We start from the raw sequence: 60,143 nt of genomic DNA on the forward strand, positions 1-60,143 counted from the left end.
CTGCCCCTCACCAAAGTGCCCGTAACTCTCTACCATGTTCAGGAGAGATTTTGTTCAAGACGGATAAATACTCCCCAAGGAAACAGTGGTAACTAATTCCAAGAGCTTTCCCTGAAAGAAAACATCTCTCAAATTCCAAATAAGTATCTGTTGATTACCATTGCACAGGTAGTTCTTTGGTAAGTGTCCAATGAGTATCTTACACAATCCACAGTGAACAGAACTATTAGTATATGGTAGGTATTGTGCTAGATGCTACAACTGTCACAGATGCTACATAGCCCTGGCTAGGAAGGTGAGCTCCCACAAGCTGATATCTATCCTATTGATATCCAATAGCTATCCTATTGATAGTTGCAGCAGGTAAAAAGAGGTGAGGCTCATGAGGTAGTTTTGTGACTTGGAGCAGACCTGCTTTGTAAACCTTGGGTTGCAAGTGTGATCCCCAGGCTGGGACGCTGAATCGAATTCCAGTGTGATGGTGAGTGATACACAATGCTGGAGTGAGACCCAGTGAAACACTGAGACTGACTCTACTGACTGAGCCCAAAAGATCTGCATTTACTGAGCAGTGTCCAACCACATTACAGTCAACATCTGTGAGTACCACCGCTACAGGAGTGAGCTCCTCCATGAGCACCGCACCTCAAACATGTGCAAGGACCCATCCAGGAAGCTTGAGCCCTTGACAAACATGAGATCCACAACCAACTACAGAAGGACAGGTTCCAGCTTCCTGAGACGTGTCATCTGCCACCTGTCACCTACTTTGCAGTAGGACTGCTTTTAATTTTTATTTGTTTGCTGTGTGGAAACTTTTCTGTTTGATAAGTTTTTTGGTTTTTTTGCTTTTGTCAAATTTATTTTTGGTATACAGTCCAAAAAGGTATATCGCCAAGTCCTCACCTCTCCTCCTTTGTCCTAAGAGACTTCACACATTCTCTTCTAGGAGTTTCATAATTTTAAGGCATACAACTAGAGAAGTAGTTTCAGTGGGTAGGGTAGTTGCCTTGCATGCCCTGGCCTGGATTTGATCCGCAGCCCCCAAGATGGTCCTTCGAGTCCCACCAAGAGTGATCCCTGAGTGCAAAGACACTATTAAACTCTGAGTCTAGGCATTTATTATCCAAAACCCAAACCCAAAACCAAAACAAAGGAGTTTGATGAAATGAACAACTCATCAAGAATATTCTATTCAGCTAGATTATCATTCAGATTGAAAGAATGATGCAACAGTTCAGGGAATTCATAGCCTTGCTACCAGTTTTATAAGAAGTGTTAAAGTTGGGGCAGGAGTGATAATTACAGTTAGTGTAGCACTTGCCTTGCATGAGGCTGACCCGGGTTCAGTACCCAACATTCCACAGGGTCCCCGAGCATTGCCAGGAGTGATTCATCCAGGAATTACCCTGAGCACCACTGGATATTACCCTCCTCCAAAAAATAAATTAAAAATGTTAAAGGAACTTCTTAATAACACAACTAGTCAAGAACAAATATCCTAAGGCTAAAATAAAATAAAAGACAGACCTCTCAGCATTTTGCCATTGAGCATGGCATTTACTCATAGCATTTATAATTGCCTCTACTAGATTAAGAAAAGTCTGTTTATTCCTAGCTTGCCAAGGGTTTTATACTTTTTCAATAATGAATTAATATTTCAGCGGTAGGGCGTTTGCCTTGCACGCAGCCAACATGGCCAACCCGAGCTCGATTCCTCCGCCCCTCTCGGAGAGCCCGGCAAGCTCCCGAGAGTATCTCGCCGGCACGGCAAAGCCAGGCAAGCTCCCCGTGATGTATTCGATATGCCAGACACAGTAACAACAAAGTCTCCAATGGAGACATTACTGGGCCCGCTCAAGCAAATCGATGATCAACGGGAGGGCCTTTACTTTACTTATATTGAATGCACTATATCTATTCAGGTGAATTTCTGTCTATACAAACTTTCTATTACAATCTTTTACTTATTAATGCAGGTACTTATCTCTAGTAAAACATTTTCTAGCATAAAGTTAATAGTTCCTTTTTTGGATAAAAGTACACCTTACTTTTATAGGCCTATTTGGATTTCTCCTTAAAATTTTAATTATGTTCTACTCATTCTTACCGAATTATATATTTTAAATAGGATATAATTATTAATACTAGCCCCTCTTGGGGAGCCCAGCAAGCTACCAAGAGTATCCTGCCTGCATGGCAGAGCCTGGCAAGCTCCCCGTGAAGTATTCAATATGCCAAACACAGTAACAACAAATCTCACAATGGTGATATTACTGGGCCCGCTCGAGCAAATCGATGAACAACAGGAGGACAGTGCTACAGTGCTATTAATTTCTTAAGTTATATGCCTGTAAACACATTTTGAAAAAAATGTAACAGCTTATTGCTTTATAGTCCTGTGTAATATCAGGAGTTTAGCTTTATTCATCTATACATGTAGGTGTCATTAATACCACATAATTTTCAAAAAGATCTCTCTTGGTCAGAGAGATAGAATAGGGCACTTGCCTTGCACTAGCCAATCTGAGTTTGATCCCTGGAACCCCGTGTGGTACTCTGAGCATCTCCAGGAGTGAACCCTGAGCACAGAGCCAAAAGTAAGTCCTGAGCATCACTATATGTAACTCCAAAATAAATACAAATAATTAAGATCTCTTTTCATATGTGGCATATAAAGAAACATAGTGAGAGAATAACTGTCACTGTCACTGTCCTCCCATTGTTCATCGATTTGCTCAAGCGGGCCCAGTAACGCCTCCATTGGAGACTGTGTTGTTACTGTGTTTGGCATATCGAATACATCACAGGTAGCTTGCCAGGCTCTGCTGTGCGGGCGAGATACTCTCAGTAGCTTGCCGGGCTCTCCGAGAGGGGCGGAGGAATCGAACTCGGGTTGGCCATGTTGGCTCCGTGCAAGGCAAATGCCCTACCCACTGTGCTATCACTCCAGCCCGAGAGAGAGAGAATAACAAATGGTCAAAATCATCAGAAGTGAAGATTTTGTCTATGTAATTGGGGGCTTGGGGAGTGGCTGGGAGGGACCCCCAGGCCACTGGTAGAGAGAAGCAGATTATCTGGTGATCAGTGTGGTACAGGAATGATGTATGCATTAAATATATAATGAATACTATTGTAAATTCCAGTACCTTAATTTACAAAAATAGTAATAAAGAGTCACACCCACACACCACAGCTGCCTCCCTGTAAATGGTCCAGCTTCACAACTAATCTTCAAAGAGATATCAGGCATCACTGTTGAAACTCATAGCTATACCAGTCTTAGGATTGAAAACTCTGGGGCGCCCTTGAGAGGAGGATGGGCTGAGAATCGTCCCAGTGCAACAGATCCTGGAGCCAAGTGATGCCTCCAAATTCTATAATACGAACAACCCAGGAGTAGCACAGCAAATAAGACAGGAAAGGAGCATAAGCTAAGTAAACTCAATAGGCAAAAACAGTAACGCAGAAGCTTGACTAGCAACAAGCCACTCAGAAAACCCTTAATGGACTTTTAACCCCCCATTGTGAGAAATAACAGTTTTCATACCTCCCCACCATCTTGCCCTAAGCCTTGGCAGGGTGCAAAATAATTTACTCTATATTACCTGTTACAACAGGCTTGGGGGGGGGGGAAGCTGGGGACAATGGAGGAGGGAAGGAGGAGAGAAGGTCACACGGGTGGTGGGGTTGGTGTTGTAACATTGAATGTCTGAAACAACTGTATTAGGAACAACTTTGTAAACCATGGTGTTTAAATAAAGTTTTTAAAAATGGTAATAAAATGTTTTTGTTTTGATTAGTTAGAATATTTGGTCATTCCATACAAATGTTAGAACTATTCTGATTCTGAGAATTTTGATAGGGATTTCACTGAATTTTCACATTGCTTTGTATTTATGGACATTTTGACAATATTTTAATTATGTGGGCTGGAGCGATAGCACAGCAGTAGGGCGTTTGCTGTGTGTGCAGCCAGCCCAGCTGGGTTCAATTCTTCCACCCCTCTCGGAGATCCCAGCAAGCTACCGAGAATATCTCGCCCGCACAGCAAAGCCTGGCAAGCTACCCATGATGTAGTCAATATGCCAAACACAGTAACAACAAGTCTCAAAATGGAGATGTTACTGGGCCCGCTCGAGCAAATTGATGAACAATGGGAAAACAGTACTACCAGTGCTTTAATTTAGGGATATGGAATATTTTCCCATTGCCCTGTGTCCTATTTTCAAAGATACAATTTTTTTTTTCATCATCTGATCTTGGGCTTCTAGCCTTTGTGACTACAAGGAATTAAATACTGTTATTTATGCCACCCTAATAAAATAATACAGAACTGAATGATAACAGTGGCAACATTAAAGTTTTTATGCTAGTATGTTCTATGTTGTCTTCTAAAGTAAAAATGTAGAGGTTGGAGCTATCGCGCAGCAGGTAGGGCATTTGCCTTGCACGCAGTCATTCACAGCAACCCATATGGTCTCCCAAGCACCACCAGGAGTAATTCTTGAATACATAAGCCAGGAGTAATCCCTGTGCACTGCCGGATGTGACCAAAAAAGCAAAATAATAATAATAATGATAATAATGTGAAAATGTAAATTTACAGGATTTTTTAAACAAAGAACAGCCCATAAAAAATATTTCATTTTAAGCCATAAGAGAGAAAAATCTAGTGACATAGAAAGTGAGAAACCATAAAGACATTCAATTAGGCTTGCAAAATCAGAGAAAGATGGTGAAATTAAGTTTCTATTTTTCAGCTATTTCAAACTGTATAATAAAAGAGTAAAATTCCCTAGTCAAAAAAAGAAATATCAGTTTAGAACAAATTTTTGAACATGTATTTATTATAAAACTCAAGAATTTCCCTCTTGAACATTTATTCCACAGAAAGGAAGATTTATTTTCATACAAAAGTCTCTATACAATTATTCATAAAAGCTTTTAACATACACCAAAGCTTGGAAGCAACCAAAATGTTCTTTTTTAAAAAAAAGGTTGTTGTATGTTGTTGTATTTCATTCTGGAGTCATTTAAGTCCATACTTAAGAGAAAACAAGCAAGCCTTTTAAAATCAAACAAATGTGTGCTACTTTTAGTACATAAGTGGGCTAGTATATAAGAAAACAAGCGGCTGCATTTGTGGCCACATGCTCCAGGAAATTCCCTCTTTCGGGAGCTTTGGTTTATAGTCTCTGGATCTTGGTCATTGATGAGATTACATGGCACTGGAGGCAGTTTGTGGGTGTGACTGCCAAGCTACTGGAAACCTGGGGAGCTTGGGGGAGGAGACCCAGTCTCGATCCAAGCAGGTTTGGAGGTCTCAAGCACAGGGCCCCAATACCTTGGTTTTTCTGCCATATCCCACTTGGGTGAGGTTCGTCCAAGCATGCGGAAGGTGGCCTTGAGCATGGTGGCGGTTGGGTTCTGGAGGTTTTCAGCTGCCAGGGTTCTGCTTGGAACAGGGAAGGAAACTCAACCCGCCCCCCTCCTAGGTGCTCTGGTGAAGACAGCCTGGCATGGGGTCAAGAAATTCTGCCCCAAAGTGTTTCTAATACTTAAATCTACAAATTGTGGCACAACGCATAATGTTATGCTATTTAGCAAAGACAAGAAACAAACTACTGCTTCATACAATAGCTTTGATGGTGGGAACATCCAGCTCACAGACTGTGTAATATCCACAAAACGTATCCAGGCTCAGCTCTATGACAAGATAGACACATGTGCCTCTCCTTGACTGCCTGCAGCCCACCACCTGTCTTGTATGAACCACGAACAGTGCTCTTAATATGCAAGTGTCCCTTGGCATAAAAAGTGTTCTCTACCCCTGTCCTGAATCTCAAGGACAGTACACCCAGTACAAAAGTCAATTTCAAGACAGTGCATGTCGGGCCAGAGAGATAGTACAGTAGGTAGGGCACTTGGGCACTTGCCATGTATGTGACCAATGATATTTCAATCCCCAGTACTGCACATGGTTCCCCTAAGCACCACCAGGAATGATCCCTGAGCCCAGAGCCAGGGATAAACCATGAGCACCACTGGGGGGGTGTCCAACTGTCCCTAAAAGATATGACATGCAATATGATTCTATTTATATAATATTCTATACGTGACAAAAAAAACATGAGACAGAAAGCAAATTAATGACTCCCAGAATTGTTATGGAGAAGGGGGAGGATGGCTCTGACTAAAATGGGGCTGATGGAATAGTGTTTACCTTGGTTCCAGTATACATACATGTCTACGTGTGTTAGGTAATAGAGAACGACACACAGACATTATTCTGGTGTCAAATCTTTGGTTTTGATATTGAACTGTTTTCGGGAAGGTTCTAAGCACCAGAGGAAACAGGATGAAGAGCAGAGGCCCTCACTCTGTTTCTCTTCTAAACTTCCTGAGAATCGATGATTGTTTTGTTTTTGTTTTTTTTCTTTTGGAGGTGGGGGTACACCCAGCAGTACTCAGGTGTTACTCTGGGCTGCACTCAGGATTCACAGCTGGCTACCTCAGGGACGTTATGGGATGCTGGGACTCTAACCCAGGTCAGTTGGTGCAAGGCAAATGCCTTACACACTGTACTATCTCTCCAGCCAGTTATGATCATTTTTAAAATGACAGTTTTGAGTATTTCAAATAATCCTATTCATTTGTAAGTATTAAATAATTATGCCTTAGTCTACACAGAGACAAATAGAAATCAAAATAATATAGTTTTACATAAAGAGAGAAAAAATTCCAGAAAAAAAGCAAACACAAACAAATGCAAGACCAAAAATAAAAGCTTTTAAATAACAGGGAATGATATGTCTTGTTACTTGTACATAACAAAGGTTTTGAACAGTGGCTCAAACTTTTTTGAACTTATGAAATTGTATCTAAAGGATTATATGACCTACAGAGTTTTCATTTCATTTCATCATCCTGTTATTCGTCGATTGCCTCGAGCAGGCCCCAGTAACGTCTCTTTCATTCTAGCCCTGAGATTATATTCAAGGCTCTTGAGGAGAATGAGACCCATCATTGTTACTGGTATTTGGCATATTTGGTATGCCACGGGGAGTTTGCCAGACTCTGCCCTGTGGGCAGGCTACATTCGATAGCCTGCAAGTTTGTCCAAAGTAGGAATGACATAATAAGATGTCATAAAAAGATGTCCTGATAAGATGTTCCAGGAGCTGGATTTTATAGTCTCTGAGTCTTGGCCATTGATGGGATTACACGGTGCCAGAGGGCCAGGTGGTGGGTGTGACCCCCGCCTACTGGAATTTGGAGGATCTGGGTGGAAGATGCTCGACTCCAGTCCGAGTAGGCTTGGAGATCTCGGCCCCGGAACCCGCGTGGCTTTGTCCCTCTGCCAGTACCTTCATGTGTGCGGAGAGTGGTCTCAGCATGGTGGTGGCTGGTCCTGGAGGTCTTCGGCTGCCGGAGCCCTGGTCGGGGCGGGGAGGAAAGCTCAACCCGCTCCCCTCCAAGGGGCTCCGGCGAGGAACAGCCAGGCGTGGGGGCAGAAACAGGAAAGAGTAAGAAATAGGAAAAAAATTACACCAAAATAGTCACAATCATTTGCTTAAAACTATTGATTATGGGGGGCTAGAGAGAGATAATACAGTGGACAGTGTGTTTGCCTTGCATGTGGCTGACCAGGATGGATCCCTGGTGTCCCAAATAACCCCCCAAGTGTTGCCAGAAGTCAACTCCAAGCACTGCCAATTATGGCTCCAAAACAAAATTTAATTGCCTTATAAATAAGTATTGTTAGAAAATATTAACATTGAAGTGTTAGGCAAATGTTGGAGAAATTGAACTCAACACTGGATAAAACAATAAAACACAATATGGTAAGTCATAAAAGGTAAGTTTGGGGCTGGAGAGATAGTACAACACATAAGACACTTGCCTTGTATATGCCTAACCCGGGTTTAATTCCTGTCACTCCATATAGTCTTCCGAGCCTCGCCAGGAGTAAACCCTAAGCACAGGGTCAGAAGCAAGCCCTGAGCACCACTGGGTGTGGCCCAAAAACAAAAAGAAAAAAAAAGTATGTAGGGGGGAATGATGAGTGAGGAGAAAAGAATGGAAATTTGAAGAGGAAGAACCTACTCCAAAGAAAAACAATAAGCACTCCACCCATTGCCTGTCTGGCAAAGTATATAAACCTTCCCTTTCATTGATCTCAGAAAGATTACCCACCTTCCAGTCCCCTGCACACTGTCCGCCAACAGGTGGCATCTTCTTTGGGGCAAAAAGACCCTGGCTTCCAGACAAAGACTGCCCAGATGGCAACACTGTCCCATGCATTTCTCCCTACGACTAGGAGGACAAGATAAGGACTAAGAGCTTTCCCTCCCAGGGCCACTGACTGCATAAGAGAAAAGAGAAATCTTCCAGGAATTCCCAGGTGAGAGAACTTTGGAACTATTGGGGCACCTATTTGCATTCAATATTACCTCAACAAATGGATGCCCCGAGATACTAATAAACCAGGTGAGACTGAGCACAATGTCACCAGTCACTCCTCAGAAAGGAAAAACAGGATCTCTGCAGCCACAAGAGCAAGCAAGGCACACAGAGGAACCTTTCCAGTAACGCAAGAGAAGTCACTAAAAACTGTGAGTACACAAACCGATGGGAACTGCCATTCCCACCTGTAATGCTGCCTGTGGGCACAGCAGGATCAGCTGCAGGTGCAACAAGTGGAGTGAGACTGTTTCTGCCGAGATCTCTCAAGAAAAAGGAGAAGGAAAGGGAGGAGGAACCTGGGGTGAAAATTGTGAGAAACAAACAGAATTCAAGGGGAAGCCATTCGTCCTGCCAAGGAAAGAGCCGAAGAAAGGCTGGTTTGCTCTCGGCTGCAGCTCAGAGATATTTTTCTAATAAGCAAACCAGTGAAAGGGCACAAAGCTCCCTGGAGAGCAGCATATAAACAGTAGCTCAGAAGGGAGCATTAGTGAAGGAAAGAAGTCCCAAACTAACTGGCACGACCAGCAATTTTCACTTTGTTTCTTGGGTATCACTGTCTGGGTGGAAGATGGTATTTCAGCTGCTCTGAATGTGGGAGAGAGCAAGGTGCTCGTGAATAATTCTAGAAATGTCTCTGTAGAGATGGGTCCAGAGATCTGGCAGGGGCAGTGGGCAGTACAATGTATTATAAAGACAGAGGAGCAGAAAGGATTTTCATAAACGTATTACTAAGTCAGAAGAGCAGAAAGAATTTTCATCTGCATCTGTGGACGCAAGTGTAACTCTTTATACATCTTGTGTGTCTTTTTCTTGTACACGCAGAGTTTAGGAATAAGGATTTGTAATCGTTACTTTCTTGGCACTGTTAGGAGCCTGTGTCTGTAAACCGAGTTGTTCTCAGTAGCTGCTTCTCATCCCACATTACACTTCCACTTCAATTTCCTTAACCGTTTTACAGTTGCATAAGACTCGTAATTACATGCACTGATATACCAGCAATGGAAGTGAAATTGTGAACATAGTTCTTTTTCACTTTTTCTTGTTTGAGTTTGAAGCGACAGCAGGGAGGGTTGAAGCACAGAATGTAGCCCATGGAGCTATTTCTCTGACCTTATCACTCTTTAGGTATATAACCCAGATGTCCTCTCCAATAGAGAGAATGGAACTTAAGGCAAGAAAGCTTGAAAAAGAAAATGGCGATATTGCCCCCCAAACTGATTATATTTGTGTATAATCTTACAGTGCCCAGAATCATGAATAAAAATGCAATACAAAGATGGGGATGTGGTTCAGGGGTAGAACACATGCCCCATACATAAATCCCCTGAGTTTGATCCTCAACACTGCACAAAGAAAATTAAAATACATTGTCTATCATGGTCCCATCGTGCTTCAGTCATTAATGAAAGGCAGTATTCTTTAAATTATTAATGCCCTATTACATTTAATGATTCAAAAATATTTTTGTTTTAAAATATATTTTATAAATAAATTTTTTTAAAAAAATTTTTGGTCACACCTGGCAATTCTCAGAGGTTAGTCCTGGCTCTGTAACCAGGAACCACTCCTGGAGGTGCTCATGTGACCAGATGGGATGCTGGGGATGGAACCTGAGTTGGCCACATGCAAGGCAAATACCCTACCCACTGTACTATGCTCCAGCTCCAAAACAATTTTTATGGCTAACATTTTAGGAAGCCTCATCATTTTATTTGTTTTTTATTTTATTTCTATAAAGTGGGTCACAATAATTTATTACATTAAATATTTCAACACCAATACCACCACCATTACACCTTCCCACCACCATTATTTTTAATTTTACCATCACCACCGAAGCCTGCCCCAAAGGCAGATGCTAAATAATTTATTCTGTATTGCTTGTTAATAAAATCCCCTAAAAAAGATCCAAAAAGGTTTTCTTAGAGGAAAGTGTGTGGAAATTGTTGTATCTCAACTTGGGGCCATTAAGACCCTGTATAAGAGACATTAACATGTTACAAGTTGAGCCTTGTTTTATATATATATATATATATATATATATATATATATATATCACGATCAGCCTGTTGTTCGTCGATTGCCTCGAGCAGGCACCAGTAACATCTCCTTTGTCCTAGCCCTGAGATTATAAAGTGCCATATACAAGGCTCTTTCATGGTTAGGAGAATGAGACCATCATTGTTACTGGTATTTGGCATATTGGGTACGCCATGGGGAGTTTGCCAGACTCTGCTGTGTGGGCAGGTTACATTCAGTAGCCTGCCAGGTTGTCCAAAGAAAGAATGAGATAATAAGATGCTGCTTCCAGGAGCTGGGTTTTGTAGTCTCTGGGTCTTGGCCGTTGATGGCTTTACATGGCGCCAGGAGGTCAGTTGGTGCGTGTGACCACTGCCTACTGGAAGATGGAGGATCTGGGTGGAAGATGCTCAGCCCTGATCTGAGTAGGCTTGGAGATCACAGCCCCAGGACCCACATGCCTTTGTTCCTCTGCCGGTACCTTCATGCATGTGGAGAGTGGTCTTGGCATGGTTGTGGCTGGTTCTGGAGGTCTCCAACTTCTGGAGCTCTTCTTGGGGCGGGAAGGGAATCTCAACCCGCCCCCCTCCAAGGGGCCCTGACAAGGACAGCCAGGCGCAGGGGCAGGAGACTCTGCGCTGTTCTCTTCCGGGAACTGGGTTTTGTAGTCTCTGATATATATATATATATATATATATATATACATATATATATGGTCTCATATATATATAGTCTCTGATATATATACACACATATGTATACACACACACACATATATATTCACACACACACCAAGATTGGTTTCCTTCTACTTTACGTCCCATCAAATGTGGCATACTACTCTTGGTATGTCCGTGGCATAAAGTATGAGATCTTGCACAAATGTTGCCATGCACTCCAGGAATTCTAAAATTCTAAATAGGGTGATAGAGCTGGAGTTCAATTTTTAACTGGATGGTGATTTTGTGGCGAGGAGCATGTTGCTCTCTTCTGCGATTTATTTGTTAGTCAGTAATTTTATTTTTAAAAATAAAAAAGCTGCTCTAAATGTCAGGCGATGACTCAGTAGCACCTGCATTGGGCTGTCACCAGGGTGATAAAGGATTGTCATTTGTGGAAATCAGATGTTGAACTTCTGTGTAAAACTAAAAAACCCAAACTGCCCCCCATGATGCAATGGCTCAGATTAACAAGGACTTTCTCTCTGTCTCTCTCTAATGACACTGTCAGTCAAGCTGCCCATGAGGTATGCTGGGTGTCAGGGTTTCACCTGGGGGAGCTGCATCATCTTTCCCAGGGTTCTTATTTAATTAATTTTGGTTTTTGGGGGTCACACCTGGTGATGCACAGGGGTTATTTCTGGCTCTGCACTCAGGAGTTACACCTGTTGGTGATGGCGGAGCATATGGGATTCGGGGATCAAACCTGGGTTGGCCATGTGCAAATCAAATGTCCTACCTGTGTACTATCACTCTAGCTCCAGTTCCCAGGGATCTTAACCTACTACCAGAAGACCCCATGACCACCTCCACTGAAATCATCCATAGTATATGAAATCGGTGAACTTGAATCAGTAAAATAATGTGGCTTTGTTTTCCCTCGCCTCTAAACCAAGTCATCTTCTCTCCACCTCAAAGCAGGGACAAATCCCAGCGACACTGACCACATCTGTGGCATGACACAAACTGAAATGGGCTCATCGCTTGTCACAGTCATAATTACAAAATTTGAACTATCACCCACAGTGAACGTTGCTTTAAAATTGTTATGGGAGGGGTTGGTGCCATAGTACAGCAGAGAGAGTGTTTGCCTTGCACACGGTTGAACCAGGTTTGATCCCCCATATTCCATATGGTCCCCCAAGCACCACCAGGGTAATACAGCTACCGGAGTGTGCTCTGAGCAATGCTGGTGTGATAGAAAACAAAACAAAATCAAAAGAATCATTATGGGAAAATCATATAATCACTCCCATAGAAGGGCAGGTGCTGGCTGTAGAAAGCCATGCCAGATCTCATTCCAGTTTCTCCAGTTGAAGGAGTTAAATAGAACTAGCCACCCCTTTCCTCAACGTTCTATTTGTAAAGGAAGTAGGTACACTGGGGAAGGGTGTGACACTAGAATTATATACATAAGAAACAAATGTTAACAATACTGTAGGTCACAGAATCTGTAGAGCATGGAATTGCAATCATAAAAAAATATTTTTAAAGATACAGCACAACAGTGCTAGAGTGAGTACAGTGGGTAGCCTTGCACGCAACTGGACCAGGTTCCATCCCCGCCATCCCTTTTTTTTCTCTGAGCACCCACCAGGAGTGATTCCCGAGTGCAGAGGTAACCCCTGAGCATAACCAGTGTGACCCCCCCCCCAAAAAAAAAGATAACACTGCAACGTAGCAGCAAAGGGCCAAAAGTGACCCAACAGGAGAAGTGATCCATGATCCATACAGGTGAGTTTGTGGGAGGAGGGGAGGGATGTAAACGGAGGGGCGTGGGGGTCCTTGGGGAAGGGCACACTGGTGAAGAGTGTGGTGTTGAAATTATGTGCAGGGGAATATAATCATCAACAGTATCGCAAACAACAAAACCTCAATCAATAAAAGCATGAAACAGAAAGGAAAAGTTGAGAGGCTCACTGCCATGGGTGAAAGACCACAGCATGCTCTGAGCAAGGAAGTGTGACCACGGGCCACCCAAATAAGGAGTGTTTCTCACTTAAAAAAAAACCAAGGTCTTTGAGAAAGTTTCTGTTCATTTCATTGCCCCATTTTTGGATGGGGTTGGATGTTTTCTTCTTGTGGAGTTTAACCAGTATTTTGTATATCCTGGATATCAACCCCTTGTCAGATGTGTATTCGGTGAATATCCTTTCCCATTCTGTAGACTGTCTTTGTATTTTGGTCACTGTTTCTTTGGAGGTGCAGAAGCTTCTTAGTTTAAGATAGAAATCCAAATGGCAAAAAAGCACATGAGAAAATGCTCTACATCATTAATCATCAGGGAGATGCAGATCAAAACCACAATGAGATACCATCTCACACCTCAGAGACTGGCCCAAATTCAAAAGAACAAAAGCAACCGATGCTGGCGTGGATGTGGCGAGAAAGGGACACTCCTTCACTGTTGGTGGGAATGTCCACTGGTTCAGCCCTTCTGGAAAACCGTATGGACGATTCTCAAAAAATTAGAAATTGAGCTCCCATTTGACCCAGCAATACCACTCCTGGGAATATATCCCAGAGAGGCAAAAATGTATAGTCGAAGTGACATCTGCACTTGTTTGTTCATTGCAGCACTCTTTACAATAGCCAGAAACTGGAAGAAACCTGAATGCCCAAGAACAGATGACTGGTTAAAGAAACTTTGGTACATCTACACAATGGAGTACTATGTAGCTCTTAGAAAAGATGAAGTCATGAAATTTACATACAAGTGGTACAATATGGAAAGTATCATGCTAAGCGAAATGAGTCAGAAAGAGAGGGATAGACATAGAAAGATTGCATTTATCTGGGGGATATAAAGTAACAAAGTATGAGATTAATACCCAAGAATAGCTGAGATCAGCACCAGGAGGATTACTCCATAACTTAGAGGCCAGCCGGGTATCCTAGAGGAAAGGGCTATTCAGATAGAGAAGGGAGCACCAAATAAAGGACGTTTGGAGGATCCTCCCAGGAGGGGAGATGCATGTCGAAAGTAGACTATGGACTGAACATGTTTGCCACTCAATGCCTCTTTTGCAGACCACAACACCCAAAAGGAGAGAGAGAACACAGGGGATTGCCCTGCCACAGAGACGGGGGGATGGGGGGATGGGGGTGGGAGGGATATTATCCATGGTGGTGGAAAATGGGCACTGGTGGAGGGATGGGTATCTGATCATTGTATAATTGAAACCAAAGCACAAAAAATTGTAAATCTACAACTTTAAAAAAAATAAAATAAAATAAAGGGAAAAAAAAAATAATAATAAAAAAAAAAAAAAACCAAGGTCCTGTGCTTCCCCCACTCTTGTAACCTTCTAAGTCACTTATTTGTACAGAAGTGACACTGCATGGACGTCCTGCTCATTCTTTGTTCTGGGCACTGAGACAGAAGATTTTTCCTCTCTGGGTCCCATGGGTGAGAAATAAAACTTGCTACTACTTCAAGTTCTCTACTCGATTCTTTCTGATCAGACAGGGCTACTTTCCGCAATAAAATTATTAAAGACTTTAAATCCGGCCACTACATCTCGTGGTTATATTAAATTTTTTTTAAAAATGGTTTTTCAACTATATAACAAACTAGGGCATTTAAAATATTTATCAGAGAGGGGGGCATAAGTACCTATCACAAAAACAGGCTGGGGGGTGGATGCGAGTGGTGAGAGGGGGGTGGGTGATGGTGGTGAGAGGGAAACTGGGGACATTGGTGGTAGGAAATGTGCACTGTTGGAGGGATGGTTGTTAGAATATTGTATAACTGAAACCCAAACATGAACAGCTTTGTGACATACAGTGACTCAATAAAAAAAATACATATCTTGGAACAAAAGAAGCATGCAGATACTGCCTGTGCCCATGTGACAAAATTTTTAAAAATAAAATGTTAATGACTATCAGTCACTGTCACTGTCACTGTCCTCCCATTGTTCATCGATTTGCTTGAGCAGGCCCAGTAACATCTCCATTGTGACATTTGTTACTGTGTTTGGCATACCAAATACATCACAGGGAGCTTGCCAGGCTTTGCCGTGAGGGCGAGACACTCTCGGTAGCTTGCTGGGCTCTCCGAGAGGGGCAGAGGAATCGACCTCGGGTCGGCCATGTTGGTCGCTTGCAAGGCAAACACCCTACACACTGTACCATCTCACCAGCCCGTTAATGACTATACTTCAAGTTAAAGGATATACATTTGTGAAAAATAATTTTATGTTTTGTGGGTACGGTTTCATGCAGCTTCAAGTGTGTGTTTCCACACTACAATCTCCTTCAAAGTACAAATAACCTTCCACCGTAGTCCACTTGGACCTCTTATACCTGGAGTCTCCCACCACCACCACCACCACCACCATCACCATAACACACACAGAGACAGACAGACAGACAGACACACACACACACACACACACACACACACACACACTCACACTCCTCTGGTGACCACAGTTCTCTGTCTGTGGTTTGATTCCACGGGTTTGTTCTCATTTGCTTTTGCCTGTTTCCTTGCGTTGTATCTCTAGATCCTAGAAGAGTAAGATCAGGTAGTATTTGTCTTCTTCCTCCTGTCTTTGCTTGACAAACCCTCCTGTTCCATCTACGTTACCGTAAAAAGGATGACTCCATTTTTCTTCATGACCAGCAATATTCCTTTGTGTTTGTGTGTCACATTTTGTTCTTCTACTCAGCTGTTAGACACCATTTGTTGCCAGGTCTTAGTCTTAAAAATAGTGCTGCAATGAACATAGGTGTGCATATATGTTTTGTATATGTTTCATTCATGTTTGTGTTCTCTAGGGTTGGCGAGTCTTGGTAATTTTTTGAAAAACAATTTTCACTTTTATTTATTCTGAATAATTTGATTTGCTGCTTTGCTATCAATTTCTGCTTTTATTACTTCCTTCCTTTACTTACTTTGGGGATTCTGTTGTTCTTGATCTAGTTTCATGAAGGTGAGTGGTTTACTTGAACTTTGTTTTCCTGATAGAAGCCTGATAAAAGCAGTACTACTTGTTTTCTGATAGTTTGTCTTTAGTCTCACTTGTTTTAACAAATCATTCTGTTTCTTTGATTTCCTCTTTGACCCAATGGTTGCTTAAAGGAAAACTGTTTAGTTTCCATAAGTTAGAGGCTTTTCTTGACATTCTTTATAAAATTAGTCTCTACTGCATGGCATTGTGATCTAAAAAAATTTTATATTGTTTCCATTTTCATGACTTTATGGACATTTGGTGTAGTATTCTTTAGCGCCTTCATTTCAACTTGACTGAGTTCTTTCATTTCTTCCATCAGACCTTCTTCAAGTTTATTGATTCTCTGTTCAGTTTATCTTTTTTCAGATCATTAATCAGAGAGATATGTTTCTCTCAAGTTGTCTTCAAACAGTTTTTCTGAAAATCTGATGTAGCTGAGAATCAACTTCCTGGACTTTCGTCCCTGTCCATGAATTCCACTGAATTCCTTTGTTTCTTGCTCCTGGTTCTGCATCATTTGTGGGGTTCTCAGATATTCCAGGTAATCTCCCCTGTAAGTGGGAGATGTTCCATGTGTGGCGTGGGGCTTCAGCTGTGTGAGGCAGTAGGAGGAGAAAGTCTGTATCCTAAAACTAATCTTTCTGTGTCACAATGCATGACTCTGATATAAACTGGAAGCAGGCTCTCTAGGTTCTCCTTTATAGCCAGTCTATCTCCCCACTGGCTTCAGGGGTGCTGTAGGAGCAGAGGAAAGGGGAACCTCCCAGAGGAAGTACAAGGGCTGATTTGCTGCGTGTGCTCTCTTGTAACGACAAACAACCCACACAGGTCCTGGGAATCACCTTTGCTTTACTTTGCCAGTGCTGCTGGAGTCTTGAAAACATCTTTGAGCCATTGAGTTTCTAACCGTGTTTTTCTGAATGTGCCTTATGGATTCATTCATAACATGTCTAATCTATTTTGAGTCGACTTTTGTGATGATTCAGTATTGCTTCTTTGCATGTGACTAACTAGTTTTCCACTACCATTTTTTGAAGAGGTATTTCTTCCTCTATTTTTTTGTGCTATTGGCTCTACATCATAAAATAACTGCCCAGATAATAGAGAGATAGTCCACGGGTCAATGTGCTTGCTTTGCAATCCACGAGTCTCATACAACCTCTAGCACCTCTATAGCCCCCTGAGCACTGCCAGGAGTGATCCTTGAGCACAGGGCCAGGAGCAATCATTGCGCACAGCCAGGTATGGCCCACCCCCACCACCCCCAAGAAATAATAATTGTCCTGATACAAGTGTTTACTTCTAGGCTCTCAAATGCAACAGAAACAGTTTCCCAGCCACATAGGCAGTAGGCAGGCCACCCCAGAAGAAAATCAACCCAGGTAATAGCTCTCTTCCTTTCTGAACTCCTGTGAGTTTCCAAAGGAAAAGGCACAGACACATGGGGACTCAAGCATTCAGTGGCCGAGAGCCACCTCCCCAGGCAGAGGATGGACGAAGGGCAGGGGAATGGAGGAACAGGAACGGCCCCAGGCCTGTCTGTAGACAGGTTATTTCTCTCTCTTCCCAGCATAGTCCGATCTCTCCCCTTATGGCACAATTATAGTCGTAGTTTTGGTCATAGCCCCAGTCACCATAGTTCCATCATTCTAGTCTCCTCATAAACCTCAAAGTCCTCTACTTCGTTATATTTTCTTCCTTGTCTTGTTGTAGTCTCATAGGCCTCTACTTCCAGTCATCATTGTCATCTAGTCCTCTTTCTAGTTCTCAAAGTCCCAAAGTGTCAGTTCTCATCCTCCTAGTGTCAACTTTCTAGTCCCCTCTTACCTCTTACAGCAGAGTTATATAGAAATCATGAAGGGAGGGGGTACATAAAGTGGGGTTAACCATTGTCATAAAAACAGAGGCAAAGCCACTCCTTTAGGAAAGTAACTCAAGGACAAAATCTCATTTGAGGATCCAGCACTCCAGACTACTGGGAGATTTGCTCAAGGGCAGGATTCCATCCAGGGTGTATTGCTTTCTTTGTCCCTCAGCTAGTAACCCATTTAAACAATCATAGTAAATTTACTTCTTATAATATTTCTGGGCTGGAGTGATAGCACAGTGGGTAAAGCGTTTGCCTTGCAAGTGGTCAATATGGCCAACCCAAGTTCGATTCCTCCGCCCCTCCTGGAGAGCCCGGCAAGCTACCGAGAGTATCTCGCCTGCATGGCAAAGCCTGGCAAGCTACCCATGAAGTATTCAATATGCCAAACACAGTAAACAACAATATTTCTAGTCATTTTTTATGAACACACTAAGAAATATATTAAGCTTAAAGGCTTACTCTTCTTGAGGAAATTGCTATATATCCCAGACTATAGTCCTCAGGCCAGGTTAGTCTTTCCTAACCCCAGCAGGGGTTATTCAGTTATTCCTTATTCAGTTGCTTCTTTATGGATCATGACAGAGTTTGTTCCATTATCATGCTTTTAACTTATAATACTTATGATGCTGGAGCGATAGCACAGCGGGTAGGGCGTTCGCCTTACAAGCGGCCAACATGGCCGACCCGAGTTCGATTCCTCCGCCCCTCTCGGAGAGCCCGGCAAGCTACCGAGAGTATTCGATATGCCAGACACAGTAACAACAAAGTCTCCAATGGAGACGTTACTGGGCCTGCTCGAGCAAATCGACGATCAACGGGAGGGCCTTTACCTTTACCTTTACTTATGATGCTTAGCTTGTCTCCTTTCAATGCCAGGGGTAGCTTACAACTTGCCCTGGGTCCATCCAGTCCCTTCGTTGGGACCCTACATTTGGAGTGCTAGGAACTAAGGGCAACTGAGGCTTACGTCAAGTAAATATGGAAGCCCAGAAGTAAATTTGGAGTCAATTAATTCCCATGTTACAAAGCATAGCATGAACAGTCTTCCTCTGCCTATACAAAAATGACATTGCTAAATAAACCATGCAAATGACATAAAGGAAGGAGAAAAGCAATATAGTGTTATCGGTACTTGATGGAATTGGGTATGCCTCAGGGGCTCTGCTATGGGAGTAGCTCAATAAACTTTAAGCTTCCTGCAGGAGGAGCAAGGACAACCCAATGTTATCCAACAATACCCCACCACCACCACAAATGGCTACTACTGTCATGTTTGTGTTTGCTCAAAATAATTTTGATGCCAACAAGGCCTGTTTGGGGTTACCCTTCTGTGGGAGAGATGAAAGTCATTTCTGACTGAATGACTATCTCTGTCTCTGCCTTTTGGCAGGGAGCCAGAGAGAGTCCAAGGATATGCCATGGTCAGTCTTCTCCAGGGAGAAGATGAGAACATTCACCTGAAGTGTCCTTACAGTATCGGACAGTATCTGCATGCCCAGGACCTTGGAGTGCCCAGTGAACTGTCAACCAGTGTCCAGTAGTCTGTTGTATCTCTGCTGGGAATAGCTTCTGACCACCCCACCAGCCCAGGCTCTCTCAAGGCTCTCTCCAGCTTGTGCCTTCCTCTGCCTTTACTCTATGTGGCATACGGTCTCCTCCTAACAATGGCCCCCGCACAGCCCAGGCAGCATTGGTCTTGCTCACTGGACCCCTTCACTTGCCCTGTTTGTTCCACTCTCTCCCCTTGTCTTGCTGCCACTTCTAAAGTATGGAACATCAAATCCATGTCGCTAACAAACACTTGCAAGTGTTTTCTTTGGTACAGTTATATTTGAACTCAAAAAAAAAATTTCAGCGTGCACACTACACTTTCACTAATAAGAGTGTGGTGGATCAGAGGACCCTCTGTGCACCCATCCTGGTGATGAGTGTGCCTTAGGGGAGGTCAGAACTGGGCGGCTCTGCACAACCTCCCCGCCAAGTGGACAACAGCTAAACTAAGAATGCTGTGTCAGGGCTCCTAAGTGCAATCAAAATCATATGTAAAAAACATGTGTACTGCTTAAACATATGATGCCAACTATTTCCCAGAAGAGAAAATAGTTAGGCAATATCTCATAATTCATGCGCTACAAAGCTCAGTTGAAAGAGGTCAGGCTCTTCCATGTTGGGTGGGGGAGAGGGTTTTATAACTGACAGTTTTATAACTATTTTGTGGCTTGTTAATCATGCTAATGGTTCACTCTGAGAAGTGTGAAATTTTCATACTAAACTTGATCTGAAAATCAGGACTGAGATTTAAACACTGTCATTTAAAAATGTGTGTTGGATACTATGCTAGACATTGGCCATGAAAGCTACAATAAATATCCCAATTCTTTAGCATTTGGGTAATGAGAATTTGGGGGGGGGGGGTTCAGGGGTGAAGTAGACACACCCATACATTCTCAGGGCTTACTTCTGGTTCTGTGCTCATATTTCTCCTGTAGAGGTCAGTAAATCATATGTGGTGACAGGGATTGAATTGGGGTGAGCCACATGCAGGTAAGCCTGCTTCCAAATTTCAGCTAACCATAAGATCCAATCTCCCTCCTAGTTAGCACAGAAAATATCCCAGAAGGCTGTGTTTGGTGACAGGGCATATTCTTATGATCCAAACTGTCCTATCTCTTCCCCCAAAACAGGCTAATGAAGTAATTTTCTGTTTCTCACTATCCTTTGCAATCTGTGGTAAAATGAGCAAAGAGCGCATAGATAAGGGAATTTTGACTCCCATTTTTAGGCTCTGGAAGGAGGAAAACAATAATCTTCCAAGAGGGATGAGTAGCCACCGGGTGAGTCAAAGAGTTGGAGATTCACACTGTTGGTTCTGAGAGGCAACGGGGGTGGTCTGAGAGGGGAACAAAGTCTGGGCACAGGTTGAAAATGGAGCAAAGGGACCAGAGTGATCATACAATGGGAAAGGCATTTGCCTTACATGCTGCCAACCCAGATTCACACCCTATGATCCCTGAGCCCACCAGGTGTGATCCCTGAGCACAGAGCCAGGAATAAGCCTTGAGCAAAGCGACATGTGATCCACCACACAAAAAAAATTTTTTAAGAAAATAGATGGGCTGGAGTGATAACACAGAAGGTAGGGCATTTGCAGAAGGATCAACATGCAGTTCATCCAGGTTCAATCCCCAGCATCCTATATGGTCCTCCTGTGCACCGCCAGGAGTGATTCCTGAGGGCAGAGCCAGGAGTAACCCTGATCCCTGAGCATTGCTAGGTGTGAGCTCTCCCTCCCCCCAAAAAGAAAATAGAGTAAAATGAGAGGGAGAGTGTAGAGAAATTCACTAGTTAACCAGTTTCCTAATGGGTCCTCTCTCCTAGGGTGCTCCTGATGGCCTCTTGCACTCTGTTTAAAAAAGTGCTACTGCTATTGCTGTCCTTCTCGGTGATCTCCTGGATCATTCTGATAACTACCCAGAACTCGACTAAGGTAGGAAGCCTTTCCTCCAGTGTGAGGGCAAGGTCGTTCCTGGGTTCAGTCTGCTCAGTCACAAGCCACCACTCCTCTGCCAGCCGAGTCTGCCGGTGCTTCTCCCCCTCCTCTCCTTGTTTCTCAGAGATGCTAGACATCACCTCTCTTATGCCCTCACTGCTCAGAAGCCCTCCTCTCCCTTGCCCCCGCGCCCCCAAAGTAGAATCTGTAGTAACATTCTTCTCACCCACTGTGGGTGCATATATGAATTAACTATGGATAATTCATCCTGATGATGTGTGTACCTTAAGGAAGGTCAGAACTGGGCGGTTCTGCACAAGCTCCCCGCAGAGTGGACAACAGCTAAACTAAGAGTGTAAGGGCTCCTAGGTGTACTTCAGCCACATTCCAGGTGTGTCAGGCAGATAAATTTTGTGCTTTTTCTTTCTGCTTTATCTAGACTCTTGGGAGGTGGGGAAGGGGAGTAGACACACCCAGCTATTCTCAGGGTTAACTCTTGACTCTGTGTTCAGGGATTATTGCCCTCAGGACTAGAATAAACAAGCAGGAGTAGACCAGATGGGGGCAATAATAAGGAAATAGAATGTAGTTGAGTCATTTTTTAAAAATTTTTATTAGTGAAACACCATGAGGTACAGTTGTAGACTTACAAATCTTTGTGCTTGGGTTTCAGTCATACAATGATCAAGTACCCATCCCTCCACCAGTGCCCATTCTCCACCACCACTGATCCCAGTATCTCTCTCACCCCCTCTATCCCGCCCCATCCCATCCTGCCTCTGTGGCAGGGCATTCCCTTTTGTTCTCTCTCTCCTTTTGGGTGCTGTAGAGCAAGAGAGCTAGCACAACAGCAGGATGTTTGCCTGCAGAGGCTGACCTAGCACCACATATGTCTCCTAATCTCTGATTCCTGCCAGGATGATCCCTGAGCACAGAGCCAGGAGTAAGCCCCAAGCACAGCCAGGCATGACCCACGCCCAAGTTACTCTGTTGCATTAATTGTGGGAGGCATTTATGGTGAAGGGAAGGTGGGCAAGACAGTGCCATGAGTGACCCCAATTGGACAGTCAAGGCACTGTTCTCAACCACTTCAGCCACATCCCAGGTGTGTCAGGCAGATAAGGGGAATCGTTATCATGCTTATGTTATTACTACTTTAAGTATTGAAAAGTTTTATCCAAACTGAGGTTTCATATTTTCCAGAGACAATTATTTGGAATTTTATTTATGTGCACTGTTAATTGCAGTTATTATTTATATAATATTGGCACTGTAGCACTGTTCTCCCGTTGTTCACTGATTTACTCAAGCGGGCACCAGTAATGTCTCCATTGTGAGACTTATTGTTACTTTTTTTGGCATATTGAATATACCACGGGGAGCTTGCCAGGCTCTGCCGGGAGGGCAGGTTACTCTTGGTAGCTTGTCGGGCTCTTCGAGAGGGATGGAGGAATCGAACCCAGGTTGGTCGCTTGCAAGGCAAACACCTTATCCCAGGTACATAATTATAATCCTGTGTAATTTGTTAAAACTATGTTGCTATAGTAACTACTTTATAATTGTACTCAGTTATATGTAATAAATATATCAATATATTTATTTCTGAAATTAATAATTAGCTCACTGACTATCTCAGAGTTTTGTCAATCGTTATTTTTTTAAATCCAGCTTGGATTCTATTAACAAAAACTTCCTCAAAGAAGACATACATTTAGCTAATCGGTATATGGAGAAAAGCATTCTGCACCACTTATCACCAATTAAATGTAAATCAAAACAGGAGTATCACCTCACACCAGTGAAACTGGCACATATCATAAAGAACAAAAACAATCAGTGTTGACATGGACATGAGGTAAAGAGAACTCATCCACTGTGGGTGGGAATGTCTACTGGTGGAAATGTCAGTCTCTTTAGAAAACAATATATAATTCTCAAAAAACTAAGAATTGAGCTTTCATATGACCCAGCAATTCCACTTCTGGGCATTGACCCCAAGACCCAAAACCTTTATTCTAAAAGATATTTGCACTCCTATATGTATTGCGGCACAATTCACAATAGCCCAAATCTGAAAAAACCCAAGTATCCAAGAACAGATAGATGGATAAAGAAACTGCTGTATATATACACCATGAAATATTACTTGTCTATAAGAAAAGACAAAATCATGTGACTTTCTGCTCCATGGGTAGATCTGCAAGGAATGGTGCTGATGTAGTTAATCAGAAGACAGACAGGTACAGAATGATCTTTCTCATATGTGGGGCTCAGAAGAAACATAATAACAGGAAAAGAAGTGGCCAAATGTGACAGAACCTGAGGTCAATAGAGCTGAGTTTACACAACAGCGGATGGGGAGGAGAGTAGGGAACTTGTGAAGGAAGATGATTAATCTGGTGGAGGTTGTGGTGTCAAAACACTGTAAGCACAAAACCTCTCAATAGTATTGTAAATCACAGTGACTAAAATTTTACAAATTTAAATTAAAAAACAAAACATATTACTGATTAAGTTTCCACTGACCAGGACTATAGAGTCTGAGATGTTAGTTATATTTTTAAAAGACAGACGCTGGTGATATTGATGGTGGGAAATGTACACTGATGAAAAGACAGATGTTGGAACATTGTATGACTAAAACTCAATTGTGAACAACTTTTTAACTGTGTATCTCATGGTGGTTAAATAAAAATTTTAAAAATAAATGACAGCTTCCCTGTCTATCAATACAGTTGGGAAAACACTGAATTCTGCCACACACAGCAATTCCTATTAGAAGTTGATTTACACATTTTTATGCTTCTAAATTTGGTGCACATACATCAAATGGTGTTGAGTATCCCTAACACTTTGATTATGTAATATCCATCGTCTTTCTTTGCCATTTTTTAAAGTCTCTACTGTCTGATATAAGTATGACTGTCAATCTACTGTTTTCCAGTCTTTTACTCTGTACATGTACTTATTCTAAGAGTTGAAGTGTGTTTTTTCTAAAAATAGGGAAATATTCAGAAGCCAGACTGATAGTACAGCAGGTAGGTGCTTGCCTTGCATATGGCCGACCCATATCTGATCCCATACCCTAGATATGGTCCACTGAACCCCACCAAGAGTGATCCCTGAGCCCACAAGACAGGAGTTTAAGCCCTGAGCACCACTGGGTCCTCCCATTGTTCATCGATTTTGCTCAAGCGGGCCCAGTAACGTCTCCATTTTGAGACTTCTTGTTACTGTGCTTGGCATATCGAATACATCATGGGTAGCTTGCCAGGCTTTGCTGTGCGGGCGAGATATTCTCGGTAGCTTGCCGAGCTCTCGGAGAGGGGCGGAGGAATTGAACCTGGATTGGCCAGGCTGGCTGCGCACAAGGCAAATGCCCTACCGCTGTGCTATCACTCCAGCCCAAGCACTGCTGGGTGTGATCACAAAATAAAATATAATGGATTATTGGACTCAGTCTTCCAATCCATACAGGCCTCTCCATATCTTTGGATCAGTGAGTCCAAATCATTGACATTAAGGGAAATTACTAAAATTAGGGGGTTTGTTTTCAGTCTAGGATTCTGGATGTTTCTGATGTTAGTCTTTGTGGGTAGGGCATTTGTCTTGGATGCTGCAGACCTGAGTTCGATCTCCAGCCTCCCTATGGTCCCCCAAACACCACCAGGAGTAATTCCTGAGTGAAGAGCCAGTAGTAACCCCTGATCATCACTGGATGTGACCCCCCCCCCAAAAAAAAGAATGTATGAGTCTATTTTCAGATTGGGAATGGTAGAATTTCTCACACTCAAGCTTCATTCCCATTCCCACTTTCCTCTCCCGTTGGAACCCCTATACTTAAAATAATGTTTCACTTAAAGCCAAGAACTATAGGCAGTTCTCCGATGTTATCTTCATTGGGTGGGGGGAGGGGAACAGATGGGGGTTTGGGGTCATATCCCACAATGCTCAAGGCTTACTTCTGGATCTGTGCTCAAAGATCACTCTTGGCAATATTCAGGGATCAAAACCAACTTGACTATATGCAAGGTACACGTATTACCTGCTGCATTAGCTCTCAATATCTCTTCCCTTTAAATTTATTTTTTCATATTTGGGGTGTATGGTCTTTGTTGCTTCTCCTCCTCTGCCTTTCAGTTCAGACCTTGTTGGACCTCTCCTCTACTTCTGTCAGTGAACTGCTTATCCCCAGTCACTCTGGATTCCTGTCAGGGAAATTAGGTCCCTCCTGTGTGCTCCTTCCCATGCTTTCTGTCATCATCCATTAGTGCAGGTAAATTCCTTGTGTCTGCAGCAATGTGTATGGTCAAAAATGAAGATCCAGTTTTGTGCAAGCCTGGGTTTCCCTGTCTGGTTCCCATTCACTGCTGGGCATTCCCTGTTTAAAGCTCACTGGATCCACAGGGACCCTGCAGACAGCCTCTGAGGCTTTACATGTGCCAATATTTTACTGATACCTCAGCTTCCTTCCACTAATCTGGACCCATATGTATACTGACACACGAGTGTGCCCAGATACTCTACCTCTGTATCGGCCCAGGTCCCCATGAGCATCCCTGCATTTTACTGCTCCTAATAGTCATGTACCAGGATACATCCACTGCTCAATTCTGGCCAGATGTTTGATGTCTCCACCAAGAACAACATGCAAAGGGAGAAGAAGTGACCTTGTTGCCCAGGCAGCCACAGATATCCTTCAGATCTGTGCCCTGGGGAATCCCCAACTCTGACGTAGTGCAGGAACCCACCATGTCAGCCAGCACTCACTTCTGCGCAAATCTCTCCTCTCTCCTGTCTGGACAGGACCATGCTGGTCAGTAGGTGTGACTCAGCAGACAGAAGCAAGGCAGAGACAGGTTACATGTCTCAGCAACCCACAGCTCTAGTACCAAATGGAAAGCATGAGGCATGCTTTCAATTGTGCTCAGGGTTTACTCCTGGTTCTGCACTCATGGATCACTCCTGGAAGGGCTTGGGGGAACCAGACAGGGTTCCAGGATTGAACGTAGGTTTGACATGTGCAAGGCAAGCGCCCTATCTGCTATACTAGCATTTCAGCAAACCTCCTCTCAACTTTTTTAAACAATAAATTTTCAGTGTATAAGTCTATTACTTCCCTGTAAGAAGAAAAATTAATTGACAAACAAGCAGAACTGAACAAGTAACTACTAGAATCCAGGTAACAAATGATTATGACTGAATCCACAATTTGTAAGGAATAGACGGGGTGGGGGGAGTAGAACTCAGAATTTAGTGATGACTGAATCACTATCACTGTCCTCTCATTGTTCATCGATTTTTCTTGAGCAGGCCCAGTAACGTCTCCATCGCGAGACTTTGTTGTTACTGTGTTTCGCATATCGAATATGCCATGGGTAGCTTGCCAGGCTTTGCCATGCAGGCGAGATACTCTCAGTAGCTTGCTGGACTCTCCAAGAGGGGCGGAGGAATCAAACTCGGGTCGGCCATGTTGGCCGTTTACAAGGCAAACGCCCTACCCGCTGTGCTATCGCTCCAGCCCGATGACTGAATATAAGATATATAAGGGGAGAAACTTAATGCACAGAAATTTATTTAATACTTAAAAGTATTTTCTGAGCAGAGTCGTTTGGAGTCAATATCTTTATCGACAATGTTCATACATTCACTAACATTGAGGTAAAGAGATAAATGTTTATATTCCATGAAAAAAAATATGCCATGACTGTAAAAAACAAAACAAGGCAGTGAATCGATATCTAAAGCCCACAAGAAAAATAACTTGCCAAGGTCCATTTCATAGCCTACCACATTCCTTGTCATTTCAGCTTTGGCCTACTATAACCTTCTGTGACTCGAACACTTTCAAAAACTCCTCAGACCCTGCTCCACCAGTCACGAGGATGTCACCAACAGAATCAGAATCTGACCTTAGAATCAGGAGGATCGTGGAGGAGTTCAGCCAGCTCATCCCAGCCCGGCCCTTCACCCATGTGAACTCCACCACCAGTGCCACACACAGCACAGCCACCATCCTCCATCCCCGAGACACGTACTGCAAGGGGGACCAGCTGGACGTCCTGCTCCAGGCCAGGGACCATTTGGGGCACAGGAAGGAATATGGCGGGGATTTCCTGAGGGCCCGGATATCCTCCCCAGCCCTGAAGGCCGGTGCCTCAGGGAATGTGACCGATTTCCACAATGGTACCTACCTGATCAGCTTCACTCTGTTCTGGGAGGGCCTGGCCTCCCTGTCTGTCCTGCTCATCCACCCCAGCGAAGGTGTGTCGGCTCTCTGGAGGGCCAGGAACCAAGGCTGTGAAAAAATTATTTTCACGGGCAAATTTGCTAATGGCACCTCCCATGTCTTGGCTGAATGTGGCCTGACCCTCAACTCAAGTGCTGAGCTGTGTCAGTACCTGGACACTCGTGAACGTGAAACTTTCTACTGTGTGAAGCCACCGCATGTTCCCTGTGAGGCCCTGACCCACATGACCACGAGGAATCGTGCCATTTCTTACCTGACTGCTGAGGAACAAAGTCTCTTCATCAGGTAAGTTTGCTTTTCAGAGATGCAGGCTGATGGTGTGCACAGGTAGGAGGATACTACCTGCTGCCAGAGACATTATACAGTGGGTTGGGCACTTGTGCTGCATGTGGCCAATGTAGGTTCACCCCATATGGTCCCCCAAGCATGATAGGAGTGATTCCAGAGCACAAAACTAGGAGTTAACTCTGGGCCATTGGATGTAACCCTAAACAAATACAAAATAAAAGAAGGGCACTGTTCTCTCAATATGCAGCATGACCCCCTCCGGTGCTTCTGACACTTAAGTGCCATCATCCACAGATACCTCCCTCCAGCTCCTGACTCCCCATGCCGAGGTGAACTCTATGCCTTAGGTGTCACACTTCCCCACTAATGGCCAGTACCCTCCCATTGGGCCATGTCCTCTCCTCTAACCCCACTAACACTGCAAATACACTCTGCAGGGTTATCAGCAGTTACATCAAGAGAGTAAGTGTGCAGTAATATCTCTGTTCCCGCATTCACCCCTCATGTCATATTTGGCAAACCTGCCCCTTAAATATATTTTGCTTTCACCCATTTCCCCCCCCCCCCCATGCCTAGAGCTGGAATGTGCCTCAAGATCATCTCCCCCAAATCACCTTTGCCAGCTCTCCCTCAGCACAACTACCCTCTAGTCCATTCTGCACAATGCAGTCGATTCATCTTTCCCCAAGCCAACTCCTGATGGCTGGCTCCAGTTGATGTCGGGATTGGACATTCCTCAGTAGGTACAGCTGTGGGAGGTTGGGTAGTGGGGGGAGCATTCTTCATACACCCTAGGCTGTGGGGTAAGTGGACAGGGCTCCACAGATGATAATGTGAGCGGCCTTCTCAATCAATGGTGTGTGTGTCCATGCCATCCTTTCTCTCTGACTCATGAACAGTCTCTCCCACCTTGGTCTCCCCTCTCTGTGCCAGAAAGTCCTGCCTTACTTATAATGAATAACCAGTATCTCTTCCAGAGCTACTTGAAGAACTGCAAAGGGTAATTGAGTACCACCCCCCATCTGAAACCACCTATAGATTTCAACTTCTTTAGATCCTCTGATAATTTCCTGTCATCTCAAGGGAACTCCATTCATTAACTTTTCTTTCTCTCTTTTTTTTTCTATGATCTACTTTATTCCTGAGATTCAATTTACCAAAGTGTGGCAACTGATTTTTTGTTGTATTTTGACCAGGTTCTCAGCAACCCATCCTTTCCCCATCTATTTTCAAAGCCAATCAAACAGGTTTTTTCTTTTTTCTCCTTCAACGACACCACACATACAGAGATCTGGAAAATAGTTTCTAGCACTTTCTTACGCACAAAAAAATGCAAACACAGGCGCTGCTGTCCCATACCAAGGCATTCCAGCTGCTCTACTGTTGGGATGCCAGTGAGAAAATGCTCCAGAAGCTATTTCAATGGTGTCAAAAGCATCATGGGCTAGGGACATAGCTCAGAGGCCTAACGTGCAAGCTTTGCCCAAGGGAGGCCCAAATTCAACCTCCAGCACTATATGGACTTGTGACCACAGTGCAAAGAGTTGCCCCTGACCACTATCCAGTATGAACACCCACAAAAGAGAGAGGGTCTTGGCTAGCATGAGGTCCTTAATCTCCAGGCAGGGTGCCACAAGGTGATCTCCTAGAGTTGGAAAATGGTAAAGAAACAGATTTGCCCTTTCTGTTAAATATTTAATATTCTGCTGTAACAAAGTACCACAACTTTGCTATGTCTAATACTTTGTTGTAAAGTACCACAACTGGGTAGTTTAAAACGAGAGGAAGGTATTCTCTCACAGATTCTGACATTGGTAGGCCCAAGTGTCAATAAGATCATCCTTACTGAGACTGTGGGTAGCAGTCTTAACTTAAGGAAGTTTAAGATTAAAGATATATGAACTTTTTGTTTTTGTCTATTTTGTTAGCTTTGGAGTCATTCTCAGTCGTGCTGGTGGACTAAGTCATGTCGGAGATCAAACCCAGGGCTATAACTTATATGCGTATTCTCTAGGCCTTTAACTAGGGATCACTGCCAGAGTTCTTAGAATTAGTATATAACGTTCCGTTGTGGTTACCATGAAGCACAAATAACATCATAAACTCACAACAGCCTGTTTAAAATTGATAATGTCAGGGACAAGGAAACAGTACAGGGTTAGGTTCAATATCCAGCAACCTATGCCCATCCAGATGGCTGAATGTGCTTCCCTAAAAATAAATAATGCTGACCATTTCAACAGAGTTCATAAACTTTGTACTTTTACTTCTTTTTCCCCCTCATGTTTTATTAATTATTTTTCCTGTAATTTATCTTTATATTGTATAACTGGAAACAACCTGTAGTTAAGGTCATAATTACTACATTAATCTTTGTGACTAAATAGTTACCATTTTCAGAGTCACTTTTATGGTTTTAAGATGTTTGTATTTTCACTTTCAACTCAACGAAATTACTTTAGAAATACAGACTGGGTGAGAATAAACTCTCTCAGCTTTTGTTTAGGAACGTCTTGATCCTTCTTCCATTTATGAACAAATAAGCCATCAAAAACTTTTTTGTTGGCAACGATTTTCTTTGAATATTTTGATTATGTTGCCCGGGCTGGAGCGATAGCACAGCAGGTAGGGCGTTGGCCTTGCAAGTGGCCAACATGGCCGACCCGAGTCCAATTCTTCCACCTCTCTCAGAGAGCCCAGTAAGCTACCGAGAGTATCTCACCCACATGGCAAAGCCTGGCAAGCTACCTGTGTCATATTCGATATGCCAAACACAGTAACAAGTGTCACTATGAAGACGTTACTGGGCCCACTTGAGCAAATCAATGAACAATGGGAGGACTGTGACAGTGATTATGTCGCCCAACAATCTTCTGATCTGAGAAAATGAATCTGCCAGTTGTAATATGAGTGTACCTCCTATAGTTTCTCTTTGTTCTTGCTGTTCTGTTTTTGTCTTCACACTAGGCAAGCATCCTGCAGATCAGTGAGGTCCTTCAAAGGGGTCATTCATGTTGTGTCCTTCCCAGGTTCAGGAATCTTTCAGCCATGAACAACACTTTCTAATTCTTCCATTGGCTCCTGTAACCCCCCATAGTGTATTGGGTCTGTCCTTAGCATTGTTAATTCTCCTCGGCTTTCTTTGTTCTTTGACATTCTTCTTTTTTTTCACCCATCTGACAGTTTCAAATTTTCTGTGGTTCAAGTCACTAATTATTGTTGAGGTTTTGTTGTTGCTGTTGGTTTGGTTTTTGGACCATACCCATCAATGCTCAGGAGTTATTCCTCGCTTTACACTCAGGAATTACTCCTGTGATGCTTGGGGCTTACCATGTGGGATGCCAGAGATTGAACCCTGGTCACCTGTGTACCAGGCAATGCCCTACTATCTCTCCAACCCCAACCAATGATTCTTCTGCACAAACAAGTGATCAGTTCTACGTTTGAATCCCTGCTGAAATCTTGGGTTCAGTTCATAGAGTCAAAATCAATTCCTCTTCTCTAGAGTCCACTACAAAGAATTTTGTTTCCCTAGTACTGTCTTATTCACCTGATATTTTTGTGATCCTTGATTTCTTATCTTAATACTGGTATATCTATGGTTTTCTGGATTCTCTGGCTGGTTCACCAGATGTTTCATGCTGGGCACCATACTGGATAATGGATGAGGCTAGGATTTGGTTGTTCTAGCCTAACAGGGCCATAGGCCTGGACCTAGATCATGTAAAACTCAGCATTGAGGGTCAGATTCATACCTGAGTCTGCACCCATTTCCCTGAGTGCTGAGAATCCTCGGTTCGCCCTGCAAACAGGAAGACACAGCTGTGCTCTGTCTACCCAGCACAGCTTTTGGTGCCCCCTGCACCTGTGCGCTATACTCTGCTGTGAATGAACTACAAAACAGAGCTCTCTCTTGGGCAATTTCAAGCTGAGAACACTTTGTGATCTCAACCAGAACCAGTCATACTTGCAGAGTTCCTAACCAACAGGACACTTGGTTCTGTTAGGCTTTCTCTTGGCTTGGGCACTGCTGAACTCTCATAACATCTGGGAGGTCATTCCCAGATCTGCAGATCAGCTGGAACTGCAGGACGGAACTGCCTGCTTCAGCAGCCTGGGAGGCCTCCAGGTCTGGTGTTGGCTGTGTTCTGGGAACAGTACACTTATCCTGTCTCATGTTAAAGCAGCCCTTGGGCATCTGAAACCAGAAACACACTTGCTAGCAGTTGGGGTTAGTTCTCAGCACCCTTGCATGGCCATGGACACACCAGGTTCAAGAACCAGCAAAAAAAAATCCTCTCCAAAGGATCCAAACAGGTGGATGGGCACCTGCCATGTTTCCTGCTCAGAATGTGGGCATGGCATAGATGATCCAAATTTGTCCTGATCCCATGAGCAGTCTGACACTCTTACCTTTCCCCCCTTCCCTATCACAGTCACATTCCCAGAAGCCGAGACTGGCATGTGTCAGGGCTGTCCCTATGGTGCAAGACTGGAGATACCACTTGTCCCACCGGCTTCCACCCACCCCACCAGGGCCCCGTGCCATGGAGCGCACAGACCTGGCAAGGAGCTGCATCTCCTCCCCTGTTCCACAGTCTGTCTGCAGCGTTGAGATGCTCCAGCCTCACCTCTATGTTCAAGACTTCTCCCAGCGACATCTTGTTCTTCAATCGCCAATGTCCTCTTGCACATAAGTTGGGAATCCATTATAGAATCTTAATGAATTCCCCAAGCTTTGGTTCCTGAGCTATATTGTCTGATTCCCTTCAGCAATAGCTAATAGCATTTGGATGCCTGTTCTGTCCTTTTACAAGTGATTCTGATCACCACATCTCCTCTGAGCCCCTAACCAACTCTGCTCCCAAATCCAGAGCAGGAATGTTTCTCCCCTCCCGGGACTCAACCTGAACAAGCACATCCGAGAATCAAGTCCCACTTATCTCTGCAGGATCTGAATCTCCCTTTCACCTCTATGTCCCCTTTCTATCCATCACCAACTTACCCCTAGCATGACTCAGAGCCATGCAAAGGGAAAGCAAAAGCTCTGAGGCAGTCATCATTTCTGGAAGGCGAACGTATCCTCTCTACTTATTCATGCATCAGATTGAACAGACTTCCAGTCAAACACTCCCACAGATATTAGGGTAACAGCAACGGATGGAGAACCTACCCCAATCTTGTGAAAGTATGTTTCTAGGGGAAAATTGCATAAAAACATGGCAGGAGTCACAAATTTAGAGGAAAGCAAGTGCGCTGGGATAAGAGGTTTGGATGTCCTATTCAGAATCCTGAACTCCTTAATAAACAGAGTATGGGTTTTAAAAAGTACCGCAGGGAATGGAGTGATAGTTTAGTGGGTAGTGCACTTGCCTGCGTGTGGGCAACATGGGTTCGATTCTCAGCATACCATATGGTCCCCTGAGCACTGCTAAGAGTAATTCCTGAGTGCAGAGCCAGGAGTAACCCTTGAGCTGTAACTGATAAGGCCCCCAAACCAAAATTATTTTTTTTAAATTGAAAGTATTTCAGTTTAATTAGGGTTCCTGGCAATTGCATTGAATTTATTGGGGATAGAATGGAAAGGGTTGGTCCAATTTGTAGCTTGTAGTAATCCAAGACAAGGTGTTTGAACTGGAGAGTGATAAAACAGTATGAGACACAATTTGTGAATTAAATAATCAAAAGCTCAGATTTTAGGACACAGTGATGGCAGGGAGCAGAAGAATGGAACACTGTTGGATCTTGGAAAGTCCCAAGAAAGAGAAACAATCTTCTAAAACTCCTCCTCCATATACGGTGATTTGTATCAATACCAATAAATAAATATCCATTTTCAGTCACAAAATAAGTAAATCCTTTACTCTGAAGCGAATATCTTCTATTCTCCTCATGTCTCCCAGACATGAGACTAATTCGTTGTCTTGTTTTCCAAGGTCCAAAGTGGGAGTGGAAATGCTGAAACAACTTAAACCCATTAAGGTCTCCAGATGTGATGGTAAGTCTGCTCTGTCCAGGACTCTGTCCTGTGGTAGGTGGTGCTGGACACAGGTTCTAACCACAGGAGAGTAAGCCCAAGTGGACACGATGTTCCTGGACCACCATTTCTACCAGGTCTCTATGGGTATCAATCCCAATGAACATCAAAGAGAAATTAATCTAAGGAAAGAATTGCAAACTCTGTTGAGAAGTGATTTCATCTGAAGGTATCCAAAAAGAAGAAAGTATTAGAGTCCTATTTGCAGCTCACAGCACCCCCTGCACCTGCACAGTAGGGAGGAGGGGAGAGGAGAGGGATCTTGGAGGAGCACATGCTCCTACCAGGGGAGGACCAAGGCAGAGGAGCTGAGGGGCAACACACAGCCAGAACCCCGATAAGACACCTAACCCCAGTTCCATCCCCAGCACTGCATATGGTACTGCCAGGTGTAAGCCTTGAGCACACCAGGATGTGGCCCAAGCGCCAAAAAAACAGAACTGAACCTTGAGAAGGGGTGTCAAGACACAGACTGCTAAGGCTCAGGTCTGGAACAATGAAGATGCAAGGACAATGGGGTCACACCCACAAATAGCCCCCCTGCCAAAGCTCTCTGCTGCAGCCCTCTGCTCCCCTGGCACCTAGAGTGTCTAGCAGGAACTGAAAATAACACTCAGGACATAGCACCACCTACTGGAAATGTCAAAGATGTGCAACTCAGTGCTGAATGTGGTCTTCTAACTCTTAAATTTTAAGCCCAAAAGTCAGGGATGATTTTTAACACTGTATGTCTGAAACTCGACTATGAATAAATGACGGTGCCTTGATTTAAAAAAAGAACTTTAAAAGATAGACTACTAGCCAGCTGGCCAAAAAGACAATAAAGACACTTGGGACTTGAAGCTGAAGATAATTAGATAGTTCCCAAGGAGGGAACAATCTCCAACAACCAAACTAAAAGACGGGAACGAATCTGGTCTAAGGGATGGGAACTTCATAATGGCTCTTTTGGATCACTGAGAGACACAAGGAAGCTCTGGCAAAGCAATTCAGTGAGCTCAGGAATAAATGAATAACCAGAAGCTAAAAACTGAAGCTAGGAACAACATTATTCAGGATGAAAAGACAAATAAAAGAGTGCTGGAAACGCTAAGGAAAGTGGGCCCTGGAAGGGGGAGGGGTTGGGGTGGTTGTGACACCACAGACTGGGGACAGACACAGTTCCTGGAGAAGAGAAATAAGATTGTGAGAAAGCAATATTGTGAGAGCTATGGGAAACCACTAGAAAAGGCACCCCCCACCCCCAAAAAATAATAATAAAGAATAGCAGGAATCCCAAATGGGACAGAGGTTGAGATAGAGGAGAAGGAGATTACTCATGAAGTAATAGCTATGGACATTCCAAAGCTGAGGATGCAGTTGCTATGCAAGGCTGGGAAAGGTAGAGAAAGGCCGGCTGATCTAGAGACAAAGCACTTAGACCAATACACATGCTAATGGGAAGATGTTTAAGTCCAGGACAAATAACACAAAATATGTCTAGGGGAAAGAAGCAGGAAACATAGAAAGGTGCCTCCATCAAAGTATCACCTAAGTTCTCAGCAGAAAATTCACAGACTGGGGGAGAGTGGAGGAATATTCAAAATACTCAGAGACAAAATCTGTTATACGACAGCAGGTGATGGAGTGTACCCCTGACCCCCAACTCCCTCCCCTAGCACAGAGTAACCCCTGAGCAGTGCTGGGTGTGGCACACACACACACACACACACACACACACACACACACACACACACACCTCTTGCAGCCAAAAATACTCTATCTCGCAAATCTCTAACTTGAGAAAAGTAAAGGCTTTCACAAACCAACAAAAGGATTCACTACAATACCTTCGATACAATAATTGTAGTAAGGAAATTGTCTATTGAAAAAAATTTCAGGGGGCAAGGGCAATAGTTCAGCAGGGAGGGTGTTTACCTTGCAGGTGGCCAACCCAGGTTTGATCCCTGGCATCCTATGTGGTCCACTGAGCACTGCCAGGAGTAATTCCTGAGTGCAGAGCCAAGAGTAACCCTAGACCATCGCAAAATAAATAAGTAATTTTTAAAAAGATTGTTAAATGAAAGGAAATTCACACACACAACAACAACAACATGTTAAAATGGCTCCAGCAAAAGCTAATATCAAAAACTATTGTTAGTGCTTCTTGATTAGTAATTCAGGCCATTTGCAATGATTAGTTGTTCAGTGCCTTTGGCTAAAATAAAAAAGTAGCTGAAATTTAATAACGTGACATGCTACCTCAAGAGACTCACTTAGGCATCAAAAGAAAAAGATTTGAAGTAGAGAGGAGAAAGTGGCACTCCAAGCCAAAGGGAATATTTTTAAAGCAGGAACCATGTAACTTAGGTAAAGAGAGCATTGCATGACTGAAACACAACAGTAAAGTCTGTAACTGTACCTCACAGTGATTCACTAAAAAAATTTTTTTTAAAAAAGACAAGTTTGATAAAGGGATCCATGAAGCAAAAAGATATAATGCTTGTGTATGCAGTGCATCAGCACCCAAACCTATAAAAAAAAAAATCCTAACAGACTTAAAAAGGGGCATGGGACAGGTTTTAGCGCCCTCCCTCCACCACAGCACAAGAAATACCGAAGGAAACACTGGCTATAAATGGCAGAGGACCTGGACTTCTATCCCAGACAGAATATACATTCCTCAGTGCACATGGATCAGTCTTGGGGTTACAGGGTGGATCCCAAAATAGGCGCTAATCCTCAAAAAATCAGTATGGCTGTTCAAAGGGCTTTAGCATGTGCCAGAGCCCTGGGTTTGAACCCCAATATCACAGACCCCCTGAGAATTGCAGGGTATCCCCTTCAAAAATAAAAGTCAGAGCAGTAATGAATATGATCAGAAAGAAGAATTACAAATCAAATTTTAAAAGGCCAAATACTACATAAACACAAATGATTCAGAGAGTTTTAGGAATATCTATATTACAACAAATTAGAGAAAGCAGAAGTGGGTCAATTCCTAGAAACACATTTTAAGATTGACTATAGGGCTGGGAAAAGATCTTAAAGGCCTGGAGTGTGTGTTTTGCATGCAGAATATCTGGGTTCAATTCCTGGCACACAAGTCAGAAAGAGCTCAACATGATGAACACATGAATCCCTGTCACGGACCAAACCCCCAGGGCAGGGAAGTAGACCCTGCTGGCAGTAGCCCCCAACACTACTTTGTTCCTCCCCTGCACCTCAACTTCAAAAAGAATTCCCTGGCATGAGATGAAGCTCCGGAGCACCTCCCTGTGTGTCAAAACAATAATAATGATGATATGAGGGGCTGGAGCAATAGCACAGCGGGGAGGGCGTTTGTGCAGCCAACTCGGGTTAGATTCCCAGGATCCCATATGGTCCGCTGAGCACCACCAGGGGTAATTCCTGAGTGCAGAGCCAGGAGTAACCCCTGTGCATCGCCAGGTGTGACCAAAAGATTTAAAAAAATGATGATATGATGATGGTGATGATGATGATGATGATGATGACAGAATTTGAAAGAGAAACTTTTCACAGACTGACCACAAGTGAGGAAAAGAAAAAGAATAATCAAAAGCATCCCCAAAAGCAAAAGATAAAGGTCAAGTGGCTTCTACTGTAAAATTTACTGAGCTTACAGAAAACAGCTTATCCTTCTAATATTGTTTCCAATAAGTTGAAAAGGAAAAACAGATTATCCTGATTCCAAAATCAGAAAGGAGTCACACACACACACAATTATGGAAATGCAAGGCAAAGCAACAAAGAACAGCTATTACCCAAATGATACTAGTAAGTGGTAGAGAAAGGGGAATTCCAGTACACCCTTGGAGGGGCAATAGATTTGTAGTATAGCTATTATGGAAAAAATGGGGGGGGGGGGCTGGTTGGTCTGTGTGTGTGTGTGTGTGTGTGTGTGTGTGTGTGTGTGTGTGGTGATGGTAGTGGTGGGAGAAGCAGGGAACACACCTAGCAATGCTGAAGACTTCTCCCAGCTCTGTTCTTGAAGACCATAAAGTGAATCAAATCAGCATTGGCTGCTTGCAAGATAAGCATGCCTTAACTCCTGCACTAGCTCTCTGGCACAGCATGGAAATTACTTTTTCATAAAAACTAGAAGTATAAACACATATGATCCAGTTATCCTAGCTCCAAAATATAAAACTATTTATATTACCTAAAGATGCCGCTCTGCTTAACGTTCATTGATTTAAAGAAGGCCTTTGATTCTGTTGAGACAGAAGCGGTCATTGAAGCCCTAGCCAATCAGGGCGTTCAAGCCAAATACATCAGGATCCTCCGTGAGCTCTATTGCGGATTCACTACCAGGATCTCACCATTCTACAAAGAAGTGATCGTTGATGTCAAGAGAGGGGTGCGGCAGGGTGATACCATTTCACCGAAACTCTTCAGTGCCACCCTCGAGAACATCATGCGACGACTGGAATGGGAAAGAATGGGAGTGAAGATAGATGGTCGGCAATTACACCACCTCCGCTTTGCTGATGACATTGTTTTAATAACACCAAACATCAGCCAAGCGGCACAAATGCTGGCCGACTTTGACCGTGAGTGTGGAAAGGTAGGACTACAGCTGAATCTTACGAAGACAATGTTTATGAGAAACAGCCTTGTTCCTGACGCCCCATTCACTCTCAATGGAACGACCATCTCCGAATGCAACAGCTATGTCTACCTAGGTCGAGAGGTCAACATGAGAAATGACCTGGCACCCGAGCTGCGCAGGAGGAAGAGAGCGGCTTGGAATGCCTTCAAGAACGTCGAAGAAATAGCTAAGAGGACGAAGAACCTTCGGCTCCGGGCACATCTCTTTGATTCCACTGTTCTTCCTGCATTAACATATGCCTCAGAGACCTGGGCCCTACGCAAACAAGATGAGAACGCCATCCAGGTCTCCCAAAGAAGAATAGAAAGAGCTATGCTTGGAATATCACGTTTCACTCAAATGAGAGAACGAATCCGGAGTTCTGACATCCGTCGACGATCAAGGATCAGGGACGCTGTCTCATTTGCCAAGGTGTCGAAAATCAGATGGGCTGGTCACGTAATGAGATTTAAAGACGACCGTTGGACTAGAGCTGTTACTGATTGGATTCCACGGGATGTCAGGAGACCGCGTGGCCGCCCACCTACCAGATGGTCAGACTTCTTCGTCAAGATCATGAACGATCGGTTTGAGGCCCTTCATGTTCCCGGAGCGAACAGATGCCATTGGGCTACACTAGCACGCGACAGGGACAAATGGAGATGTTACTGGCGCCCGCTCGAGCAAATCGACGACTAACGGGAAGTTAAGTGATTAAGTGAAATATGCATGTTTATTTAGCATTATTTATAATAGCCAAGAACTAGAAAGAACTTAAATGCTCATCAACAGAAGAATAAATAAGTAATGAAGATACAAACAAAAATTAAAGCACTGTGACAATGAATCCAGGAATTGGAATAAAATCAATGTACAAAAATATATATTTGGGGAGGGAAAGACTCTGTTATTGATATAAATAAATAGTAATGACATATAAGGAAAAATGACATGTAACTTACACTACAAAAAAATCTGTAGATAAAAGATGAGCAATAGAAAACATAATATTAATAAAATAAATTAAAGAGAAGATAGAAGTGGAATATTTCATACTCATGACTAAATATTGTCAAAATACACATTCTACTCAAAGCAATTTATACTATACATGCAGTTACATCAATAAGATACCTGTATTTCAGTGCTATTTCCCAAAGGAATAAAATGCAACAATCTGTGTGAAACCATAAGAGACCCCAAATAGCTAAATGTTCAGAAAAAAAGGAACAATGCTATAGACACCAACATTCCTACTATCAATTTTTATATAAAAACAAAGATATGAATCTATAGAGTATAGTACTGGCATTAACAGTGACAAAAATCAATGTAACAGGTAATGAGTCCAAAAAAAAAACACAAACATATATTCAATTTATGACCAAAAAGCCAAGAATATACAATGGGGAAAAGATGGTCTTTTCAATAAATGGTGCTGGGGAAAAAGTGTCACATGCAAATGAGTGAAACTAGACGATTGTATTACACCATCCCTAAATATTAACACACGGCAGCAAGAGGTAATTACATAGTAAGGCAGGAATACATCAGGAAACAATGATTCTGAAACATCCAGCCACACATTTAAAGGGACTAGTAAAGAAAACAACTGCAATTGCAAGTCAGCAGAAAGGAAATAATAAAAATTAGAGTGTAAATAAATGAAATGAAACAGAACTAAAAAGACAATAGAGAAGGTCCATGACACCAAGAGCTAAGTTCTTCACAAGTGAAAACAAAACTGGCACTTGGGTGAGCTCCCTGAGAAACAAAAGGGAGAAAACCCAAATTAATCTCTGAGAGATGAAGGGGAGAACTGCAGAAACTCAAAGGATGCGAGTCACTTCTAGGAATGTCTTTATGCGACTACACTAGAAACCCTAGAAGACATCGACATAGGTGATATGACCAAGAAATGGAAGCAGACCGAACACCCAATGACAGATGAGTAGCTGAGGTGAGGTCCCAGAAGGAGTGTGCAGATGGCTCAGGGGGCCAGCATGCAGGCTTTGCACACAGGAGCCCTAAGTTTGATCTTGGCACTGTAAGTTCTTCCAATCACTACTGAATGTGACATCAAAAAGGAAATAAAAAGAAAAAAAACTATAGATTCACTCAAAAATGCATAATAAGGTCTCCCAAGAACTACTGGGTGTGACACCAAAAAGAAAAGGAACTATAGATTCACCCAAAAAATGAAAAATGAAATCGAACACCTTGTTTTTGAACAACTTGATTGAAACTGGAAGGGGCCATGAAAGGGGCCTTGCCAAGTCAGTAGTCAAAAGGAGAAAGACAGTTATCAGATGCTCCCACTCCTCTCTGGGATACCCATCAAATCTGTATTTTACCTGTTCCCTAACAAGCAGACTTAAAGAAACCAAACTCTGTGTGCACACCATGTAACTGAGATCACAAGTGGGGCAAAGGACAAGGGTCTAAAGTGGGTGGCAGTGAATAGTGGTGCAGCAGTATATGTACCTAGTTGTGGTGGGAGATGACAAACACTTGAAGAATGCATGTTTTAAGCATATATCTCTAAAATAGGGATTTTCTGATCTTGTAAGCAATGACCTGAATTTTAAAAGAGCTTTGTTATGTACCAGAACTTAATCACTCCCTGGTAGTGAGATGCATTATAGATGAGTGCTGCCAGAAACACCTTAGATTCATTAGATGCTTGTTTTGTTTTGTTTTTTGGTCCCTGAATGTTCAGAAGCCATTTGCTGTTCCCAAATTTTTCACAACCTCCACATTCAGTTACACAATCCCGGAGGATCACACTGTATACCCATTTCACTGAATATACTTCCCTGTTTCACAGAATAGAGTCCCCTCTGAAGCTAGAGCAGATTCAATGGAATATTATTAAATCGTGATAAAGAATAAAATATGTGTGTAACATGGTTGGACCTGAGGGTATAATGGTATGTGAAATAAGACAGAAAAGTCAAATATCAAATAATCTGTTACATGTGACATCAAAACAATTTTTAAAAAGAAAAGGCTGATAGATACAGAAATCAGAATGGAGATTGTGTGAAAGATGGTAATGGATGTGAGAAAGATGACAACGAAGGGCAGAAGGTCCCCACTTATAGCAGAAACAAAATCATGGGGATATAATATGCAGGTAGTAACTAATAAACTGTTGCATACTTTTTCCTAATTAAACAACCATGATTTATTTACAGAGTGCTTGAGAGTTCAGTTTTAGACATACAAAGTTCTAGCACCAATCCCACCGCCAATGTCAACTTCCTTCACCAGCGTCCCCAAGTTCCCTCCATCCCCACCTAGATAGGCACATTCTAAAGTTTGGTGGTCGTATGTGGGATCTCATGTTTCCAGTGTTATTGAGTCCAGTGTTACTGAGTTATTGGTGTGGATACAGAGTTATCTCACTCCCCCACATTACCAATGTACTCAAGGATCCTGACCCTGTTATGTCCCTTTCTCATCTTCCTTCTCCTCAATTTTTTTCTATCTCTGTTCTCCTTCTCTCTGTACCTTGCATATCTGAAATTTTTTAAAAATTTTTATTAGTGAAAACTGCACTATGAGGTACAGTTGTAGACTTACAAATTTACGTTCTTGGGTTTCAATTATACAATGATCGAGTAACAATCCCTCCACCAGTGACCATTCTCCACCACCACTGATCCCAGTATCCCTCCCACCCCCCATTCCCCAATCCCACCCTGCCTCTGTGACAGGGTATTCCCTTTTGTTCTCTCTCTCCTTTTTGGGTGCTGTGGTTTGCATTGAATGGGAATCAAGTTCGGTCTATAGTCTACGTTCAGCATGCATCTCCCATCCTGGGAGGATCCTCCCAACAGCTTTATTTGGTGCTTCCTTCTCTATCTGAGCTGGCTTTTTCCCTAGCATGTGTGGCTGGCATCCAAGCCATGGAGAGAACCTCCTGGTACTTATCTCAGCTAGTCTTGGGTGTCAGCAATCTTTCTACGTCTGTCCCTCTCTTTCCGACTCATTTCACTTAGCATGATACTTTCCATGTAGTACCACTTGTCTGTAAATATCATGACTTCATTTTTTCTAACAGCCCCATTGTATAAATGTACCAAAGTTTCTTTAACCAGTCATCTGTTCTTGGGCACTCAAGTTTTTTCCAGATTCTGGGTATTGTAAACAGTGCTGCAATGAACAAACAAGTGCAGATGTTACTTCAGCTATAATTTTTGCCTCTCTGGGATATATTTCCAGGAGTGATATTGCTGGGTCAAATGGGAGCTCAATTTCTAATTTTTTGAGAATCGTCCATACTGTTTTCCAAAAGGGCTGAACCAGTTGGCATTCCCACCAGCAGTGAAGGAGGGTCCCTTTCTAGCCACATCCATGCTAACACCGGTTGCTTTTGTTCTTATGGATGTGGGCCAGTCTCTGTGGTGTGAGATGATATCTCATTGTTGTTTTGATCTGCATCTCCCTGATGATTAATGATGTAGAGCATTTTCTTATGTGCCTTTTTGCCATTTGGATTTCTTCTTTGGGAAATTTTTGTTCATCTTGTTGCCCCATTTTTTGATAGGGTTGGATGTTTTCTTCTTGTGGAGTTCAACCAGTGCTTTGTATATCCTTGATATCAAACCCTGTCAGATGTGTATTGGGCGAATATCCTTTCCCATTCTGTAAACTGTCTTTGCATTTTAGTCACTGTTTCTTTTGAGATTACACGGCGCCAGGGGGCCAGGTGGTGGGTGTGATCCCATCAACGGCCAAGACTCAGAGACTAGAAAATCCAGCTCCCTGACGAGAACAGTGCAGTCTGCCCCCGCACCTGGCTGTTCCTCGCGGGGCCCGTTGGAGGGGAGCAGGTTGAGCTTTCCTCCCCGCCCCGACCAGGCAGCCGAAGACCTCCAGGACCAGCCACCACCATGCTGAGACCACTCTCCACACACATGAAGGTACTGGCAGAGGGACAATTCCACGCGGGTTCCGGGGCCGAGATCTCCCAGCCTACTCGGATTGGAGTCGAGCATCCTCCACCCAGATCCTCCAAATTCCAGTAGGCAGGGGTCACACCCACCACCTGGCCCCTGGCGCCGTGTAATCCCATCAACGGCCAAGACTCAGAGACTAGAAAATCCAGCTCCCGGAACCGCGCGGCCACATTCGCGGCCGCGGGACATCTTATCAGGACATTTTTTTATGATATCTTATTATGTCATTCCTACTTTGGACAAACTTGCAGGCTATTGAATGTAGCCTGCCCACAGGGCAGAGTCTGGCAAACTCCCCGTGGCGTACCAAATATGCCAAATACCAGTAACAATGATGGGTCTCATTTTCCTAAAGAGCCTTGAATATAATCTCAGGGTTAGGATGAAAGAGACGTTACTGGGGCCTGCTCGAGGCAATCGATGAATAACAGGATGATGAAATAAAAATGAATTTCTTTTGAGGTGCAGAAGCTTCTTAATTTAAGATAGTCCTATCTGTCTATCTCTGTTTTCACTTGCTTGGTCAGTGGCATGACATCTTTGAAGATACCACTAGCTTCAATATCATGGATGGTTTTGCCAACTTTGTCTTCAATGTACCTTATGGATTCCAGTCTGATGTTGAGGTCTTTAATGCATTTTGATCTTACTTTTGTACATTGTGTTAGGCAGAGATCTGAGCCCATTTATTTTGCATGTAGCCGTCCAGTTTTACCAGCACAATTTCTAGGGAGGTTTTCCTTGCTTCACTTCACATTTCTTGCTCCCTTGTCAAAGATTATATGATCATATACTGGGGGAAGATGTCAGTATATTCAACCCTGTTCCATTGGTCTGCAGCTCTGCCTTTGTTCCAGTAGCATGCTGTTTTAATTATTACTGCTTTGTAGTAGAGTTTGAAGTTAGGGAGGTTGATTCCTCCCATTTTCTTTTTCCCAAGAATTGCTTTGGCTATTTGTGGGGGCTTATTGTTCTATATGAATTTTAGGAGTGTTTGCTCCATTTCCTTGAAGAATGTCATGGGTATTGTAATAGGGATCGCATTGAATTTGTACAGTGCTTTGGGAAGTATTGCCATTTTGACAGTGTTAATTCTCCCCATCCATGAGCAGGGGATATTTTTCCATTTCCTCATGTCCTCTTTTATTTCCTGAAGTAGCATTTTGTAGTTTTCTTTGTACAGGTCCTTTACTTCCTTAGTTAAGCTGATTCCTATGTACTTGATTTTCTGGGGCACCATTGTGAATGGGATTGTTTTTTTCATGTCACTTTCTTCTCTCTCACTATTTGCGTATAGGCAAGCCATGGACTTTTGGGTATTGATTTTATAGCCTGCAACTTTGCTATACAAGTCTATTGTTTCTAGGAGTTTCTTGGTAGAGGTTTTAGGGTTCTCTAAGTATAGTATCATATCATCTGCAAATAGTGAGAGCTTGATTTCTTCCTTTCCTACCTGAATGCCCTTAATATCTTATTCTTGCCTAACCACTATTGTAAGTACTTCCAGTATTATACTGAAAAGCAGTGGATAGAGTGGGCATCCTTGTTTCATCCCTGATCTTAGAGGGAAGGCTCTCAGTTTTTCTCCATTAAGGATGATGCTTGCTGTAGGCTTGTGATAAATGGCTTTAACTGTATTGAGGAAAGTCCCCTCTATACCCATTTTGGCAAGGGTTTTCACCATAAACGGGTGCTGGATCTTGTCAAATGCTTTCTCTGCATCTTTTGTTATGATCTTATGGTTTTTATCTTTTCTTTTGTTGATATGATGGATTATGTTGATTGATTTCCAAATGTCAAACCATCCTTGCATCCACGGGATAAATCCCACTTGGTCATGGTGTCTGATCTTTTTGATGAGTTGTTGGATTCTAGTTGTTAATAGTTTGTTAAGGATCTTTGCGTCTGTGTTCATCAGGGATATTGGCCTGTAATTCTCTTTCTTTGTGGTAACTCTGTCTGCTTTTGGTATCAGGGTGATATTTGCTTCATAGAAACTATTTGGAAGTGTTTTTGATATTTCAATTTTGTGGAAAAGCTTAAAGAGGATTGTCAGTAAGTTCTCTTTAAAGATTTGGAAGAATTCACTAGTGGATCCATCTGGGCCAGGACTTTTGTGCTTGGGGAGACATTTTATTAACGTTTCAATTTCCTTGATGATGATAGGTATGTTCACATATTTCAGGTCTTCTTGGTTCAGCCTTAGAGGCTATAGGAATCTAGGAATTTATCCATTTCCTAGAGACTTTTGTGTTCCGTGGCATAAAGCTTCTCAAAGTACTCCCTGAGAATCCTTTTAATTTCTGTAGTTTCTGTGTAATGACCCTCTTTTCATTTGATTCGGTTTATTAGGGTTTTCTTTCTCCCCTTCTTTGTTAGTTTTGCTAGAGGATTATTGATCTTGTTTATTTTCTAGAAAAACCAGATCTTGGTTTCATTGATCTTTCGTATTGTTTTTTGGGGGTTTCCATCTCATTAATTCTGCTCTGAGTTTTATTATTTCCTTCCTCCTGTTTGGATTGTGCTCATTTTGTTGGTCATTCTCCAAACTCTTAAGCTGTGAGGTTGGGTTGCTTATGTGGGCTTGCTCCTCCTTCCTGAGCAATGCTTGTAGAGCTATAAACACAGCTCTTAACACAGCTTTTGTTGTGTCCCATAAGTTTTAGTAACTGGTATCCTCATTTTTGTTTGTTTCCAGGAATCTTTTGATTTCCTCTTTTATTTCCTTTCTAAGCCACTCTTTGTTCAATAGTGAACTGATTAATTTCCATGTGTTTGATTTAGTTTTCTGTTTGTGTGTGTGATTTACTTCTAATCAGTGCATTGTGATCTGAGAAGATTGTTGATACAATCTCTATCTTCTTAATTTTATGGAGGTATGTTTTGTGGCTCAGCATGTGGTCTATCTTGGAGAATGTTCCATGCACACTTGAGAAGAATGTGTATTCAGCTTTTTGAGGATGAAGTGTCCTGTATATATCTACTAAGTCCTTTTCTTCCATTTTTTTCCTCAGATGAAGTATGTCCTTGCTAAGCTTGAGTCTGGTTGATCTATCAAGAAGTGATACCGTGGTGTTGAAATCTCCCACTAGTATTGTGTTGCTATTGATGTCTTTCTCCAAGTCGATGAGTAGTTGTTTTAAGTACTTTACTGGCCCCTCATTAGGTGCATATACATTTAGTATTGTAAGTTCTTCCTGTATTGTACAGATCCTTTATCCTTCACTGTCTTTTGTGACTTTCTTCAGTCTGAAATCAATGTTGTCAGATACTAGGATGGCTACCCCAGCTTTTTTATGGGAGTTGTTTACCTGTAGGATTGTTTTCCAGCCTTTGATTCTGAGCCTGTGTTTGCTTTGACTATTGAGATGTGTTTCTTGCAGGCAGCAGAATGTTGGGTTAAATTTTCTAATCCATCCTGCCACTCTGTGTCTTTTAATTGGTGTGTTTAGCCCATTGACATTGAGAGAGATTATTGTTATGGGGTTTATCCCATTTTTCTGTTGAAATTTGATGTATTTGAGGGGCCTATCTTGTCTTAAAGTAGCCCATTTAGTTGCTCTTGTAACCATGGTTTTGAGTCTATGAAGTCCCTGAGCTGTTGTTTGTCTGTGAAACTGTGTGTTGTTCCTTCTGTTATGAATGAGAGTCTCGTTGGGTAAAGTATTTTGGTGAGGTATTTCATTGAATTTTTTCACTATATCCCACCACTGTTTTCGTGCCATGAGGGTTTTATCAGACAAATCAGCTGTGAATCTTAAGGATGCTCCTTTATAGGAAATTTCTTTCTCTGATCTTGCTGCTTTTAGAATTTTGTCTCTATCTAAGGTTTTGGTCATTTTGATCAGGATGTGTCTTGGGGTATTTTTATTAGGATTTCTTCTAGCTGGTACCCTTTGGGCCTCCTGAATGTGGTCGCATGTTTTCTTCAGCTCTGGAAACTTCGTAGCAATGATGTCTTTGATGGTTTCTTCTTCATCAGGGTTTTCTTCCTGTCCCTCTGGGACTCCAATAATTCTTGTGTTACTTCTCTTGGCTTCATCACGATCTTCTCTTGCCATCTGTTCCCGAGTTGTGAGTCTCTCTTCCATTTTCTACTCTTTTCTGGAGACTGTCTGGACTTCATCTTTGAGCTCACTGATTCTGTCCTCAGTAGCTGTTACTGTGCTGCTGAGGCCTTCCACTGAGTTTTTCAATTCACCTCGCAGGTTTTTCAGGTCTGACATTTTGTTTGTGATTTTATTTGCATTTTCTTCATTTCTACCATCAAATCTTCTCTTCTATTATCAGCATTGCTTTTCATTGTTTCTTTTAGCTCCCTAAGCATCCTCAGTAGCTCCCTTCTAAATTCTTTGTCAGAGAGGTTGTCTAGCACTTCATTACTGTTGGTGTCTTCTGGGCTAGCCTCTTCAATAAGTAAGAGGTGGGCTTCTGCGTTGCTTTACCATTGTGACCTGTGTGGTTTAGACCTTCACGCTCACTGTTACTATTCTGCTTAAAATGCAGAATAAATTGACATGGGCTTAATGAATTATCGGCTAATGTGTTTCTGGTGGTTAAGCTAACCTAGTGAAAGTTCCATATAAGAGGGTAATTTATGGTTCCTATGGGATATGTAGGGGGAGAATAACTAGCAGCTGTGTTAGCAGCCTTGGCTCCTGGAAGAGGCCCTGCCACCAGGCAGTACCTGGAGAATGAGAAGAGGGTGGCAGAACGGCTCAGCTTTGGGCTCGCACAGTGTGACTCAATTCCCGTCTCCCGCAGAGCAAGGATGAAAACTGGCCATTCTCAGGGGATCTAGTTAGACAAGCAGCCCTGGGAAGGGGCCCTGCTGCCAGGCGGGTACCTGGATGAATGAACAGAGGGCGGCAGAACGGCTCCTATCTGAAAATATTTTAAGCTACAGTAACAACAAGTCTCAAAATGGAGACGTTACTGGGCCCGCTCAAGCAAATTGATGAACAATGGGAGGACAGTGCTACGGTGCAGTGCAGTAGTTTTTAACTTGTGCACCTATATATTGTTTTAAACTTTTGAAAATTGGGTTGGAGAGATAGCATAAGGGTTAAGGTACTTGTCATGCATTCGGCCAACCCCCATTTGATCCCTGGGACTGCATAAGGTCCCCTCAGCCCCAACAAAAGTGATCCCTGAGCACAGAGCCAGGCATAAGCCATGAGCACATCTGGGTAACGTCAAAATAAAAAAAAAGATTAAAAAAATTTAAAAAGAATTTTCTTTATATTCTTACAAAGAATTATGGAAGAAAAACACATTGCCTCAATAATAAAACTCAGATGCAAAGGCACAGTTGTTAGGTTCAGACCTTCAGGAAGAGACAAAGCAAATCAGCACTGATGGCAAAGAACAATAGTAGGGCAGTGAGCAGACCTGGGAGAAAATGAATTGGGTGGCATCACCATGACACAAAGGATCTCAAAAGACCAAGGCTTGTTCTTCAAGCCTGAGTTGCTCTCCCTTGCACACAGATCTCACTTGCTGGTCTGTGTATTTTTGCTGGCCTATTTCCACTCTGGAGAAGTCCGTGTTCTCTCTTGAACACACACTTCCCCCTTCTGCCCTCAAATATTTCTAGATAAGTTTTAATTTAAAAAACTATCTTGCTTTGAAAAATAAGAAAAGAAAAGATCAAGACGGCTTTAAGGAGAGGTTCCCAAATGCGTCTGACAGGCCAGTGATGGAGAATAGCAGGAATATTGGCAGGATTCGGATATGAGGGGAAGTCTAAACTGGAGGGTAATGCTCTCCAGAAAGAGGGATGCTAGGCTAGAGGTATATTCTATTTCAAGTAGGAAGATTTCTAGGGTGCCACTGAGTGATTTTGTTTTCCTCAAAGCAGGTAGTAGGACAAAGTTAACTTTTGTAGACAAAGGTAGAACCTGAGTTAGAGAGAAAGAACGGATATTTAACTTATGCTAATCAAGCACTCACATCTGCTACCTCTGTCCCCAGCACTATCTCTGCCCCCAGAGAGCCAGAGAAAGAAAGAGAAATGCCACATTGGCATAGAGGTACCCTTCCCCGGCGGCTACACTTTGAGCGGAAAGTGGGTGACGACATTCTGTGACCAGATTCAGTTTGATGCTGCTAAAGCAACTGACTGTTTGAAAGGAAAACTCGTTTATCTCCTTGGAGACTCCACACTGCGCCAGTGGATCTACTACTTACCCAACGTTGTAAAAAGTAGGTGAATTTTCCCTTCTTCTGGGAATTCAGGCTGACTTTGAGGTACTTTCACAGCGACTTCTAGTCTCCTGTGTTGGTTCTTTTGAGTTGTACTTAGCTTTCTAGATTTGAGCCTTTAAGCTTAAAATACAACTGAAGCATTTTTTCATGGAAGTACTGGTTTCTCTATATATTCCAATGATGAGTTTACATTTTGGCTGACATTTCACACAGAGGAGCAAGTACTTTTCTTAGCATTCTCCCCCTAGAAATTATCTCGTTGGAGACACAGATAGATGGTACAACCGGATGGGGCACACATTCTATATGTGGGGCCCCAGGTTTATCCCTGAGCACTTATCTGGGAGTAATCCACAACCCTATTCCCAGCAGTAAAAAGAGTCAAAAAAATTAACAAGATACACCCCCAGAAGAAAACAAAAGGGCCCAGGTGAATGAGAATTTGGCAGTGGTAAGTCTTTTTTTTTTTTTTAATTAAATAATCACTGCTTTCTAGTAAAAAGAAAAAAACATTTTTTTATCAGCACTAAAATATTTTGATCTTCATGGAACTGGAAAGTTTAAGAAACATCAGCTTCTGGATGCAGACAGACAGACTCAGATTTGGTGGATAAAGCACAGTTACCCTTTCGTCACCCAGGAGCTCTACTCTGTGAGGGATGAAGTGCATATTGGTCAGGAAATTGACCGCATTCCCGGTGATAAGAACACAGCGATCGTCATCACCATTGGCCAGCACTTCCGACCCTTTCCCATTGACATTTTCATTCGCAGGACCATCAGCATTCGAAATGCTATTGAGCGGCTATTCATTAGAAGTCCAGCCACTAAGGTGATTGTGAAGACAGAAAATATCCGAGAGATGCACATCAACACAGAGTGGTTTGGAGACTTCCATGGCTACATTCAATATCTCATCATGAAAGACATTTTCAAAGACCTCAATGTGGGTACCATTGATGTCTGGGACATGACCATTGCCTACAATTCCAACAATGTTCACCCACCTGACCAAGTACTTGGGTATCAGATTAACATGTTCCTGAACTACATTTGCTAAAGCATAAATATCCGAAATCCCTGGGAACCAATGACCACAGATAACTCTCCTTGTATTGTCAGGGAAGTTTCATTTATGTTTCACAGAAGGTTTCAAACAATCTGTCTACATTAGGAGTGTATTGGAGAACAAAGACAGCCAGTATGATGTGAAGAGCCAAGAGAGTTCCCAAGAGTAGCTACCCCATGCCTCAAGCTTGTCCATGTGAATGAGAACTATTCTGATTCAGCTGACTTGGAGCTGGAGAAATAGGACAGTGAGTAGAGCATTAACTTTGCACACAGTCAACCAGAGTTCCATCCCTGGCATCCCATCTGGTCCCCCGAGCACCACCAGGGATAATTCCTGATGCGGAGCCAGGAGCAACCCCTGAGCACTGCTGGCCGTGCCCTATCCCCCCAAAAAAGATAATTGTACTTATCCTTTAAACAAGTTTAATTCTTTTTTACTCATGACCGAAGTCTCCTTCCTAGTAGTATGGTTGTATGAAAGGATGAATGTGTGATCCCATGAAGGTCTAAAGGAGTCATCTTATTTTCCAAAAAGAGCAAAATAGTAAAATTAATGCTTTCAACTCTGCAGTTCACTTTCTCTGTCACAAGTTCTCAGCCCTGCCACTCATGGGTAAAAACAACCACTGGCATTGAGCAGCTGAGTAAGGACAGGCCTGTTCACACATCTGTGGACAATGACATATGTATTTCATAGAGTCTTCACAGCTCAGGGAAGAATTTTCTTCCTAGCTTTTCATGTGATTTGCCTCAATTTATTAAACATGAAAAAAAACAAAATTAACCCTTAGAGGAGCAAGAAATGTGAAGTGGAGCAAGGAAAGCCTCTTTAACAAATTGTGCTGGCAAATCTGGACAGTTACACGCAAAAAAAAATGGCACAGATATCTACCTAACACAATGTACAAAAATCAGATAAAAATTGATTAAATACCTCAACATCAGACCAGAGTTCATAAAATACATTGAAGACAAGGTTGGCAAAACCCTCCACAACAACGAAGCTAAAGGTATCTTCAAAGATGACACGCCACTGGCCAAGCAAGTGGAAACAGAGATTTTAAAAAGAAATGGGACTATCTTAAACTAAGGAGCTTCTGCACCTCAAAAGAAACAGTGACCAAAATAAAAAGACAGTCTACAGAATGGGAAAGGATATTTACCCAATACCCATCTGATAAGGGGCTGATATCAAGGATATACAAGGCACTGGTTAAACTCTACAGAAAGAAGACATCCAACACCATCAGAAAATGGGGTGATGAAATGAACAGAAACTTTCTCAAAGAAGATATCCAAATGGCCAAAATACACATAAAAAATGCTCTTCATCACTAATCATCAGGGACATGCAGATCAAAACAACAATGAAATATCATCTCACACCTGGCACACATCAAAAAGAAAAAAGCAACCAATGTTGGCGCGGATGTGTAGAGAAAGGGACTCTCCTTCACTGCTAGTGGAAATGCCAACTGGTTTAACCCTTTTGGAAAACAGTATGGGAGGTTCTCAAAAATGTTAGAAATTGAGCTCCCATTTGACCCAGCAATACCACTTCTGGGAATATTTCCCAGAGAGGTAAAAGAGCATAGTAGAAATGACATCTGCACTTGTATGTTCATTGCTGCACTGCTTACAATAACCAAATCTGGAAAAAAAACATCCGAGTGCCCAAGAATAGATGACGGGTTAAAGAAACTCTGGTACATCTACACAGTGGAATACTATGCAGCTGTTAGAAAAATGAAGTCTGAAATTTTCATATAAAGTAAATCAACATGGAAAGTATTATGTTATGTGAAATGAGTCAGAAAGAGTGGGACAGACATAGAAAGATTGCACTCATCTGTGGAATGAAAAGTAACAGAATGGGAAACTAACACCCAAGAATAATAGAGACAAGACTAGGAGGTTTACTCCACGGCTTGGAATTGGCTTCAAATGCTGGGGGAAACGGCAGCTGAGGTAGAGAAGGGTACACCAAGTAAAGAGTGTTTGGAGGACCCACTCGGGTTGGGAGATGTGTGCTGAATGTAGACTATGGATCGAATACAATGGCTAGTCAATGCCTCTATTGCAAACTACAATATCCAAAAGGACAAACAGAACAAAAAGGAATGCCCTGCCACAGAGGCGGGGTGAGCAGGAGGCAGATGGGATGGGGATGGTGGGAGGAATTCTAGGACCATTGGTGGTAGAGAATGGGCACTGGTGGAGGTATGGGTACTCAATCATTGTATGACTAAAACCAAGCACGAACGTTTCTAAGAATGTAACTGTACCTCACGGTGATTCACTAATAAAAAGAAATTTTAAATAACCCTTTAGATTTGGAGTTTTAAGAAAATATATTATACCATGTATTACTACCGGTCAAAGTTTGCCAACACCCAGTTTTAACCAAATGAAAATGTTTTAGTAGAATTGAACACAAATTCCTTGGGGTGAAGAAAATACTTGTAGTGTTTTTTTAAATTTATTTATTGAATCACCATGAGAACAGTTACAAAGCTTCAGGTTTAAGTCTCAGTCATACAATGTTCCAGCACCCTCCCTTCACCAATGCATATTTTCCACCACCAAGAACCCCAATATACCCCCCATCCCACCCCTCCCCTGTCTGTGATGCAGATGATTTCCACTGAACTCTTTCTCTACTTTGATTACATTCATTATTTCGACAAAAGATGCACCATTATTATTTGGAATTTTCCCCTAACAATCAGACCTGTTGAAAAGGCATCATGAAATAATTTGTTTTCTATTGCTGGTTATGAAGACCAAGTGATGTCGTGAAGCCACGATCGATTTTGGATTTTTGATATTTTACTAATTAAATCTGGAGGGATTTCTGCCAAAAGCCGCATAGTTCCAAGATTAGTTTGTGTGTCTCTGGGGCCATGGCTGTGAAGGAGAGCCACTCATGTGGGGCAACTCATGGTCTCAGCGGGGCAGGAAGGATGTTCTGGTTCCCACAGTTGCCCTGTCACCGCCGGCTCATACTTAGCTGTCCAATAGGCTCCGAGACGGTGGCCACCGTGCCGCCAGGGTGTGGGGGGAAAGGCAGAAGGGACAGGGGAGGGGAGGGACACGGTGCCATAGCTTACTGCATAGTCCATTCATATTTCTGCCAAAAGCTGCTGGATTCCAAATTAGGTCTTTGTGCCTCTGGGGCCATGGCTGTGCTGGAGAGCCATTCGTGGGGGACAACTCGTGGTCTTGGTGGGGCATAAAACAGTAGTAGTATTTTTAATGAACTAAAATTTATTTAATCAATTCTAATTAATTTTGAAAAAGATCCATAAATTGAAAAAGTTTAGCTATCAGAAAACTAAACAGATGCCACTTAATAAAACCTAAAAATTTCTTCCTAAACCCAGGAAAGAAAAAAGGTAAAATTTATTGCCTTAAAATATGTACTGACATTCCACCTTTTTCCCCCTGGGCAGCAAGATGAAAAGCCAGGTATGAACTGGCGGTGATGGGGCAACTGCAACGTCTTGAAGTGGGGCATTCCTGGCCCGTCCTTTACGCCCTACTGAGGTCACGAGTTGTCCCCCATGAGCAGCTCTCCAGCACAGCCATGGCTCCAGAGGCACAAGGACTTAATGCAGAGCCTGGCAGCTTGCAGCAGAAAAGTGAATGGACTATGCATTAATCCACGGTAACATGCCTCCCCAGGAGGGAAGGGGTGTCGCTCCCTTTCGCCTTTTTCCCTCTGGGCAGCAAGATGGTGGCCACCTCAGAGCTTTTAGGAAAGCCAGATATGAGCTGGCAGTGACGGGGCAATTGCAACCTCATGGGAAGGGGGGCATTCCTGGCTCGTCCTTCACATCCTACCGAGGTCACGAGTTGCCCCGCTCAAGTGGCTCTCCAGCACGGCCATGGCTCCAAAGCCACAGAAACCAATCTCTTAATTATCTGGTTCTTGGCAGAAATCCCTTCAGGCTTAATAAGTAAAATATTAGAAATCCAAAATCACGCAGCATCATGTGGTTCTCATAACCAGCTGTAGAAGGCAAATTATTTCACAATGCCTTTTTGGTAGTTCCGATTGTTGGGTGTAGACTCTAAAAAAAATGGTGCATCTTTTGTTGAGGTGGTGAATGTGATCAAAGTAGATGAGAATTAGAGCTTATCTACCTCACAGGCATTGGGAGGGGTGGGAGGGGAAGTATATTGGGGTTCTTGGTGGTGAAAAATGAGTACTGGTAAAGGGAAAGGTGTTTGACCATTGCATGACTGAGACTTAAACCCGAAAGCTTTGTAACTTTTCCCACAGTGATTCAATAAATAAATACAAAAATAAATAAATAAAATAAGAAAAACAGATGACTTGATTTTTAAAGAAGTATCTCTCTCTACATATATATGAATATATAGAGAGAGAGATGCTTCTTTGAATAATACATATACATATTTTTTAAAGAGATAGATTTTATTTGGAGGATTTTTAAGGTGTGGAGGAGGAGAGAGTGAGAGTAACGTACTCAAGAGAGAACACGGGCTTCTCCAAGGGCGAAGAGAGCCCATACACACATCCTAGCATTAGACACAAAAGCATGAAAGTACACATCTCAAGAGGGGAGATGCGGGCAACACAAGTGCTCAGCCCACATGTGCTCGGCCACATGGGCGCAAGCAGCACATGAACTCAGGCAGCATATATACCTCATATACATATTCTGTGTGTGTGTATACACTGGAATAGTTCTCAGCTTTAAAAAAAAGATGGAATCATGTAATTTGCATGATCTGGACAGAATCATGCTGAGTGAAGCTAGTCAGAAAGAAAAGTACTATCACCGAATGATCTCTCTTATGTGTGATATATCCAAAAGTGCCCAAAGGCAACAAAATCTATGGACTTCAATAGGAATCTATCTAGGAAGAGGATGTAGGTGAACATTCTGGTGGAGGGTATGATATGTTATGTGCATGAAACCCTTTCATTGACAGTAATGTAAATCATGGTTACTGAAATAAATTATTTTTTATGATGTGTTATCAAGAAGACGGGGTGGGGGGTTGGAAGGAATCTGGAGTCATTGGTGGAAAGATGCGAGCACTGAATCTGTGAATGGATTTGGTATATTATACATCAGAAACTATTGTCAGCAACTTTGTAACTCATAAATAAAAATACATTTTTATAAGGGTAAAAATTTTTAAAAATGTACTGACATTACTGGTCATGAAAGAACAGAAGTCCTGGTTATTTGATTATTTTAAAAATAAAAACTTAATAGTCTAAATAAAAATTAGAAGGAGACGTAAAACACTCAGTGAACAAAAATTGATCATTTCCCATAATAATAGATAAGGAGACCAGTGATCTTCAACCTCTTAACTGCTAGAGATCTGCAATGCCTATGAACCAATAGTTGAGAGCCAATAAAATGGAACACAGAACGAAAACAGCATGCTCTCACTACTGATGTGTGTGTGTGTGTGTGTGTGTGTATGCTTCATTCCATGCAATTCTAGTACCATGGTTCTCTGATTATTGTAGCCAAGTTATTTACATTTTTTACCATAGTAAAACATGCAATGTGTGTATCACTGTGCAGAAAACATGAAAGAACAGCTCAATGAGAGATCTCCAAGCTCACTTGGATTGGGACTGGGCCTTTTCCCTCTCACTCCTTAGTTTTCCAGTAGCTTGGCAGTCACACCACAAATTACCTCCAGCACCATATAATCTCATCAATGGCCAAGATCCAGAGACTATGAAATAAAGCTCCTGGAAGAGAGCAACGTAGAACGTCCAGGAGCACACAGCCGCAAATGTGGCCATGCGACCATACTCTAGCCCACTGATATATCAAAAGTAGCACACATTTATTTAGGTTTAACATATATGTTTGTAATCTCTTATACAAGGGTTTAAATGACTGCAGGATGAAATACAACAATCTCCACACACTTTCCGCTTATGGCGGTGGGAAAGTGTACAGTGATGGGATTGGTGTTTGAATACTATCTGTAATGAACTATTGTGAACAACTTTATAAAAATTAAATTTTTAAAAAAGGACAGTTCAGTGAGCTCTCACAAACACCAAAGTGAGGGGTATGGTGCCACCAGCAGGTCAGTCAGTACCTGTGAGGCAGCCTGATGGTAACTTCAGACTTCCAGATACCCCAAAACTTCTGCTGTGCCTTTGGCCAGACCCCAAAAACTTGGGGCAATGTTTACCAAGAAAGTAAACGGCAGCGGGTAGGGCATTTGCCTTGCACGCAGCCAACATGGCTGACCCGAGTTCGATTCCTCCGCCCCTCTCGGAGAGCCCGGCAAGCTACCGAGAGTATTCAATATGCCAGATACAGTAACAACAAAGTCTCCAATGGAGACGTTACTGGGCCCGCTCGAGCAAATCGATGATCAACGGGAGGGCCTTTACTTACTTTTATGTGGGATATACAACAACAAACCAACTCCAGCTCAGCTATATAATTGGAGACATGGCCTTGCTGGTTCCTGAATGAACTGCTTAATGTCCATGATCCCAGAGACCCAGAAACAAATCTCGAAACCCAACGGCTTTTGGCAGAAATGCATCCAGTCCCTGCAGTAGGTTACAGGCGCTGGGCCATCCCAGGTGGGAATAGGTTTTGTGCCTTGGCCTGTTCCCCCTGGCGGCCCAGTGGCCGCCATCCTCCAGAGGTCACTAGACAGTCGAGTTTGGGCCCACAGTAACAAGACAGGCGGGGCCTCAAGGGATGGGGATGGAGCCAGCCCTTTCCTCCCCATCCCAATGAGATCCTGAGTCGCCGTCCATGAACAGCCTCTCTGGCTCGTGATCAAGCTGCTTAATGGCCATGATCCCAGAGACTCAGAAACAAATCTCGAAACCTAGCGGCTTTTGGCAGAAATGTGTCAGGACCGCTCAGTAGGTTATTGTCGCTGGGCCACCCCAGCAGGAGGGAAAGGATGCTGTCCCTCCACCTGCTCCCCCTTGGCGGCTCAGTGGCCCTATCTGCCAGAGGCCATTGGACAGTCAGGTTTGGCCCCGCAGTGATGAGACATGCAGGGCCTCACGGGATGGGTGTGGAGTCGGCCCTTTCCCTCCCACTCCAACGAGATTCTGAGTCGCCACCCACGAATGGCCTCTCTGGCTCCTGATCAAGCTGTTTAATGGCCATGATCCCAGAGACTCAGAGACAAATTGTGGAACCAAGCAGCTTTTGGCAGAAATGTGTCCAGCCCCTGCTGTAGGTTACTGTCACTGGGCCACCCCAGGTGGGAATAGGTTTTGTGCCTTGGCCTGTTCCCCCTGGAGGCCCAGTAGTCACCATCCTCCAGAAGCCACTGGACAGTCAGGTTTGGGCCTGCAGTGACGAGACATGTGGGGCCTCGCAGGACGGGGTTGGAGCCGGCCCTTCCTCCCCAGCTCAGCGAGACCCTGGGTCGCTGCCCAAGAATGGCCTCTCTGGCTCCTGGTTAAGCTGCTTAATGGCCATGATCCCAGAGACTCAGAAACAAATCTCGAAACCCAGTGGCTTTTGGCAGAAATGCATCCAGACCACGCAGTAGGTTACTATCGCCGGGCCACCCCAGGGGGGAAAGGGTGTTGTCCCTCCACCTGCTCCCCCTTGGTGGCTAGGTGGCCGCCATCTGCCAGAGGCCATTGGACAGTCAGGTTTGGCCCCGCAGTGATGAGACATGCAGGACCTCATGGGATGGGCGTGGATCCGGCCCTTTCCTCCCCATCCCAATGAGACCCCGAGTCGCTGTCCATGAATGGCCTTTCTGGCTCCAGATCAAGCTGCTCAACAGCCATAAGCCAAGAGACTCAGGAACAAATCTCAGAACCCAGCAGGTTTTTAAAAAATTCTCTCCAGATTTAATTGTTAACATTTTGGAGTTTCAAAATTTTGCAGCCACTACTGGAGCGATAGCACAGCGGTAGGGTGTTCGCCTTACAAGCGGCCAACATGGCCGACCCGAGTTCGATTCCTCCGCCCCTCTCGGAGAGCCCGGCAAGCTACCGAGAGTATTCGATATGCCAGACACAGTAACAACAAAGTCTCCAATGGAGACGTTACTGGGCCCGCTCGAGCAAATCGATGATCAACGGGAGGGCCTTTACCTTTTTTACCTTTACTGCAGCCATGAGACAACATATGTTATTCATAACTAGCAATAGAAAACAAATTGTCTACTGTTGCCTTTTCGGCAGATCTGAGTCTTGGAGTAAAATTCCAAATAACAATTGTGGGTCTGATGTCAAAATATTGAATGTAATCAAAGTCTCCTGCCCCTGCTCCTGGCTGTTCCTTGCCGGGGTCCCTTGGAGGGGAGCGGGTTGAGCTTTCCTCCCTGCCCCGACCAGGGCTCCAGCAGCCGAAGACCTCCAGGACCAGCCACCACCATGCTGAGAACACTCTCCGCACACATGAAGGTACTGGCAGAGGGACAAAGCCACGCGGGTTCCGGGGCCGAGATCTCCCAGCCTACTCAGATTGGAGTCGAGCATCCTCCACCCAGATTCTCCAAATTCCAGTAGGCAGGGGTAACACCCACCACCTGGCCCTCTGACGCCGTGTAATCCCATCAACAGCCAAGACTCAGAGACTATAAAATCCAGCTCCCGGAACCACGCGGCCGCGAATCTTATCAGGACATCATTTTATGACATCTTATTATCTCATTCCTACTTTGGACACACTTGCAGGCTATCGAATGTAGCCTGCCCACAGGGCAGAGTCTGCCAAACTCCCCGTGGCATACCAAATATGCTAAATACCAGTAACATTGATGGGTCTCATTCTCCTAAAGAGCCTTGAATATAATCTCAGGGCTAGGATGAAAGAGACATTACTGGGGCCTGCTCGAGGCAATCGACGAATAACAGGATGATGAATGAATGAATGAATCAAAGTAGAGAGAGAGTAATGTGGAAATCATCTGCCCCACATGTAGGGGAAGGGGTATAGATGGGGCTATACTGGGTTTTTTGGGTGTGGAGAATGGGCACTGGTGAACGTATGGGTGTTTCATTATATGACCGAGACTTAAACCCAAAAGCTTTGTGACTGCTCTCATGGTGATTCAATAAATAAAATTATAAAAAATGAAAAAAGTAAGGTGGAGTTCATGCCCAATTCAATCATCTAATCAGTGTCTGAGTAAGTAGTACACCTACATTAAAAAAAATACACCGAAGTGGTTAGGAAATCCTGCAATTAAAGTTGTATCATC

General features: G+C 43.2%; 1 protein-coding gene across 1 annotated transcript; it reads left to right on the forward strand.

The window, feature by feature from the left end:
• The first annotated feature begins 21,426 nt into the window (after positions 1 to 21,426).
• On the forward strand, positions 21,427 to 50,925 carry LOC130016821 (NXPE family member 1-like). Its single transcript, XM_056107526.1, has 5 exons — positions 21,427 to 21,525; positions 27,339 to 28,063; positions 34,003 to 34,064; positions 49,650 to 49,862; positions 50,390 to 50,925. Exons 1-5 carry the CDS (start codon positions 21,427 to 21,429, stop codon positions 50,923 to 50,925), a joined length of 1,635 nt encoding a protein of 544 aa, XP_055963501.1.
• The last annotated feature ends 9,218 nt before the right edge of the window (positions 50,926 to 60,143 follow it).

This window comes from Sorex fumeus, unplaced genomic scaffold (genome assembly GCF_029834395.1).
Source record: "Sorex fumeus unplaced genomic scaffold, SorFum_2.1 ptg000169l, whole genome shotgun sequence".
Lineage (NCBI taxonomy): Eukaryota > Metazoa > Chordata > Mammalia > Eulipotyphla > Soricidae > Sorex > Sorex fumeus.

What these genes read in the sequence shown, in the direction of transcription:
- LOC130016821 (XM_056107526.1), top strand. Translation starts at nt 21,427, where the DNA reads ATGGCCTCTTGCACTCTGTTTAAAAAAGTGCTACTGCTATTGCTGTCC. An exon ending in TAAGGTCTCCAGATGTGATG is followed by an intron (nt 34,065 to 49,649) that starts GTAAGTCTGCTC and finishes CTCTGCCCCCAG; the next exon opens with AGAGCCAGAGAAAGAAAGAG. An exon ending in CTTACCCAACGTTGTAAAAA is followed by an intron (nt 49,863 to 50,389) that starts GTAGGTGAATTT and finishes TTTTTTTATCAG; the next exon opens with CACTAAAATATTTTGATCTT.